Source organism: Nuphar pumila, chromosome 4 (genome assembly GCF_984573655.1).
Source record: "Nuphar pumila chromosome 4, dmNupPumi1.hap1.1, whole genome shotgun sequence".
Taxonomy (NCBI): domain Eukaryota; kingdom Viridiplantae; phylum Streptophyta; class Magnoliopsida; order Nymphaeales; family Nymphaeaceae; genus Nuphar; species Nuphar pumila.
This window is the reverse complement of record NC_143252.1, coordinates 109195639-109267727: the sequence shown is the minus strand read 5'-3', so window position 1 is coordinate 109267727 and position 72089 is coordinate 109195639. Positions and strand designations below refer to the sequence as shown.

At 37.9% G+C, this 72089-nt stretch overlaps 2 protein-coding genes across 4 annotated transcripts; one reads left to right on the top strand and one right to left on the bottom strand.

Moving 5' to 3' along the window:
* The first annotated feature begins 14585 nt into the window (after positions 1–14585).
* On the top strand, positions 14586–20375 carry LOC149840505 (squamosa promoter-binding-like protein 16). 3 transcript variants are annotated; one of them, XM_090004458.1, is made up of 5 exons: positions 14586–14695; positions 15053–15515; positions 18197–18324; positions 18613–19261; positions 20072–20375. In XM_090004458.1, the coding sequence occupies exons 2-5, from the start codon at positions 15067–15069 to the stop codon at positions 20082–20084; spliced, it is 1239 nt and encodes a 412-aa protein (XP_089860584.1). In that variant the 5' UTR covers positions 14586–14695; positions 15053–15066; the 3' UTR covers positions 20085–20375. The 3 variants fall into 3 exon arrangements, with proteins under 3 accessions (XP_089860584.1, XP_089860585.1, XP_089860583.1); XM_090004459.1 differs by lacking the exon at positions 14586–14695 and adding an exon at positions 14818–14955 and having other exon boundaries at positions 18613–19136; XM_090004457.1 differs by lacking the exon at positions 14586–14695 and adding an exon at positions 14819–14955.
* Positions 20376–37476: 17101 nt separating this feature from the next.
* LOC149840504 (gamma carbonic anhydrase-like 1, mitochondrial) lies at positions 37477–64343 on the bottom strand. Its single transcript, XM_090003187.1, has 2 exons — positions 63967–64343; positions 37477–38160 (listed from the first exon to the last, which is right to left on the bottom strand). Exons 1-2 carry the CDS (start codon positions 64313–64315, stop codon positions 37784–37786), a joined length of 726 nt encoding a protein of 241 aa, XP_089859313.1. The 5' UTR covers positions 64316–64343; the 3' UTR covers positions 37477–37783.
* Positions 64344–72089: the final 7746 nt, after the last annotated feature.

Here is a 72089-nt window from a genome sequence, read left to right as displayed (position 1 = left end):
TGTATTAAAATGGGTTCATACCTCCCCCTAAGAAAGCATTTTCTCTTCAAAGTGACCCTTTCCAAGGAAAGAAGGAAGCTCTGCTTGAGTGAGAGTGTATTCTATTGTTCAAGTTCTCAAATGGGGTGTGAGTCCTTACTTTCCCAAATGTCCCATGATCCAATTCCTCGTTCCTCTTTTCCTGTCCAACCATAGTCTTAGGGCAACTTAAAGTTACCTTCCAAGTTTAACTAATAACTTCAAATGAATTTAATACTTGTATTGAAAATTTCAAACCACTTCAAGTGACGAATGTACTCACCTAGACTTCAACTGTTAGGATCTTTTTTTTAGGAATTGTTTGATTGACCTTGTATCTTATATCACCATCTTAGCTAATCGGGATGTATGCTTTGGATTGTCTCGGATTTGATGTTTAATAGTGAATCCAATCTACTATACCAATTGAACAACATTGCTATGAATGATTGAATTAAGAAGTTCCAACCAAATATTCATGGTTTTTCTAGTGGGAAATACAAGGAAACCCTAGTTTTTCAACGGATCTAAACAAGCCCTAAAAATTAACAAACTTTAGACGAATATGACGCACCTTTGTCATTTTATTTTAGACCCTTGGTAAAGTATTGGCGATTAACTCATTCCACTGTCAAAAGAAGTGTTTTAGTCAAGCTTAGGGGTGTCAACGGGTCCGGTTTGGTTCCGACCCAGGTGAAACCAAACTTGGACCCAATTTTTTGGTATGGTATCGGGTTTAGACCCGGTCTAATCGGGTCTACTATAAGAGAAACCATACCCGGACCTGATAAGAACTACATGAACCAAACCCGGATCATACCCGATAAAATAATAATTTTATTATTTTTACATTGAAAATTTGTGGGTCTTAATCAAAACTCAGGTCGGGCCCGGGTCTGGTATAAAATTCCACAAACTATATCTGGACCTTTGGGTCCAGACTCAGGTCTTAATTGGGTCTTCTTATTTATCACCATACCCAGACCCTATAAGGTTTAGTTTCGGCCAGGTCCAGGTAAATCCGACTCGTTGGCACCCTTAGTCTGGATAACATAACGAACACTTTTAAATGATAAAGCTTGTTTTTGAAGATATGTAGGGAGTTAAACGGCCCCATCGGATCTAACTCTATAGGAGTTAGATGAAAAAAGGTAATACTGAATCCGAATTCCATTAGCTAATTAAGTATATTTTAGAGTTTTTTTTAATGCAGTGGTTACCATGCAGCTTCGCTACTGATGACCATTCATCTCAACATTTGCCAAGATGGACACATACCCCCATATCGAGAAATGGCAAAATGGTGGCTGTCAAGCAGGTTGTTGCACGCATCTCGAGAGGTGCTAAAATATTGGTTGCCAAAGAGTCGCTGCACGCCCACCATGCAGCGACGCTGCATATAATGTGAAGTGTATATTTTATATGTAATCGGGTTTGGTTAAGGGTTGACGTCGGATTCAGGTGCAAATCTACATACCGGAACCGAGTCCAATTACCGATTGGATTCAGTTTGCTTTACTGGATCCGATTTGGTTCCGTTGACATCTCTAGTAGCCTTATGCAGGCATCAATAGCTTTATGTTGTTTTCACACTTCACTACAGATGGCGAACACGATCATTTATTCACCTGTAACTTCGTCCAAATATTATATATGGCCTAAATTTAATGGGATCCAACCTGATTTCAAAAGTAGCGTATTCCATCGTCACCTACCATGTCTGTCCACGTATATAATAATAATTATTATTATTATATGTATTTCTATTATTATTTTGTATGTGTTGTTGGATATTTGGGTTTGGGTTCAACCCATAGTGTGACCCGGTTTGACACTAACAAAGGGTTAGTAGGCTAATGGGATTTAGTAGGGTAGGGTTACAAGAATGTAAAGGGGTTCACATTCTCTAAACCCTCCTTATCCTCTAATATAAATACGAGGCTTGCCTATGAGAGTAGCCTACAACTCAAAGCCTGCCTTTTGTCTTCGTAATTTTTGTTGGGTTCCAGGTTATGCTCACCATCGACTTGAAGGCTTGGGCTCATCGTGAGCATCAATAGGATGAGGAGAACGCCGAGCGCCCGCACGTCGCATTGACTATATGGCATCTACCGATATGTATTAAATTGGCATTTCGATTCTTATTTTGAAGCATACGCCAACATTGGGTTATGAGCCTACTTTTGTGCATTATGTTGCACGTGTGGGTGCATCAAGAGCATTCAGTCTACGCTCACCGATGTTTGCGTATTTTATTTATGCTGCTGACGCAAACTCAAGCCTGCTATCCCATTCCCTTGCTGCTGACCGTTGTAGAATGAAAATAAAAGGATCAGGGCCAACATGTAGGATTTCCTGTCTGCTATCGGTGACTGGCATTCGCTGGAGAAGTGAGGCTACAGGCGACTGCTGCCACCGGCAGCCTCGCCAATGCCATCAACAATAACGGGAGGGCAGTGATCGGTCCACACTTCCATCCCCGACTTCAAAGAGGGCTAAAGGGCTTTTGCCCTTTTTCGTTTCAGAGAAAACAGAGGCGCTGGCAGAGGTAGATGGTCTCAAAAGCACTGCCATCACCGATAGTGTTTCGGTCGGCCTCTAGAGCCAGTGGTTGAAGGGAGGCCGTCGCTGCATTAGCAGGGTTTCTTTCCCTTTTTGCTTTCACCGGAAGGTCGGTGGTGGCTAACAGCGATCATTGTCGCCATCAATTGACCATCGAGGCCGGCTGCCTTGGTCGGTGGCCAGCAACTTTGATCGACCGTCGAGGGAGTGAGCAACCCCGACGATAAAAAAAAAAGATGCAAAACCCTTACCTTTGCTGAGGGGGGGGGGGGGGGTTGTCGTGGATCTTTGTTGGGAGGGGGGATGACCTTCGCCGGTGGTTGTTGTTTCACCAGTGGACTCGCCAGTATTGTCCCCTGAACAGGGAGGGCGAGGGTTTTTTGCCCTTTTAGTGGTTTTCAATTTTTGAGAAATCGAACGATCGATTTCTCATCAACTGAAATTGGCAAACATGATCTTTATCGCTCTCTGGACCGGGCAGATCGAGCCCATATCCAGACCCGACATTTGGATCTGATCCTGGAGACTAATCCAACCCCGTTCTGAGGGTTCAGACCAAACTCAGATCCATTTGGGATCTCGAGTCTGGGTTAAACCAAAACCACTGGACTTGGGCCCATTTGGGTTTTGGTTCTGGTATGATCCAAATGAACTAGGTCACGATCCAGATCGAATTTGACCAGGTAAGGTTTAGGTCTGATCTGATCTAAATGGATTGGGTCATAATCCAGATTCAACTAGATTCGGTTATGGACCGGGTCTGATATGATCCAGTTAGATCGTGTCTAATCTGATCTGGGTCTTGATCGGGTATGGTTTCTGGACTCAACCTAGGTCCTGTTCAGGAGTGAATTTGGGTATGGATCGAGTTTTGGATCATTGGATCCAATTCGGGACTCAATCATTTTGGGTTTGGATCCAAGTTGGGTCTGAACCAGAGGTATCCGACCCAAGATCCATTTTAACTGGATCTAGATCCGGATTGGATCAGATCAAATCTAAAATAGGGCTCATTTACTATTTTTACTTGAATCGGTTCTATGACCGATATGATACTTTTTAAAATCAGTTTAGAGTCATTTTTGAGCGGTTTCTATCAATTTTTTACTAGTTCTGAGATGTAGAGACCTTGTTTTCATGAATTCATAAAAGGACAGGGATTTTCTCATTCAGTTATAGGGTTTTATGAGCTTTTGTTCATATTTTGCATTGGTTCATTAGTTCTAAAACTGGTTCAAACCCTTAGATGACTAGTTTGAGGCATTTTTAAACCTATTCCAGCAATGACGACCTTGGGTTTTTACCCACATGAGTATGTTTTTGTTATTTTCCATGCTTTATAAGTGTTTATTGTTAAGGAAGCATGACTTATGCATGTTTAATACATGTGTTTTATGTTGTTTAAGTAATGCATAATGTTCTTAAACATGAATTATAACTAATTAAATTCATGATATTTTTAATGTGTTTTTATCAAAATTAGTTTATTCATATAAGTTAAAGCATGAACCTGTATTTTGATGATATAATGCATATTTCGTCATGAATATACATGCATTAACATGTGTGCATGGGCATGCTCCATAATACAAATATGATTTCGGTAAAAGATCTTGATTAACTGATTCATGTAATCATCAAAGTGATCTGAGTTGCATTATTGAGGATTCTTTAAACTGTGTTAAGATTCGATATTATGATTATGTGTGACTTTATGAAACAATGATTCTACCTAAAGGTAAGTCATTGCATTTTAAATTCACACAGGGTGCAATAGTAGATGTGTATACCAGCCCATGAAGTTTGTTCGTACTCAAACGTACAATGTTGAATTGTCTCTAGTTACATGATCTGTTAGTTTCATCAATTGAAGTCAATTTCTTGTGAATTGAGAAGATGAAGCAACTATGAGTATTATCGTTTCCACCAAAGTGGAATGATAATGGCCCAATTATGTTTGTCTCAGAAATGGTGAATAATAAAGAATCTCACATTTACCTTTTCAATATAAATCTTATATAGAGTGATTAATTTATCTCATATAGAGAATAAAATAGCTGCTCTGAAAGCTGTCTATGAGAAGTTAGAGCTCTTAAAAGGATGTCTTTGAAAAGTAGAAGTGATCGAATATTCTTAGCATGTTGCTTTTGTAATTGTGAGTGACTCAAAATATTTGAGGTGTCATCTCTCACTGCAGGACAGTGAAGGAATTTTTGAAATCTATTGGGACAAAAATTATTGATTTTATATGAGATTTTATCTCAGGTCATATGAATTAGAAGTTTCATTATGGGTCTTGAGATTGTGGACTCTATTGAGAGACCACTAAAGATCTTTTATGATAATGAAGCAGTCGTGTTCTCAAATAATAATAAGAGTTCAACCTCGTATCGACACATGAAGTTAAAGTACTTTGTTGTTAAAGAAATGACTGAGAATCATCTGGTATGTATTGATACAATTGGTACGAAAGAAATGAGTGTGGATCTCCATACTAAAGAGCTAGCACCAGAATTGTATTCCCAACATGTAAAGATGATGAGTATGTTTGATTCCTTCTGATGTATAACAATACATTATGGTTATATATGATCATATTTGTGAAAATAAATTGATTCTCTATGACTTTATGTGTTGTAGATTTTGCATAAAGGATCTCTTATTTGGTTAGAGAATAGCAGAATAACAATATTAAAAAACCAATAAAATAGGTTAGAGACCAACCTATTCATAAAGGTAATCTTAACATGATAAAACACTAAAAATGAATTATATTATAGTATATAGAAATATGATATTTCATAAAGAGGTGATTGTTTTCATGACTCATATGATTTATTCTTGTGATACAGGATAGCATGTTGACGCACATGAAGAATTAAGTCTAGATAACAATATAAACCTTGATTTAGTACCCTTTTAGTGTCAATGGGCTAATGGGCTATTAGTGAGATTTAGTAGGGTAGGGGTTACAAGAATGTGAAGGGGTTCACATTATGTAACCCCCATTATCCTCCACTATAAATATGACGCTTGGCTACTTGATGAGAGTAACCTCAAGTTGAAAGTCTGCCTTTTGTCCTCATAATTTTTGTTGGGTTCAGGATCCTGCTGAGGAAAAAGCCGAGCACACGCACGTCACATCAACTATATGGCGTCGACTGGTATGTGTTAAATTAGTATTATGATTCTTATTTTGAAGCATAGGCCAACATGTGTAAGTTGAGAAAACATCATTGATTGTTTTTTTTCCTTAGCCTAATGGTGTTGGTGTGTTTACCCTTGCTTGTCTGCTCCATGTCCAGCAAAAACTTGCAATTTTTTTGTTGAACTAGTTAGAATATATATATATATATATATAGATAGATAGATAGATAGATAGATAGATATAGATATATAGATATATATATATAGAGAGAGAGAGAGTAATGGGTCTGTGCTAAACCTATTTGGTGTTAAACCGCATGCTAAATGGGTTTTGTAAGATTTTTTCATTTTATTTTTAAATTCTGATAGTAAAGACGTGATCTATGTACTTGATTTTAGAGGGATCAACTCTTTGAAGCATTTGATTCCAAAACATTGGTGGGTTTTTATAAAGTTCAAAAAATCAATGGTTCAAAATCATTTAAAATTTTTGAGACTCTAAACATTATTTTTTCATCAAAAACACACGATCCTAGTAAATCGACCATGCCCAACACATTTATAAGGTCAAAACCGCATAAAAAGCACTGGAGAAGCCCAAAAACCCCATTTAGCATGGGGTTTAGCATCAAATTGGTTTAGCACGGACCTATTTTCCTATATTATACACACACATGAAAATCGGTAGTTGTTCACTCGTTAGGTGCTTAAATGAAGCTTACTCACATTGAGTGCCCATCATGGGGTGTGATGGATGCTATCGTTATTTTGCATAAAAACACTTTTATTGGCATAAAATAATGTCGATCAAAGTCTAAGTGAACACTTGCGGACTTTTACTAGTGCTAAAATAGCGCCATTAAAAGTCTCAATAGGATGCTTTTAGACTTTTACTAGGGCTTTTAGTACACCAATAAAAGTATTTTTGCACAAAAGCAATGGAGGCTCAGCATGAGTGAGCTCCATTTGAGCAGCTACGCATCTCTCTCTCTCTCTTTTTCTCTCTCTCTCTATCTATATCTATCTATATATATATATACCACAAACATCGGCTATATCTCAACTCGATATAATATCAAGATATTATGGATTTTTTAATAAATTTCAAAAAAAAAACTTTAAAAAAATGTAAAGGCCCCTTTCCCTCTTCCTTCTTCTTTCGATCTTTTTTTCTTTCTTCCTTTCATCTTTCTTTTCTTCCTTTTTTTTTTTTTTCCCTTCCTTCGTTTGATCTTTCCTTCCTCTTTTATTCCTTCATTCTTTTCCTCTTTCTTGTCTTCATTCATTTCTTCCTTCCTCTTCTTTATTTTCTATATATGTTCAAGGTGGAATGTGGACTGCTGGAGAAGTGGAGGATACGCAGCCCCTGTTCACATTTATCTTCTTTCTTATATCTATTTCACTCACATTGACTGCAGCTCCTTACTTTTCTTTTGTTTTGGGTCTCATAAAAGTAACCAAACCTAATGAAAAATTATATTTTTATATCCAAAGTAAATAAAGAAAAACTAGAGACACGTGTATCTCTTTTTATTTTAAACCCTCAAATTCCCCTGACAGGTTTAAAAAAAGCTGTTGTCTGAGTGCAATATATAAGCTACCAATATTTTGAAAATATCTCAATATTTTTCCTTTAATATCGTTTGTTCATTTTTACAGTGATATCGTGATATATATAAGTTACCAATATTTTGAAAATATCTCAATATTTTGCCTTTAATATCGTTTGTTCATTTTACAGCGATAATATCATAATATTTTCAAAATATGGACGATATCTGTGATTGTGGTATACGAAGAGAGAAGTAGCTACCAATAGAACTACGTGCTTATGGTAACTGCTATAATCGTTGTTGGAAGGAGAAACCGCCAGATTGGTAGTAATGTTAGGGTTCTTGCTTATGCAAAAAATAAAAAAATATGAGGTGGTCGGCCAGTCGCTTTTAGCTTAAAGTGGTCAGATGGCTAGTTGATCGGGCCCTCTATTGGTTCGCATCCTAGCCAGAAACCCTAGGATCCACTTGTCCCACCTTCTTTCAAGGATTAGAGCGTAGTCACAAATATCACCAATATTTTGAAAATATTACAATATAATGCATAAAAAACAGTAAAATATTTTAAAAAATATTGTTCTTATCACAATATTAATGTAATAAAACAGTTTCTTGGCTTTCTTTATGTTGATCTATATTTTTATTTTTATTTTAATATGTATTTCATGTATTCTATGCTTTTCATATATACCAATATATTTCTTAAATTTTTTTAAACCAAAAATAATAATATTGTTTCAAGATTTTACTTGCAGAGATCTTCCTAAGAATGAGATCTATGGATATGGATTAGGGTTTACCTATTGGGGGAAGATAGAATTCCCATACCATCCTCTTTTGGAATGATCCCAACGGTGCCAGTCCCAATTTTGGCAGAAACCGTCCAGGTGGGTCCCACCTTGGTGGGGACACCACAGGATCATGTATGATCCAAAAGGAGATCATGAGGTGATTTGTTGCTGATGATAGAATAATTCAATAAATAATTTCACTTGATAGTATAATAAAAAGACCTCCATCAAAGATCAGGTAGATCGTCACCCAGATCTGATCTGGACCCACCTAATGGATCTAAGAAGCTTATCTCCTTTGCCTAATTTGCATTTTGGACCTATATGCTAGTCCAACCAAGTTTATAATGAGCAATGTAACCAAGGCCCTTCATTAATAAAGTTGCTCTTTAACCATGGTCACTGATTTCGTTTGTAGAATTTCTCATGAAGGAAAATTTTGAGATTAAAAAAATATATTTTTCTAAAAAATATCAGAAACTTATATATATATATATATATATATATATATATATATATATATATATATATATATATATATATATATATATATATATATATAATTTGGCCATGCTGCCGTGAGGTGCAAATTAATGCCTTTAGAAAATCATGGACTTAGATTGTTTTGACTCAATTGGACCTCATAGATGGGTTTAGGATGGTCCAAATGCTCATGACATATGTATGGGTGAAATTCATAAAAAAGAAAAAAAGTCATTTGTTTGAAAAAAGAGTCATGTGTATATATATATATATATAACATTTATTACTAATGAAGGTATGAAACTAATGAGCTAGAAATAATAGATGCAAGTTGTATCGACTCAATCTAACCACATAGATGTGTTCAGCGTCATTTGTTTGCTAAGGATCAAGCTTTGGATCGTGCTTTTTCTGAAGTAAAAATGTGATCTTTTGAGTTATAAAATTTTGGTACATTGTGGGCCATTGATTTTTGGATCTTTTTAAAAACCTAGTTAATTGTCATAATCACATTATTCAAAAGAATTTTTTTTTACTAAACACACCATATTAATCACATCCATGACATTTGATCTAAAATTATTGAAAATTTTGTAAAGTGATATTAGTTTCTTACCTTCATTAGTAGCTAATATATATATGTCCAAAATTGACATGCTTAACAAACCCAATGATATAACCGAGGCGCGGTCATGTGCTTTGAAGCGGAGACAGCCTCTGCCTCCCTCACCGGCCTCTTAATTTCAACGTCATTGAAATTTTCAACAAAGACAAGGATGGGGGATCGGAGGGAAAAGGCTGCTTTGAACGGATCTCTGCACTAGGACTGTCAACCGGTTGGGTTTACCTGGACCAGACCCTCACCAAACCCTATAGGGTCCGGGTATGGTGATAAATAAGAAGACCCGATTAAGTACCCCAAGGTCTGATTAATAGATGGATCCATGTATAGTTTGTGAAATTTTATACCAGACCTGGGCCGACTCCAGTTTCTATTAAAGACCCACAATTTTTCAATGTATAAATAATAAAAAAAACATTATTTCACCAGGTATGATTTAGGTTTGGTTCGTATAGTTCTTATCAGGTCTGGGTATGATTTTTCTTATAGTAGACCCGAGTTTGGACCCGATATCATACCCTAAAATCTAATCCAAGTCTGATTCCACTTAAGAGCCAAACGGATCATGTCATTGAATGCCTGTCGCCATCAGTTATTCTTTTGTTCGAATTCCTGAATTGCCCTTTAAACCCTTCAGTCCACACCCAACTTGAGAATATGGGAATTAATTAGCCAACGAAAAACGGGGTCACGTTGCTGTCATTAATCCCTGTAGTTGGTTAGCCAACAGGCTCCATTGTTGTCCCTCCCGTTTGAGTCCAATGAGTCCCGTAGGCCACACCTCAGTTTGTATTCGATGAGCTCAGCTACGCACATAATTATTAAACATACTCAAATATATATTCGGAAAATTGAAAAAGACTGTAAAGAACGTGACGTCCTCTAGACAAATGTGGAAAATGTAGTTCATATTTCACAATGATGCCATCACTTATTTTGGCCATCACCCAAATCCTTCTAGATTATTCTTCTCACCCCCCCCCCCCCCCCCCCACACACACACACACAAAAAAAAAAAAAATCCTTCTAGATTATTCTTTTTAACGGGTCTTTCGAGAGTACCCATTTATCTAAAAAAGTGGGACAAGTTGGGATACGAACACACCCAAACATCCCAGTTTATCCCATTTTCTTGGGATATGTGGGGTACCCCCAAATAGCTCATTAAGATTGGAAATCTAGAGTTTCACAGCTTTGATAGTTTCTTTTTCTACTGAGAAAGCATGACTGTGGCAACACTTGAATAGATACAATCCAAGATGACAAAAAAAATATGGTTTTCTGGAATTCCTTGTGATGGATTTCATGTATTGATAAATATCTCAGTTATTTTAATTATATATTACAATTTTTCAACGTGCAGGCCATTCTTTTGTTTTATGTCCTTGACTATTTTCAAGGCATCACATGGGGGGTATGTAACTTTCTTCGTGATAACAAGCAAATATCCCAAAATATGCTCCACATATATCCCACTAAATTTTTACTTTCTAATTTTGAAGTGTTCATTTTATTAAATTATCAAAAATTTCATTTGACTGTCCTAATGGTTCCACTCATCTGGTCAGAAGGGCTTGTGAACTGTGGCTGCCTCTCACAACTTTGATACCTAATGCGTTCCTTAGGCTCCCTTTTTCATTAGGTCTTGTTAGGCTTCTTCAAAAATCCTAGTTTTAAGTATTTTTTCTCATATCTAACACCCTAGATGAGATTAATAGGTTTTGTTTAGTGGGAACTGGCTTTTGGATAGCTGGAATCTGACCTATATATAGTTTTTTTCAGTGATTTAAAATCAATGCCTATGAAAGTACCAGTTTTTTCTTGCTCATAAAAACATATTTTTTAATAAAAAAAATGATTCAAGAGTCAATTCACACTAAATCTAGCATGCTAAACACATCTAACAGTTCAGATCAATTATAAAATACTTAAAACCTATGGGGGCAAAACGAGAAATGTGACATAATATGTTCAGTTCTCTCTCTCTCTCTCTCTCTCTATATATATATATATATATAATTTTATGGTCAATTATCAAAAAAAATAAATTTTAATTTTAATAGTTTCTTCATAGGGGCTTTAGATCATCACCAAAGCTCTGTTTGGGTGGCGGAGTTGGTGATGACATAAGAGGGGTGATGTAAATGAAGATAAGGTAGGAGTTGTCAACATCTCTGCAAAGATGTAGTTGAAAATGATTCATCTCCATTCCCAACACCACCAGTCTCATCTCTCAAAACAGGTTTCGAAACAACGGTGGAGGTAGGTGGTATTAATTACATCCTTATTAAATACTATCTCTACACCCATCTTCAGCTCCCAAACAAAGCCAAGTGTTGAGACATCAGGACTTAGTCTATACTAGGGCTGGTAAGCGAACCAAGCAGCTCGTAACTCTGCTCCATTCGGCTTGTCACAAACTCGTTCAAAAGATCAGTTTGTGTAGCTGGCGAGCTGAGCCACAAGCAGCTTGTTTAGCTTAAATGAGTCGAATCTGAATACAAAGTGTTGGGCTTGGCTCGAGAGACTTTTTATATATATATATATATATATATATATATATATATATATATATATATATATATATATATATATATATATATATATATATATATATGAACTATTGAGCATAATATATAAATAATATAGAATATTTGTACACGACCCAATTCGATTTGCCTCATTCTGGAACTAGCCAAGCTCATGACCGGCTTGACAAAAAATGAACATGAGCCGAGCCATGAGCTTACTGATAAATGAGTCGAGCCCGAACATGCCTGATCTATTCGTTCGGCTCATTTACCAGCCCTAGTCCATACCCACAAGTATATAACTTGATGTATAACACCAAAAGGTCTGCTTAACCCCAGCTTACATTTCCTTTTTTGATTGAGAAGGAGAACCCTAACCGAGTACCGGGTTTCACTTAAACGGGTCCGACTTCCTGTTGGGTAAAATTCCGGGTTGAGGACACGACCATGAAGCTCAAGCCATCTGCCTATTGAAAAAAAAAATATTATTTTTCACTGTTGCAAGAAATCCTGATATATTGAATTTTCAATGGCATTAAAGATTTGCCTTCGAGAAGAGTTACCCATTAGTGCACTTGGTGTGTGGTTGTCTATTTAATGGGCAGTGACCTTTAGTTGTAGATTTCTTCCAGTCTACATTAAATGGGCAACCATCCTCAGGGGTGGTAGGGAGAAATTATGCTTCACATCAACATCAACATCAACATCAAAGTCCTTACAGTCATTCCAATGGTGATTAGTCTAATAAGAAAGGATCTAAGTATGGTGGACACTTTTATTAACAGGTTGTAGAAAGAAATTATGCTTCATATCAACATCAAATCCCATATAATCAAAAGTTGATTAATCTAATCCAACAGGATTAGACAAGAGGCGACAGTAATTATTGTTGCTACATGTAGTGAATACAACTCATGATCTTAGCTACTCAATACTTAAATGTCACTGTTGTCAAAGTGGTCTCATATGGGCCATCAACATATTTAGGATCTAAATCTCAGAAGGCCTTCATAGAACCACCTAGGCCTTTAATATTTTCAATTTTCTCAATTACCCAACTAAAGCATAGTCATCAATATCATTATCGAGAGTTTCCTGACCAAGGAAAATCTCATAATAATTAAAAAAAGTGTTTTTTTTTAATCTTAAGAAAATATCAATGTATTTCAATTTTAATATATATAGCCCCAAAGAGGGTTGGCATAGTGGGGTGGAGCATTGGCCACTAGACAGGCTCTCAAGGTTTGATTTTCATGGGCATCTCTCCTCTGTGCAAGGCCATGCCCAGCGTAAGCCCTGGGGCAGGGGTCCTAACCTCAGAGTTTTACGCCATTGGTACAACATCTGTAGGTATGGTAGGCTGGGTCTTCATGTCAGGTGTGATTTTTTTGGTTTATAAATAAAAAACATATAAAAAATATAAAAAATATAAAAAATAAAAATATATAAAAATATAAGTATTTGAGTTAATAACATGAGATGAAAACAATATATTGTAAAATAAGTGATATTTTTTAAAATATTGAAAATTTTGAGAATTATATCAATTTCTGAAAATCTCATGATAAAATCACAACATTTTTAAAAACTGCAGACATTTGTAAGTATCAAGTACCAAAAAGCACTTGCGGTTGCGGCAAGCTATCATCCACACAAATCACCAGATCAACAGTGGCAGGAGAGGGGGATACTTGACCAATGTGAAGCAATTATTGGGGAAGCAAGTTGGGGGGTCATTTTTTTGAGCCACCCTTTGTAGGGGTGAAAAAGATCAGGTGCAATATGTGGAACAAATATTTGTGAATTAGAGCACCTGATCGATCACCCTCCATCTTGAGGATAGGCCTGTCAGTTGTGGGGCCCAAGGCCTAATGGAGGGCAATCAAGTTTTTAATGCACAAATTTTAAGGAATGTGAATTCACCCGATCCGGACTCTTTGTAGGGTGACTGGACGAGAAACAAGAAGTCTAGCAGCCTATGAATGCGACACCATAGATTTTGGTCAGGAGGGTCAAAAGGGCAAGATGAGCAACTTGTTGCGTAGGTTTTGGTAATCTGCCCTCCCATTTTGAAAAGGAATATAAATAGAGCAGAAAAAGAGGGAGCTAGATGGCTGGAATTTTGCTCTTATGGTCGGTGGTTTCCACAGTGTGGTGGGCCGCTGACAGAGGAAGCAAACACAAAAAGTCATCTGAAAACACATCATCTGTACTTTGCTTTCTCCCATTCCCATACGTGTGAATGTATGCGTTAGAGGGGGGAAAACCAATAATATCAATAAAATAATAAGACCAATTAAAAGTTTAAAACCCTAAGAGAGAGAGAACTATTTATTATCAATCTTCTTCCCCTCTTTAAAAAAAGTTGGAAAACTTACTGCCATTGATTTTGATGCACGCTTTGGGGTGAGAAAGCATAATGCCAATAAAATAATGAATAAATACTAGATCGCTAACCAATAAAAGGGTTTCTCCCAGAGAGAGAAGGCGCCATCTTTTATTTTTCTTTGAGAGAGAGAGAGAGAACTACCTATCAGTCCATCTTCACTCTGAAATTACTGCTATTTGAACCCTAAAAAGAGAAACCCACAGGTCCCCAATCTCTCTTTATCAATCCAGCATAATGGCGATGCATTTTTTACCAGTGGTTCCCCTACTTTTCAACAATATCCACCACCTTCACTGTCCACCCTCCCAATAATTTCCTCCACCAGTGTTTCACTGCTCAGGAAATAATCGAAGAAAGCAACACTTTTTACCTCTCTCTCTCTCTCTAGCTTCCATTCCATGTTTTCTCTTTCTATGTAGAATTATTTCTTTAAGGAGTGGAAACTGGAAAGAGATGTAAAAGGGAAAAAGAGAAAGAAGGGGAAAACACCAACAACAAACCCACTTATGATTTCTTGGTTTGTTTCGACTATTCTTGTCAGAGGAATGAATGGTTGTAAACCCGAACTCAGTCTGCTGCTGCTGTTTGCTACAGTTACTGTATGTTAAAAAACCACCCCCTTTTCTTCATTATTACCTCCCTTTTTTATATATGGGCTTCCTTCAGGAATGGTTGCACTTGCTGTATGAGTTCGAGTAAAAAGTAGAAAGAAATAGAACTCTCTTTTTTATCTTGTTGTTAGTTGCCTTCACACTTGAGGGGTGTCTACTTGTAGAACTGGTCTGTGAAAGGAGACTTCTTCATTGCTTCTAGTCTTGATTTTGGAGGAGGGTTTTCCTTTTTTCTGTGAAACAAACTAGTGGGTGTTTTTCTTTTTCTTCTTTTTTTTGTATCTTTTGTGATTTGATGAGTGTCCAATTCTTCTCTTTTTGATTCTGGGTTTGTTGGTGGAGCAGCATACGTAGGAGAAATGGAGAAGGAAGGGGTCATCATGAATTGGGAGGTCAAGCCCCCTTCCTGGGATTTGGAGAACTTGGTCTTCCTTCCAGGCAGGGGTGAGATTCATCTGGATGGTCAGGCCATGAAGGGTCAGGTCTCTATTGTGGGAGGGAAGCAGCAGGGCAAAAGGAATTGCATGGTTGATTTGAAGCTTGGGAGGTTTGGTGATTTTGGTGATGGGTTGAGTGATCTCAAGGTTCCTGCAGCTGCTCCTTCTGTAGCTGTCTCTCCTGGCTCTTCAAGGAGGAGCAGGTCATCCAGCAGCAACCATGTGGTCTCTTGTGTGGTTGATGATTGCAGTGCAGATCTCAGTGGTTGCAAGGACTACCACAAGAGGCATAGGGTCTGTGAGGCTCATTCCAAGGCTGTTAAGGTCACTGTGGAGGGCCTTGAGAAGAGATTCTGTCAGCAGTGTAGCAAGTTCGGTCACTTTCTTTCCTTTTTCCTTTCTCCTTCCTCTCTTTACCTTCTTCCCTCGTATCATATGTTGTTGATTGTATTGGTGTATGAATTTTGCTTTCCTTTTTCTCTTTTCTCAATTGGTTATCTTGGATGGATATAACTTTGAGACTATTTTTTCATGTTTCTCCTCTTTGGTTTGAAAAGTTCTAGTTAAGCTTTTGTTGCATTTCTTTTGAGTGAATATCTGTAGTACATGATTCTTGGCTTGCTACTTTCCATGGTGTTATGCTATGTATGTTGTAATTTCAGGTTAGTTGGGGTTTTCAAAAGGGGGATTGTGAGTATGACCACATTTGAGGGTTATAGTTTTTTTCTCTGGGTATTTCTCTAAGTCTATATATGCCTCTCCTGATTGTTTCTCGTAATAGGCCTTGTGGAGTTCGGCTTTTCCTTGATTCTATAATACTGTTAAAGTTCCTCTCTCAGGAAAAGTTAAAGTTGCTGTATTTTGATTGCTTTGTTTTATTTATATTCAGTGGAAATACTGATTTGTGCTTGAAGTCTCATTTTTCTTGTAGTTGTTATCATCATAGCAGCACTATCACCACCATTATGTCTACTGTAGATAATGTTTTTCTTCTGTTGACAGATCCCTTTATAGATTCATTGTCAAATCACAACCAGTCTCTTATGATAAAGTTGGTTGGTGTGGTGTGCCCTTGATAATTGATAACATTTGGATTGTTTAAACTGACAGACAAGTCTAGTGTTGTGATGAAAAGTTCTCATAATTGATCTAGACAGAAAATGAAAAGAGATTAAAAAAAAAATCAGTGGAGAAGGTACATCTTTGTCCCCCCGGTCACTCTCTCCCTTGCTTACTTTTTATATCTGAAAGTTTCTTCTTCCTGTAGACCGAATTCCTCCTCATCAGGTTCAGTCTTTTTCCCCTATAGACATTGTTTTCCTTCTCACAAGCGAAATTTTCATAAGGTTAACAAATCACTTTTGTCGCAACCCTCTCTCTCTCTGTGGACAAACTCAAGGGAAAGGTTTATTGATTATCTTTCACTATTACAACAATTTTTTTAAGTCACGAACTCAAATTGGAATGTGAGCTGCCTTTAGCCTAGGGATTCAGAATATTAGCCCTCATTTGTAGTTCTAACATATGCCAGATTGACATGACTGAAAGGTCACAGGACGTGTTATTTTCCTAAATATGCCATTAAGAATGGTATATAAGGAACAAGAGATGGGAGTGAACTATGAGTAACGGGTTAGCTCATTTTGAAATGGATTTTAACAAGAATGGGTGTCTTTATGTTGGAAAATTGAAATGTGAATATGCTATTTCGAGATTATTTTTGGTAGAAAACTATCTTTTTAGTTTCATTTGGGATGATCTGTTCCAATTCATCAATGAATCTCTTGGGATGAAATGGATATGGTGTAAATGCATCGCTGTCCAGGAGCCAAGTTGACCTGAACTATACCCAAGTTGCTGTTATGGTGTAAACACACAGATGTTCAGGAACCAAGTTGACTAGAGCTACACCCAAGTTGTTATGATTGTATCATATTGTCATGTTGACTGGTACCTTCTTAGCTAAGAAATCAAGGCCTACATAAATTTGAACTGGGTTTCAAAGCCTTGTGTTCCTTTTCTCTTTTCTTTTTCAAATTTAATGTTTCTTTCATTATTCTTTGCAACTGTAGTATTTGTATTTCATATGCTGATGCATGAGAGTAGCAAGCGAATATTATATAGTGTTAGACTTTGATTTCTCTTGGTATTTGAACTTTCTGAGTTGCATGGTCTTATAGCTGTAGCACGTGGTGGTAAAATGGCTGTATTTGTACTTTCATTGCTGCTATGTGTTTGTGGATGAGCATTTTGCAGTTCAGCCGGTAGAGCAGTGGGTGAGGAAAATTAAGAGCACCAGATACCACAAGTTAAACATAATTTAAGGAGAGGCAAACCTTCTCCTACTTCCATGATAGATTAACCATGTTCTCCATTGTCAAAGAAATAAATGTATATCTGATCTTTCATTCTATCGGATATGCTTCATTATCCCATTCGGTCATTATTAGATAGTTTCTTTATCTCAGGCTGGTATAATTTTGGCGTGTGAAGTCCATTGTATTGCTCACGGTTAATGTCTTAGTGATTTAGCGGCCTATCATGCTCTCCCTTTGAATGCCTGTCTCTTTATCCCCTGCTCTGTAGAAGCTAGGAGTTAATCTGGCATGTGGATCCCATGCACTTATGGTCTTGCTCCTTTTTGTTTAGTGATTTTTTGCTTGTATGTGCAAACATCTTGTTCAATCAGATAGTTATGTTTATTTTTCTTGGAAAAATAGCTCCCATTTTGGAGGAAAGTAATTCCACTTTTTGCTCTTGTACTAATGAAGCTCAATTTGGTAAACGTATGCTTTGATGCTAATTTTTTGAGTGCCTTTTTTTGTGGAATGCTAAAATTCCTAAATTCCATCAAACCATATGTTAGTTTTTCTTGTGCTTCAGTTTTGAATGCCTAAATGTCAGCATCGATCAATCAAATCTCTAGTTTTTCTTTTGGTATTCAAATTTTAAATTCCAAAATTGAAGAGTGGTCCATGGTGAAAATGATGATTATTTCAGATCCCTTGTAAGAGTGCCAATCTCCTCTTTGTGAATGTATGTTGTTTTGCAGATTTCATGAATTGTCAGAGTTTGATGAGGTAAAGCGAAGTTGTAGGAAGCGTCTAGATGGACATAATAAGCGTCGCAGAAAGTCTCAGCCAGATATTTCATCTGGAAGTTCAGTCCCAAGTATCCAAGGTTTGTATCCGTTGAAAAATATGCTGAATCTGGATTTGTCTTTTAATGGGAAGGATGCTCAGAAGATGAATCTGGGCTAGCGGTGATTTCATTAGATGGACTAATTGATTTAGTTAGCTAGTTGTATTAATCTATACCAATCATCACATCCTGGTCAATCTTGATCTGGAGTCTGGTTAAATTAGGTCCAGTTTTCTGGTTTGTAATTCACTTAGGTATTTGAAAACTGCTGCTAGGGATGATCTGTTTTTCTGATTTTCTGTCATCTTTGTTACTTCCTACTAATAGGTACAAGGTTCCAATCATATATGAATCAGCATAACTATCCGAATGCCATCCGGGAACATAGCTGGACCGCTGGATTTGTAAAAGCTGAGGAAAACTTCTACAGCCAACAGCCACAGATGCTGTCCATGGGCAGGCAACAATCTTTCCTTGGCCCGACATCTAGCTACTGCAAAGGAAATAAACAGTTCCCTTTCATGCAAAGTGGTGAAGTCAAACTTGGAATCAAACCAATTGAAACCTCTGTTTGTCAACCTCTTGTTACCACAACAGCCGTTCCAGGAAGCAGCAGCAGTATTTTTTCAGATAGTTTGATCAGAGTGATAGACTCCGATTGTGCTCTCTCTCTTCTGTCATCATCGACACAGTACATAGACCCGATCCCCATGGCTCTTCCTCTTGTACAGGGTCTGCAATTTAATGGTGTTGATCGGTTTCCCTCGGACAAGGTTTTACCAATCAGCTGCTGCTCTTCGAACGGAGTATCATCCGGTGGTTTCTCATGTGCTGGAATGGAGGACGATCAGGTAGCCCCCATTTTAGTTTCCAATGCTGGTCATACTGAGTACCATTCCCATGGAATGTTGCAACATGCTAGTGATGTAGCAAATTCTGGAAATGGGGTCGTCCAACACCTCCACTTCTCTTGGCAGTAAGCTCAATCTCAACCATAACAAGCAGCTGTCCACCTTCCCATTGAATTTCTCTTATTCTTACTGGGTTGTAGAACACTTCTGATTTGGTTATCATCAAATTCTTTATTTTCCTGATGCATTCTCCTTTTGCTTTCCAGCAAAGAATTTTTTTCCATGGATGATGATTCTCTCCTTGCTATCATTTTATGTACTATTATATCCATTGTTTGAAGCTGTTTTATTTTGTACCATGTTCTGCATGCTTTCATGTGGCATTTTTGTTTAAATGCCGATAACATAAATGACTTAGTCTTCTTTGTATATGTTTACCACTAGCGTTATAGAGCAGATTTGATGGTAAATTGCATTGTGAGCACCATGTGAGTGTTCTCGGATGAACCTGTAATTCTCAACAATTTCTAGCAGTGATGCTCCATATAGGATTGGTCTAAATTTGGAAAAGTGAGCTAGATAAACTGCTTTTGAACATGCATAGAACCCAAAGTGGTTCAAATTTACTGTTATTTTTTTCTTTTTCTCGTTTGGAATGTGATTATTCTTGGAATTGATGAAGATATTTTGGATATCTGTGTAAAGAGGGCTCACACATTTGGAATGAGAAACACTCACACGCATAAACACACATTTAATGTGGTTTGGTCGGTGTAACCTGCGTCCACCAATACACTCTCGATTCACACAAAGAGGATTGTATCACATTTTCATGTATGAGTTGCATTTCGATAAGATAAGATGACTATTATTTCTATTCTCAGAGCTTTTACACATATGAGAGTTATAATTGATGAGAGTTCTTTCTTTTGTAGGAGTCCTATTTAGCTCAGGCTTCTTCTCACAAACCTCTTCAACAAGAAGCTTCTTGGAATGACTTGTGTAGAGACATACAAGGACTCTTGGACTTGATATAGATCTTGGATCCATTGTCTTAACAGTCTAGACCATGCTGAACCTGTATATTCATATGGGGCCTTAGTCTACATTGAAACATGCCGTCCAACCAGCACTGCTAGTTTACCCTTAGGCAGTCCTGAATTCTGATCACCTCTGAATAGTGCTAGCAAGCACATAGAAAAAGGATCATTGGTTGAACTATTTCAAAAGGTTTCTTAATAGACGCATCAAAGTACAAACATCAAGCACCAAAAGGAAAATGTTGTGTATGTTTGTGATCGTGTTTGATACATGAACACAAGTTTCATTTTTAAAGACAATTCTTTAGCAAGCACGTATCTGTTTCTCGTGTAAAAGAGAGCCATGACCATTGAAACTTTCTGCAACTTGGGAGATGTCTATCTGTTGAGTGATACTGTTCCTAGTGATCACGGTAAATAATGGATTCACTAATCTCAGACAATTGAGTATCTACGATTCATTAAAAAGGGTTCACATAAAAAGAAAATTCCTCTCTTGACAACATTGCTGGAAAGCAATTCTCCTGTAAAGATTTGATATAATCTCTGTATCAGTCAGCAAGTCTTTGCAAATGTCTCATAGATGGAAATTTAATCATGTGTTGTGAGAAGGGTGACTGTGCATCAACGGTGCATTCTGCCATTCATTTCCTGATATAACCCTCTCTTTGCTTAAGATTTTTGGAAAATTGTTTTTTTGTTGAGTTCACTTTATAAAATCTTTTTAGTCCACATTGATCATTTTTTAGAAGCAAATTAACAAAGTTGATTTTGAAGGCAAGGCTATTTGGGGGTTTTCTATTGAACTTTGGATTTAGATTTGGCTTGATTCTGATGGATTGGGTCTTAGTCTTGGTTTGACTTTGACCGTTCTTTTTACTATTAGTTTTGGATCTTTTTGTACCTCATAAAACCTCTTTACAAGAGAATTAAAATACCAATTCAAAAGAAATTGAACACCAAAAACAACCATGACCGAGTGTACCACACACAAATCAATTTAAAAAAGATTTAACACAAAAAACAGTTTGAGAGGTTGACCAACCAGTCAATGGTCATTTTAGACCATAAATGAGCTTGCCAACTAACCCAAATTGTTAGCCCAACATTAGTGGATGCATGCAAGGCTTTAAGATCTAGTACGGGCATGCTAAATGTTGTCATCAATCAACGATTGAAGACCTGTTGACCAGTATCCAAATTGAGGTTTATATATACTCTGAAAGATTCTTTAGTCTTGGTGTGACTTGACATGACTTGATACTCTTTTGTTCTTTTCACTCTTTGTGTCAAAGTTGTTTTCTTTTCTTTATGTGAAAGCTGATTGTATCCTGTAAGCAAAGTTACCCTTTACCCTTCTGCACCCGATTTTTTGTATGCCCATCCAAACCTATTCAAATCTTGTTTGGATCATTCAGAAATTCCAACACGATGAATTTGTTTGATGGGGACCCAAAGTTTGATGATTAACAATTATTCTTGTGTGAACATGATGCTCTTGCATATTGAGGGCCCCATATGATTAGCAATTCATTTTGATCTATCATCGTTGTCCGATCTGTGTATTTCAGATGTTTGTGCATTTATTTTTGTCTCAACTATGGATAAATTCATCAACCATCATCATTGCCTTGCAATTGCAATCTGGCTGATCAATTTTTCCTTTTCAGCGACATTTCTGCATGGAATGTGGACCAGGTAATGAATGTGAATCATATTCTTTCTAGGTTGATGGTCCGTGTGGTGGGGACTTAATCTAATAACTCATTTGTAGTCAACAGCCTTTATCTTTAGCTTGGTGTTTCATGGAGAATGAAAAGGATCTGATTCGGTTGGGATATCCGACAGTCTGAATATTGTTCATTTGGATTCGGAAAAGCCATTAGGATCCAATTATCTAAATAGGTTGGATTTGGTTTTAGAGTTTACATATGAATCTTAATCTGAATCCGAATCCAAATAATATTTGAATCTCGTACATGTAAAAAGAACAGCTAATGAGGTTTTGGACTTGGTAATAGTTTTTTTCCATCACTATCTTAATCTGATTAGGGTAGAATCCACTATATTGTGTTCAAGAATGCCTATGTCCCAACTGAATCTGATTCATTTACATCCCTACTGGGTGAGTGTGCACGTGTAAGAGAGAGAGAGAGAGAGAGAGAGAGAGAGAGAGAGAGAGAGAGAGAGAGAGAGAGAGAGGTCTAAGAGAGCTTTCACAGCCTGAAGTAAAAAAATCATGGACAGTAGGATGAGAGGAGGTCTAACTTGGGACTTATGAATTCGGGGCTACTGAGAAATTTTCAAATCTGAGGAACTGAGATCGACGATTGATCTGTGGATTATTTAGCAGGAACTTGTTTCATAAAAAAAGAAAATAAAAAAATGAAACATAATGTTTATATTCTCTTTTCCACAAGTGCTTCGGACACCTGTCTAAGTGGATCGGCTGAAGGCTTTTAAGTTGAAGGAAGTCAGAGTTTGACACCTAGGGTGCACATCCTTTGCCATGAGACCTAAGCCAAATTAAGTTTTGTTGAAAATTTTACTTACAACTGAGATTGAACCATTGCGCTCGGAGGCACACATAAATGCGTAGTCTTTCAAATGTTAGTTGCCCTACTTAGTATCATGACCACGATGAAATGGGTATTCGAACAACTATGCTTCTAGTATTCGTACAACTACGCTCTCAGGATACCACTAAGCTTTCGCCTTCTTGCGAATGATTGGACCATGCCCTGCACTAGGTGAGCTCAACAACCTTGGCACAGACCACCTTGAACAACCTCTTAACTAGGGTTGAATCATATATGAATCTTGGGTTTGGATCTAGATTTTAACAGTAACTGGGTCAAGATCCAAACAATAACTAAATATGGGTTTGATTAGCAACTAGATCTATATTCTGGATAGGGATCTAAATGCAATCGAATTTGGATCCTAGATAGCGATCCAAACTATAATAGATCTGAATCTTATTATTCGATCTGATTTGAGAATTTGGATCCAAACCGTAATTAGATTTGGATTTGAACTACAATTGGATCTGGATTCGAATCGAGGCCGTATCTGGGCTAAACCACATCGGGATCTCTACCTGAATTTGAGTCTATCCAAGAGAGAGAAAAGCACCAAAATTAGAGAGAAAAAAAGAAAAATCTCAACTCGAGAGAGTAGTGAGGGATAAGAAATGAGGAGGAGAAGCTAGGTTTATATAGGCTCTCAACTCTCGGACTCCATTAAAAGGTCATAAAGCGGACCAAATGGTCCACCATAAAAGGAAAAATGATCCAGCAGGTAAGGTCAAAAAATTTGAACAAAAATGGTATAGGTTGGGTCCAAATTGACCATGTCAGACACGTAACCGTCTCTAGACTGGTCAAAGTTAATGGTCAATAGGTCCAGGGATAAGGGCAACGAATTTAGGAACATTTGGGTCTTAAAGGCCATGCAAATCAGTTTGGATAAATCCAAACAGATTCAAATGAGATAAATGCATTGTATTGTGGCTTCGTCAACAAACATATATGGACTTGGGATCAAAACCGTCTAAGTGCCAAAAGGTTAAAGCCTAGCCAAACCAGGGGTATAGGTTGGGTCCAAATTGATCATGTCAGAGTCTTAACTATTCCTAGACTAATCAAAGTCAACAGTCAACAAGTCTAGGGATAAGGGCGACGAATCTAGGAACGTTGGGTCTTAAAAGCCATGCAAATCGGTTTGGATAATATTCGAACAGCTCCAAATAAGATAAATGCATAGTATTATGACTTGAACATATATGGACTTGGGATCAAAACCGTCCAAGTGCCAAAAATGTCAAAGCTTAGTCAGACTAGACCAAGTTGAGTCGAGTCGAGTTCAGGTTCGAAACTCAAATTTAAATATTGATTGTGATCCAAAATCCAAGATCTAAAGTTTGTTCAAGCTCAAAATCTAATGCCCTTGAGGCCATGCCCTCCTATATAAAGGAAAAGAAAGTTCTTACAACTTTCAATATGAGACAAAACTTTTGTATGTACTTACGAAAAAATAAAAAGTAGATGATATACTTATTAAATTGTATCTCATATATATATATATATATATATATATATAGATAATACCCTCTAGGGGTAAAGTTATTTTTCACATATAACTCGCATATTCACTTGAATATGCATTTTGTCTTTTTCTTTTTTCTTCTTTTTTCTTTTTTTTTCTTTTTTTTCTTTTTTTGTTCTTTTTATATCTTGGAGGGGTCCACCATATAGACGTTAGACCCATTTATGACCGTTGGAAGGGTTCCAAGGTCTATATGGGAGCCCCTCCTTGGGTCCCTTGTAGCCTATAAATAAGGGGTTTCCCCAATGTATTATGTATGTTTTTTGGAGTACTCTTTCTCTTAATAAAATGTTATTTTTTATGCCTTTGTGCATTTGTGCTCCTTTGTGAGTGTTTCCTTATGCCTTTGTGCACTTATTTTCTTTATGAATCTTGTGGGTTAATTAAGTCATCTTTGAACTTGATATTCTTAAAGATATTTTCACACAGTATCAAAGCAAGGTTTTTGAGAAGCTAGCGCGTGAGCTGTGTTATCGCGGTGGTTGCCTAAAAAATCATGCCCACTCTTCATTCTTGTTTTTTGACGTCGAAAGCTCTCATAATCTTCTCTTTTGGTGTACTACAAGAATAGCTAAAGAAAAACTTGTTGTGTGTGAATATCCTTTTAAAGCTTCTCAATGGTGGAAAAAGATTCTCATTTTTCTCTCGAATTCAAACTCAATGGCTCAAACTATCATGTTAGTCTGAAAATATGAAAGTTCATATCAAGAGAAAAGGGCTTTGGGGTTACATTAAAGATATGATTCCATAACACAAGCCTAAAATTACTATAGTTGAAAAAGAAAAAATAAAAGTCTTTGTTGAAGAGGAAAGAGTGAAAGCTTTTGAAGAATATAATAAGAAACATGAAGAATGAGAAATGAAAATTTATAAATTTTTCTTGTAGATTTTTTCTACTGTTGAAACAAGGATTAATGCCAATATTTTGAAATTAAAAAAAAAACATCTCAAGTTTGAGACTATCTTGAGAATATGCATAGCTAAAGAGATTTGTCTCACAAATACTGTCTTTAAAAAAGGGCTTTAACCCTTCAATAAGGTGAAATGACTATTAGATAATATTTTGTTGAATTATCATCTATTTAGGATGAGCTTGCTATTCTTGAACCAAAGTTGAGTGGAGAAGCCATCGAGATACGACACAAACAATTAGAAGAAGATCAATTTTTTAATTTCTTGAATGAGCTTAGACCTGAATTTGAGCAAATAAGATCTTCTCTTTTATTTCTTTCACTTCTCCACCTCTTGAAGATGCTCTCACTAAGTTAAGTGGAGAAGAAACTCGAATAATAATGAGTAAAACAAATCAAAGTGTTTTAGCTATGCCTTCAACCAAAGATGAGAACGAAGGAGCTTATGCAATCTCTAGGCCAAAAAATAATTTGAAAAGCTATAAGCCTCCTCATTTCAACAAATTTTGAAATCAAAATCAAGGAGTAAGGGAAGGAGGATGCCAAAATAGAAGATGAAATCAAGGAAGGGTGTGTGAAAATTATTTGTCATTTTTGTAAAGAACCGAGACACATTAAGCCGGTTTGTCCAAAGTGGAAGAAGGTGGTTGTCTACCATGTTTCAACCATACAAGGAGAAAAATCCATCTACTTTCAATAATGGAGCATTATCATTAAGTCAAGTCATGGAGGCTCTTCAACCTCTCTTCAAATGATCAATTTTCGGTACCACCATATCAACTACCTCTCCTCCAGGTAAGATCCATTGGCTTTTAGATTTGAGTGTTTCCTTTCATATGACTCCAAATATTTTTGCACTTTTCAGATACATAAAAAATATTTTACTTTCTTTTGTTTCAACCGCAAATGGCGCCTTTCTTGAAATCAAAGGAATTGAAAACTTTGAAAAACAAATTTTTTTTTATTTCCAAAGTTAGATTTATACCAAAATGAAATTTAAATTTACTTTTGGTCTCTTAACTCTCAGACCATGGATGTGATGATAAGTTCTCATCAAATAAATGTTGGGTATAGGATCATCAGTCTAAGAAGTTGATTGGGGAAAACTCTATAAAAGAAGATATATACTACATGAATTTTCTATAAATTCCTAAACATTCTTTTTGTAATCTTGTCTAATATAAAGATATAAATGTTTGGCATAAAAGACTTGAGCATCCTAATGTTATCAAGCTTTCTTATTTACATTTTGTTAAAGATCTTTGTAAAAGTGACTTCACTTGTAATGATTGTATTCTTGGAAAAATGAGAAGTTTTTCTTTTGAATAAAGATCTATGTTTACAACCAAACCATTTGAACTTGTGCATTCGGATGTATGGGGACCAACACCCATCATATCTAAATAAGAATTTACATATTATGTTATTTTTGTTAATGATTATTCTAGATATTGTCAGATACCAAACATGAGGCTGAATCTTTTTTCAACCTGGAGAGAATGATGTAGCAGACAATTCGGGTCTAAATGATCCATTTGGATCTTATTTTATTCCAGGGGTTTTATTTGAGATTTGTTTAGAATTGAATCTTTTTATGTAATGAATTTATCTCATATCTAAAGTAGGATTAGGGTTTTATTTATTTTTTAAATACTTGTTATGTGAGGGAATACGGAGATGGATGATTGATATTTATTATTTTCTAAATTTTATATAATTTTCAGTATTCTTCTACTTTCTTTCGATTATCGTGCATAGGAGTGTAACATAGAGATTTTTTGCACTTTGTGCGTGAGTATAGTGTTGGTAAGATCTCTTATATTGAGAGAGAGATGTATTTGACTGTTTTCTCATCAAACTATTGATTTCTTTGTTTTTTTTTCAGTTTCTCATATATTGAGAGAGAGAGAGAAGAATGATGTATTTCCCTGTTTTCTCACCAAACTATTAATTTCTTTGTTTTCTTTCAGTTTCTCACATATTGAGAGAGAGAGAGAGAGAGAGAGAGAGAGAGAGAGAGAGAGAGAGAGAGGTTTTAAAGGGTTGTCTTGAGATTGTTTCAAGAAAAGGATGGTCTTCTTCTCTCCAAGGTTTTTGCTAGTGTATCAATAAGTTGACTCCGGCATAAATCTGCATGACTCGGGACCATAATATGTATAGTTCGATATATCTATAATGTGTCTAATCAGATCATGATTGAGATTAACAAGAAAAAGCTAGGCTTAATTGAATAAAAATCTTACTTTTTAGAATAATTTATATACAACCTACTGAATGTTTATCAGATTTTAGATATGTGTGTGGCTTAAGAACAACTGAATCATCTGGTTATCAAATTTTATGTCTAGGCTTGATAAGCATGGATCAATAATGATTTGAATATTGGCATCGTCAAGAATAAGCATGCAATCTTAAAAAGAACAATTAAATCACGACATATGTATAATATGTGTCATAAAATAAGACAGAAATTTTGTTACATAGACTTTGAGAGGGAAATGAAAACCTACCAAACTTACCACTAAGAAAAATTTTATCGGATTTTCGGTATTTTCTTTTTAAATTCTGACCTTACAATGTGTTCAATATGATTGATTTACTAGAAAATGACACTTGAATCATGCAATTTGGATGGAAAAATGGTATTTGGAGCTTAAAAAAATTATGAAAATCATAGGCCGTTCATTTTTTAAACCTTATAAAGAACTATCCATGTCTGGGAATCAAATTCTCCAAGAACTGATTCCTATAAAAACAAATCACATATGTGGGGTCAGAATTTCGAAAAAACACAAAAAATATGATAAAATGTTTCTTAGTGGGTAAGTTTGGTATGTTTTCTAGGTTTTCATTCCCCGACTTTGAGATGCTTTAAATCCTTGCTAGAACGAGGAAATTCAAGAACATCTAATTTGTATGTAAAAGTAGAATTGTATATCCTAAAGATTCTATGAATCCCAATCTTAATAAATTTTAGAGTTGCATGCCAGACATTTTATGTATAAAAGCCAATAAAAAATCTTGATTGCAAACGGTCCTAAAAGGTGGAACCGGGGGGATATTTACTGGGGATCGATGGTCTTTGTAACTATAACACACACATGTCCACAAGGGCTCCGCTCATCCGGTAGGGCGACTTGTGAATGTTACTAAGTTAAAGGGACATCACAAGTTCGAAACCCATGGGTGACTTCCCTTACTCCAATGCCGAAGTTGAGTGTACTCTCCGGTGAGCAGAGAGGACTTTAAGGGTTTTGCCAACCGGAGGGGTCTTGGACTATCCAAACAAATTTAAAAACTGCAACACACATACGTGCCTGCACACTCATGAATGCACGCATGCACACAACCTCAAAGTTAGGTCAGTTACCACCATTCAACAATTGATCACGCCTTCTATTGGCATTATCATTATCAAACTTTACCCTCAGCTGCATGGGTTCGACTTTATGAGCCACGTTTTTCTGTCCATATCTATACTACCAACATTGGTCGCCTTACCACATAACACATTAACACCTATCACTGCCTCCCCCCAAGTCTTCCCTTTCTCAATTAATCCTTCTATTTGCATTAGAAGCACTATATAATAAGCTTTCCTATGGTATGCCCAAACTATCTTAAATGGCATTCTAATTTTTTCATTTATTGCCTTGTGATATGGCTAGAGTTTCATGATTGTTTGCCACTGCCAGCAACCCTCCTCATCTATCCGGCTTGGGATTGGCACTATCAACATTAAAAGCTACCGTTAATGGTGGAGTTATCATGACTTACCAATTTGTCTGAAATAAGCTGAAAAATAGGACTAACAACCCCCCAAACCCGCCCCAAAAGGGTTTGACAAATTGGGACGGGGCCTAGGCTGCTAGGCTGGTGGTCTAGGTTCAAATTCTATGAGTATCACCTTTTGCACAAGCCGAAGCGTGGCAACTCCCTGGGAGCAAGGGGGTAAGATCCACGACGTGATCTTACATCCACGACGTGAGAGGGTTCCACTATATATATATATATATATATATATATATATATATATATATATATAAACTATTGAACGAATGTGAATTTACGAATGGTTCTTTGGATCTCCAACTGCCTTACCTTAATGTCATAAGAAGAAGATAAATCAAATTGATACATGACCAATCAGTCTCAATCCTTTTCAATTCCTATTAATTATAATAACAACTATGTGTCTATGTAAAGTAAACCCCAAACAGGAAGATAGCTTACACACCCTTATCATGAATCATGATATATGATATATATATATATATATATATATATATATATATATAGAGAGAGAGAGAGAGAGAGAGAGATTATTTACACGGGGCAATTAGCCTGGTTCCTAATTGGAAAGAACAACTGAAAACAAGTTTACAAGAGGAGTCGTGTTCAGGATGTATTTTGACTAGACTGGGAGACTTGAACATCTTAGCTTCTAGAAAAGACTCCTTGAACTTCTTGGACTCTAAAGGCTTGGAATCTTGGAAGGACTCTGTGAGCTTCCTTTCTTGAATCTTGACAGGGACTCATGCTGGAAGTATGTCTTTGCTTGGGCGATGGACCATGCTGGTTCATTGGATCTTGATGGATCTGGACTTGCATACCGGGATGCAGAACACGTGTATTGACATTCCCCCACAAGCTGAACGGGGGAGACATTGAGCTTGAATTTCAGATAGTTGAACTGCTGCACCCGGAGAGGTTTAGTCAGGACATCGACTAGTTGGTAATTGGACGAAACATGTTGGACAACCATATCTTTTGTAGAAACTTTGTCTTAAACAAAAATGAACATCAAATTCAATATGCTTGCTACAACTATGAAAAGTCTGATGAACGATGAGGTAAGTGGCAGACACATTGTCACAGTGCCCAAGCTCACAGAGAAGGAACGGTAGCCACATACATTCAGTGGCCGTGTTTGCTACAGCCTTGTATTTAACCTCTGTACTGGATCTAGAGACAACACTTTGCTTCTTAAAACTCCAGGAGAGAAGTTTTGGTCCAAGAAATTCAGCATAGGCAGAGGTAGATTTTTTATCATATGAGGATCTTGTTCAGTCAGTATCAACATACAAACAAAGCATGGTCGATCGGTTAAGATAAAATTGTATACCATGCTGAATGGTGAACTTGAGGTACCTAGGAATGTGTTTGACTACAGAGGTTGGAGCATGCATGAACTGACGCACTTTGTTCATGGAGAAGGACAGGTCTGGATGAGTCAGTGTGACGTACTGAAAGGCTTCAACAATACAACAATTATGAAGCAGGTTATATGTCCCCCCCCCCGAACAGGACCGGTAGTTCCATCTCATGTTCGGGGGTTCCCAAAGAGCACCACGTATTTAAGCCTGTGCATCTCGTATCCCCATGTTTGTCAGCATTAATTAGCATTGGAGTTTGATATGATTGCAAAGACTTAAGTACCCTCTCCTCCATTGATGAAAAAAAAATATCGATTCTAGAAAAGGAGTGATTGTAAAGACTTAAGTACTCCGAAGATTATTATTTAAGACCCAGTCTATGCACTGCAGGATTATCCGAGAAAGAAATCTCTCCTGGAGGAGGCCATGAACATCAACCCTCTCACTCTCTCTTTCCCTTCTCTTTCTACTTTTGTGCATATCCAGCAGAAGATCCTACATTGCTCTATCAAACACCAACTGACCTGCACATTGACTGTTGTGGAGCCTGATTCAAAGTTTTTACCCTTACAGGAGGAGGGTTTGGGGGCTCCTCCCAGCGTGGGTAGCATCATTCAACTAAATAAGTTATAGATCTTGATTCAGAGTTTTTATCCTTACAGGAGAGGGGTCTGGGGGCTCCTCCCAGCATGTGTAGCATCATTCAACTAAATGAGTTGTAGATCCTGATTCAGAGTTTTTACCCTTACAAAAGAGAGGTTTGGGGGCTCCTCCCAGCGTGGATAGCATTATTCAACTTGATGAGTTGTGGAGCTTGATTTAGAGTTTTTGCCCTTATAGGAGGAGGGTTTGGGGGTTCCTCCCAGCGTGGATAGCATCGTTCAACTTGATTCGTTGTGGATCCTGATTCGGAGTTTTTGCCCTTACAGGTGGGGGGTTTGGGGGCTCCTCCCAGCGTGGATAGCATCGTTCAACTTGATTCGTTATGGAGCCTGATTTAGAGTTTTTGCCCTTACAGGAGGGGGGTCCGGGGGCTCCTCCCGACACGGGTCCCAGGTGTCGTGGTCAAAAAATGCACAAGGTGTCGTGGTGAGAAAGACATATGTTTGTTCCAAGCAAGGTTGGAAGAAATCAATGGAAAATCCAACAAGGAGCATGTCAGAATCATGATGTGGATGTCAAGCGAGAATGGTGTTGTGCAACTCAAATAACACAGAATAATAGAAGTCTGGTTTTTAGTTAAAATGGAGAATTAAATTATAATAGAAATCATTGAAAATTTACAGGAATAAACTAGACTCAATAACAAAAATACCACTTTTTACGGATTTGAAATATGACCTCCGGTTAGGGAGATATGGCCCTGACAAGTTGGTCCTAATTCGGGTAGCGATTTACAGCGATTTGCTTACTAAATAACACTACAAATTGCTATAGTGATTTACGGAAGACACTACAAATCACTATAGTGAGATCCAACAACACTATAAATCGCTGTGAAGCTCGTTGGAGACCCAAAAACACTATAAATCGCTATAGTGATTTGCGAAAGACACTACAAATCGCTGTTGAAAAGCCAGATAACACTATAAATCATTGTGGGGCTCGTTAGAAACCCGAAAATACTACAAATCATTGTAGGAAAGCCCGATAATACTGCAAATCGTTGTGAGATCCGCGTCGGGGGAGCGACCCTGGACCCCCCTCCTGTAAAGGCAAAAACTCTAAATCAGGCTCCACAACTCATCAAGTTGAATGATGTTACCCACGCTGGGAGGAGCTCCTCAAACCCCCTCCTGTAAGGGCAAAAACTAGGAATCAGGCTCCACAACTTATGAAGTTGAACGATGCTACAGTCAGTGTGCAGGTCAGTCGTTGTTTGATGGAGCAATGTAGGATCGTCTGTTGGATGTGCACAGAAGTAGAGAGAGAAGGGAGAGGGTTGATGTTCATGACCTTCTCCAGGGGGAACTCTTTGCCTCCCTTGATTTCTTCTCTAGAGAGAGAGGGTTTTACAGTGTTTTACGGAGAATGAAGAAGAAGAAGATGACAATGAAAAGTTCAAATAGACATTTTTGATGGCTCAGGTTTGTTTCGTCGGATGACCATCAGATCGCTGGCTCACCATCGTTTCTTCGGATCACCATCGGCGAAACGATTAAGGTTCGTTTCGCTGTGTAGACTTTGAAGAGTCAACATCATCCTCGACTTTCTGGATGGAGGACATGTTTGTCCTTATTTTGAACTGTTTGTTTTTTCTTTTTTGAATGAAAGGCATTTTTGTTATTTTCTTAAACCATCGCTTTATGAGAAGAATAGCAAGAAAGGGTACTTAAGTCTTTGCAACTACACCAGACTCCAATGCTAAGTGATGTCAACATATACGGGAATACGAGTCTCATGTGCTTGTATGCGTGGTGCTCATTCAGACCCCCGAACACAGACGTGGGATTCGGAGAACATACACCACCCTCCCCAACAATGATGGTAAGAATTGTCTAGCAAAGTTCTTTCATACGCAAAAAGGATAGTAGAAGTAATGTGGACATAAGCTTGGCATCAAGCATGTTGGTGTGGACTAGCAGGTCAAAGATGTACTTATGTTGAGAGATAGGTGGAGTCCACTAGTAGAACAAACTGCCTGAATGCCGAGAAAGTAGTGCATATCATCGAGATCTTTGAGTGCAAAGTAATTTTCTAGATATATAATAAAGGATTCGATGTCAGTTGCAGAGTTTCCTGTAACAATGATATCATCCACATAGACTAGAGCATAAAAGTCAAAGTCTTTCATGATTCAAAATAAACAAGGATCCGTGGGAGAGCTAAGAATACCATGAGAAACAAGTGCCTGATTCAATTTATGAAACTAGGCTCTTGCTGCCTGCGTCTCATCCTATAGAGAGCTTTAGTGAGGCAACAAACAAAATCTGGACTGACAACATTAACAAACTCGGGCGGCTGGGTCATGTAAACGGCTTTGTTACATTAAGTCGTTTGATTGGCCAATGATTGCCAGTGACAACAAAAAGAACAATTGAGAGTTTGACAACCAGACTAAAAGGTTTCAAAAAAAATTTAATACTTTCTTATTAATGAAAGCCTTTAGCAACCGGACACACCTTATAGACTCATCACATTTTGGCTGAGAAACTAAGGTCTAAGTGTTGTTACGCAAAAGAGCCTCAGTATGATATGAATGGCATGTTGCCAGTGTGGATTTGTAGAGGTCTGTTTAAACGTGGAAAGTTTTGGATCAGCCCAGAGCTGAGGAATGGAGAAACCACATATGGAGTAAAAAGCATGGTTGTGATAGACTATGCCACTTCTCCTGTGTCATAAAACTATAGTATGTATAATTAACCCTCGCCCCCAAGGAATCACCTTGCTTCTGCTTATAATGCAAGGTGCTACCCCCCACAAGATTTTAACCTAAATTGTCCATCTAGCAGTCCAAACCAATGTTGTCAGTATCGGCCAATATGTATCATATCGGCAGAAAATTGATAAGATTCACCCCTAATCGATTGTTTTTTAGTAATGTAAAAATACTTAAATTAATTTTTAATATTATTTTAACATGGGTCATGTTCTGATTAACATGTAATATTTTTAATTACTTTTTGACCAATTCAGAAAGATTCACTTCAGTATCGGTATTGGCCGATTCAACTGAATCATTGGCGGAACCGATATAGGGCCGATACCGATACTGACAACATTGGTCCAAACCTCTTTGGGGCTTGTTGCAAGGGAATTTCATCACATCATTAAAAATGTAAAGGTAGTTTTGAGGGGCAGAGTCAAGGTGTGGGTTGGATCCAAGTCAGATGAAGAATTGGGTAGATCACTCTTAATTAGTCGGGTCTGCCAACAGTTCAGATCCTGATTAAACCGATATGTTTGGTCCGATCACGTACCAAAGAAAATTTTGTTTCACTTTTCTTGGGGCCAGATCCAGGTCCACCTCTGTCTTCAACCCAGCTCGGGCTTGTTTTACAGGTGGGATAACATTGGGCCGTAGGCTTGACCATCCAGCCCAAGTGGAAATCATGGGTGCGAGCCGCATGCATTCAGTTTGGTCCTTTTGTTAAAGAACCGTTTATTTTTCAGGCCATTCAAAAACCTGCTAAATCATTATAATCACCCGAGATATCCAAAACCCCTTTCCTACTAAATAAACCTTGTAGTTCATTTTATGATAAACTGGATAGCTAATAGGATCTGGATTCAATAGTAGTTGTTCCTACCCATATCTGACACCAAACACGAACCTGATTAGTCTAGATCTGAGTACGTCAGATCGAGCAGCGCCTACATCGAGACCGAACCCGACCCATTTGCATCCCTAGAATACCGATTAGTCTAGTTCCAATTTCTTGGTATTCCATTCAATAATGCTTATACTAAAACCGAACCCAAACCGTTCATTCCCTAGGACTAGAGGAAGGTGTTAATTTTCTGTAAGGCTGGCAAAATAAATATCCAGTCAATTAGTATCATAATGTTCTTTCTTCTGTAACTGAGCCTGATCCCATCGTTGCTAACAGAGCCCGTTACATCAAATTCAGCAATGAAATAACATCCAATTAGTAATTGGATTTGTATTTGGTTTACAGTTTACATCTGAATATGAACCTGAATATGAATATGCTTTATTGAAAAAGGCACATGCATTATATCTAACTAGATCCGGATTCAATATTAAACTTTTCCCATCTGAATAACAATCAAACTCCAAATTAGGGCTGAAAAGGGATCGGATATGGTCAGATATCTGATTGAGTCTGACATGTCATTTCCAGATATGGATCCTTTAAGTAAAATCCCAATGCATTCGGGTCTGTTTAATCAGATTACTTTCGGATTCGGATCAGTGTTTTAAGTCGGATCTGGAGTTGATCTTAATCAAAACTCGACCAGATATCATTTTTTAACATGCAAACAACTTGTTTTTGTTATTATTTTTCCTTTTATTGCAACATGTGGAGTTGCTCCAACCCAAAGGCAGGTATGGAGATCCTTCTAGAGTAGGCCTTGCTTGCCCTTTTAATATTTATAAAAGATGCCCACTTAGGTATGGCTCATTTAGATAATCTACCTATTGAGTCTGCTAAGAGGAATATATGCCATCCTTCAAAATCAATGTCATTTCTTCTTCTTTTTTATGTAAATCACAGTCATCTTAGATGTGATATGGCACAACAAAAGGCTAGAGTAGCTTTGGTAAATGGAATTTAGGTCTACATTTTAGACCTTCCAAGAAAAAACAAATGCCATCACCATCAACTTAGAACAATACAAATCAAAACAAAAGAAAAAAAAAGAAAATCACTGTGATTACTATTTCTAGTCCACTATTGCATAACCCACATTATATGTGGGACTCAAAGAGGTCCTTTTGCATGCATACCTACAACCATGCTAATCCACTACTTTTTTATTTTGAATTTATAACCCAAAGAAACTGCACCTGGCACGAAGATCTGGTTGCACTGGCTCAGCCTGCCATACCTATGGTCGTCGTGCCAACAGTGTAAAACTCCGAGACTAAGACCCCTATCTCCGGGGCTTATGGTATGCATTTGCTTGCGCAGAGAAGCAACACCCATGAGAGTTGAACCTTAACTGCCTGTCTAGCAGCTAAGGCCCCACCCCACTACGCCAACCTCCCTTGGGGCTGCTGGTCGACTACCTAAAATTGTATTTTTGAAAAAATGACAAAGTACCAAATTGGTTGTTTGGATCTATTAACAAATATAAAACATTTTATAAAACTTATTTATGCTCGGTATTTTATCAGGATCTTTTAAATCACAAACTTTTTAAATTGATGGTGAGATGTGCTAACATTGAGTTTTTCTTAATACTGAGATTTGTGCCATTGGTTTAAACCATAGTTACCACAAGCGCTTTGCTTCCTCCTCCGGAAAAAGCTCGTAGAAACTTGCTTCTCATTTGTGAGAAACATGTTTTCTAGATTATAAGAAACAAGCTTCTCATTCACTTATCTAATTGTTTCCCTCTTGCTTCTCGCACCCTCTCCCTTTCTTCTCCTTTGTTTTTTGTGTTTTTCATGTAATATTTACTATTTTTCACTTTCCACTCGCTTCGCCATCGCTTCCCCTTCATTTCCTACATATTTTCTTCTTCCGCTTTTCACACACTTCCACAATCGCTTCCAAAACTAATTCTGCTTCACACTTCATAGTACTTCCCTGTTTGTGCTTTGCGCAATGCCTATGCCAGTAAATATAGTTTTGACCATATCTTAGGGACCAAGTTGCATTCCAACTTTGAAGGGCCTTACCTGGCTCAAAGTCTGAACTTAACCTATCCTATGCACCTAATAAGATAATTTCTCTCATAAAAGTTCCACTTCTGATCAAACGCCGAAGCATAAATTCCTAGTTTTTGAGGATTTTGACCCCATGTCATTCAGGGTGTGTTTGATTACCTCGGATCTATGAGAAGAACCAAGGTTAGTGGACCGAGGCATGGGGCCCACACCTTAATCCAACCTCCTTACAAAGGATTTCAAAACTGCATTTTTTAAGACAAAAAATATGATTTTTTTTTAACATAAAATATTGTGTTTTATCAATCGCTCATTTTTAAATCACCCAAAAATCCTGCATGCAAGTTGAATTTCAACCACCAAATGAATGATGTAGATCACATATATCAAGGCCAAATCCATCGAAACAATTTGCATCAATGAAATCCTAAAGAGGGGTATGAAGATAGGGATGACTTTGGGGATGAGTGGAACTGAATTGCTCACACCTCTTCCCTCCCATTACCTTACAAAACACTCAGTCCAATCACTGAATCCTCCCCACATGCGGTTTAGCTCACCCTCGGAAGTTATCCACAATCGTTGTAGAGAACGGGAGATGCATATAAATTTTCTATACAGCCAACCATATCTGGCCATGTTGGAATCACCTGGTTGGACAGGCTTGAGTAGGGAAAATCGACAGGGGCATGGGGCATCAGCTATACCATGTTATGAAAACAGACCGCTTGTCAGAGTTGCTAGTAATATCATGAGAAAAACACGGTATTTTAGTCACCGCTTTAAACAGACAAAATACAGGAAGATGGGTCTAGATTCAATTCTCCAGGTCCAAACACAAAGCTAGATCTTAGTTACCAAAGAACACCAAGTAAATAAAATAGCCTGTCAAGCTTCATCTTTTAGCAAAATGGGAAAGTAAAATCCTTCCCTTCAGAGGAACAAATCTATGGAAAAGTTAAGAAGGGGCCTAAATTCCAACCTCTTATTTTCACAACACTTGTTATTTGAAGGCGCAGAAGGCCAAATCTTCACAAGGATTATCATCTAAATTTCCAAAACAGATGAGAAAGGAATTGCTCAGCAAAGAGACCAATAAAAGAAAAACCATGTCTTGACACTGCCTTTTTGGCAATCACAACGTAATTTTGAGTGATTTTTTCATCTTCTCCACCTCCAAGTAGACAGTAGAGTATGGCAGGAACTCTGAGAAATGGCTCCGGCTCAAGTCGTTGATTGCCACCGCGAGCTTGGGGATCTCCAGGATCTCATCATGAGACAAAGGCCGGACAAACCTAGCCGGGTTTCCAGCCCAAAGTTCACCAGTTGGAATCCTCCTACCAGGGGGAACCACCGACCCAGCCTCGAGTATCGAATGAGTCTCCACTAGTGAACCTTCCATAAGGACAGAGTGCTGGCCGATGATACACTCGAGCTCAATTGTGCAGGACCTTAAAAGGGTATAAGCACCGATTGTCACGAATCTCTCAATGTTTGTGTCAGCAGGAAGCCCTGCAGAGCAGTTACAAATACACATTAGTTTCAATGCGTGTGCATTGGGTATATATTGCAAAAATGATGTATTTCTGTAATTTTCCCTTCTCCATTTACTTGACAAGTTATTTATGATTTCCTTTATCTTCTAATTTTCTCGAAGTTTCGTTGGATAACACATCATCTATGTACCAAATATCCAGGACCAAGTTTTGAGACAATAATCATGGATGCTCACAATTACATTAAAATATGGAGCGGCCATGCAAAGCCAGATTTCCATGAAGGATGGGGAAACAACCCTCAGGATCAAAGACCTAGTCGCGCTGGCAAAGCCTGCCGTACTTACAGTCCCAGTCATGATGGTGTAAACCAATTGCATGAAAGAGCTAACACAGAGAAAACAACCACTATTAAATAAGAGACTGAAAGAAGAACATTAGCATCAGGAAAAGCTCAGGCTCTAAGTCCTATCTAAGTTGAACAGGTGCACTAGATAAATAAAGCCCCAGCTTCTGAATAAAAAAGGTTATGGTTCACCAATCCCCAATTCCTGGTCTAAATAAGCCCACTTAGTAAGAAAAATGTAGATTTTAACATGTCTATGAGCGTAAGAACTTAAAGAGAACCATAACTTTGGTTAACTCACAGAATATGACAGCACCGCTGGGAGGGGGAGCCAGAAGAACACAAAACAAGGGGAAGAATGCCTTGATTCCTTTTATGAGTTTCTCATGCACATGATGTTGATTACCTTTAGCATAAGAGAGCAGGTGGTGTGCCTCATCTTCGAAAATGAAACCCATGATATTGATGCGACAAACTGCTTGGTGACATCACATGATAACAAGAAAAAGAATATGTTCGAAAGAAACGTTTCTAATAAAGGTGACAAGCAACTCAACATTCAACCTCACCCTACAGGAATAACATCATAAATCACTACACAAATAATGCTGGTCGATGGACACAAAAGATAATGTTGCTCAGGTTCCATAAATACAACTAGTACATGCTATAATTAACTAGAATTTGCAAAACGAAACATAAACACAAGGGCTTAATGTGGGGACTGCAGACCATTTTGGAACTGGAAAATTTTCCTTTTGGGAGGCAAAGCATTACCCCATTGACAAAAAAAAAAAAAAGACAGAAAAAGAAAAAGAAAAAGAAAAAAAGAAGCATGGTCCTAATGAAGGATAAAAACAAGTATCACTGGACACCAGTGTTGTGAAAAGCGTTGAGGCGTAGCGAGGCGCTCCACCAAAATCTGAGGCGAGGTGTAAGCTTCGAGGCGTAAAGCGTAAGCCTCAAAAAAAAAAATTTAACTTAAAAAACTATAAAAAATATCTAAAATTATAAATAAATAAAAAATTCTTTATTGATGAAGCAACAACCAACAAGAAATAAAAAATCCCAAATAAATACTGAAAAAATATGAGATTAACATGTAAAAATAACATTAATGCAACAACTTGATCTATGTAAGTATCTAAGAAATAAAACATGAGCATTCATTAAATAAAAAATTAACATTAACAACGAAATGCATATTAGCATTAACAATATCATGTCATAATTAGAAAATGCATTTTAGCATTAACAACCAAATGTTAATATATATATATTAGAAAATGCATGTTTTCATTTTATCGGATCTGGGTATAGTTTTCTTATAAAAATCCAGTTAAAACTGAATCTTGATCTGATACCTACATTACTTAGTCGGATTCAGGTTTGGACCTACTCATTTTAACATAGGTCCAACAGATGAGTTGTGGAGCCTGATTCAAAGTTTTTTCCCTTGCATTAAGGGTCCGGGGGCTCCCCCACGACGCAGGTCCCACTGCATAAAAATTTTTTTGGGGGCTTATGTTTGAGACCCGGTGTCTTATGGATCAGACCCAATTTTTTACTAGCAACTTAGTTAAAACTGTGTAAAAAAAACCCTATTTTTTTGTCAAATGAGGGCTTTGACCTTCATTTGACTAAAAAATTCAAGGTGTGTACGCCTCGGCTTGAGGCGCGCCTCAAGGCGTATGAGGCGCACACCTCGGGGCTGTTGCGCTTTGTACATGCGCCTCAAGGCATAAAGCCCCTCGCCTTGAAGCGAGGCGTGCTTTTTGCGCCTTAAGGCGCATTTTTAATAACATTGCTGGACACCATGATATTTAGAAAGCAAGAACAATTTTGTCCCAAGTAGCAATATATTATTCAGCATGAACTAGAGCACAATACCAAAAGGAAAGAATATATAATGTTGTTAAGATTGTGCTTCTAATATATATATATATATATATATATATATATATATATATATATATATATATATATATATATATATATATATATATATATTGTTGAGAATAGGTGGTTTTAGGTTAAGTTCTCTTATATTAGAGGTTTTCTGAAATTTTATTCTAATAAGGACTTAGATGTAATTTTTCCTTTTTGCCTCTCTCTATTTAATATAGAGGGAATCCCTAATCAAAGTTAACGATATTGAGTTTTTCTGTGCAACCGTCTCTCTCTCTCTCTACACAGGTGGTTGCTCCTTTCTACATGGTATCAAAGCCCTCGATCTCGGGAGCATGATCACGAAGAGGACTGATCTTCACCAATGAAAAAAAAAATTCAGACTGCGTAAAAATCAGGTTTGTTGTTGCACTAGTGTGGGAGATCTGATAACAGATCTGGGATGTTACCCAGATCTGTCGTCAGATCTAAGGATGGATGTTACCTAGATCTGTCGTGATCTCCTGGAGCTGTAAACAGTTTTTTTAATCTGTTTTTTTTTCTCGTGGGAGTTTTTTTTTCCTGTCGTGATTTTCTGGAGATTGACGAGTTCCTGCTGGTGCATGCCTGCTGTGATTGACGTGCCGTGATTGACTAGTTCATGCTATTTGGGTCACGCAGCAGGCTTCCGTGCTGCTGCGTCGCAGCCGTGAGCTGTTGGTTGTTCCTGCTGTTTGGGTCACGCAGCAAGTTTTTGTGATACTGCGTGCCAGCCGAGATTGTCATGTTTTCTGTGCTGATTGCGGGACTACCGTGATTCTGGATTTTTTTGTTGTTGTTTGCTGCGTGTGATCGAGATATGATTGATCTATTTAATTGTCTTTTGAAGACTGATTGGCAGTTATGCTTTATATGTTTGGGGAACAGCAGTTGTCGTGTTCATCTGTGTTGCAACTGAATATTATTGTTCGTCGTGGTGTGTTTGGGTGCAGCAATGGTCGTGACTCCCTGCTGGGGTGAGTTGTGTTTCGTGTTGTGTTAGTTTCAGCTATCCATTTGTCGTGAAAGCAGCAGGAGTGATTACCTGCTGGTTGTGGACTGTTTTTTTTAGAAACAGCAGGGCTGATTCCTTACAGTGGTGGAAAATTCTACTTGAATACTTGCTGTTCTAGTGAGCAGTATGGCTGAAAATTCGAAATGTGATTCGAAAATGGAACAGATTGAGGAGTATAAGGCTTTTGCCAACCCCTTCTCGTATGGCTCTTCCGTTAGGTTGAATGAAACCAACTATGCCAGATGGTCCAAAACTTTTATGATGTCGGTATCTGGACATCGTCGAAAATACATTTTGTTGGAAGGCGAACCCACTGCGAAGTTGAGAAAATATGTTACTTGGGATGAAGATAATGACATAGTTATGTCATGGATCATGAATAGTGTCGAACCACATATTACAGATGGATTGATCTACTATAATACAGCCAAACTGATGTGGGACAATCTTCGTGATACATACTCACAAGAAACGAATGTAAGTCGTATCCTTCAAGTCGAACAGGAAATATATAATTTGCAACAGGGAGATCAGACATTGGCCCAGTACTATGCGTCTGTCAAAGCTGCGTTTGAAAGACTTAATGCTCACAGGCCTCTTTGTTGCTCGAAGCAAAAGGATCATCAAGAACAAACCATGGTTGCTCGTTTTCTTACAGGTCTTTCTTCAGATTTTTCTGTTGCAAAAGTTCAAATGTTGACTGGATCAGATGTTCCCACTCTTGCTGATGCTTACAATCGTCTGAGTAGACTTGCGATCTCTCTGCCACAGTCTCAGCCGGTAACTCAGTCATCTGCTCTTGTTGTCCCATCTAGTTATGGGCGTGGAAATATTCAGAATATCAGAGGACGAGGACGTGGACGTGGACGTGGACGTGGTATGGGAGGCAGAGGAAAGCTTCAATGTACATTCTGTGGAAAATCTGGACATTTAGAAGATCGTTGCTGGGATAAGCATGGTCGGCCAACATCTTCTTCATCAAAGTCATATACTCCTGAAGCAAATGTGACTACTCTCGAGGCAATAAATGTACAAAAGAATATCACTGAAAATGAAAGTAGTATCACCCTTAGTCGTGCAGAATATGATGAGCTGATAGCTCTTCGACCTTTGAGTTCCACTCCTCCTGTAGCTGGTGTTGCATATTCAACCGGCAATCATCTTCATCTGACTGATAGTAAGTGGGTTATTGACTCTGGTGCTTCCAGACATTTGTGTGAAAATTCACGTGTTTTTTCAGATCTAAAGGATATTAAGGCTCAGCTTGGAGTCTCCTTAGCCGATGGGAGCTCCTCCCCGGTTGTTGGTCAGGGAAATATTTCTATATCCTCCTCATTACAGTTGAAAAATGTTCTTCATGCTCCAAACTTTCCTCAAAGTTTACTCTCTGTTAGTTGCCTTATAAAAGAACAAAACTGTAGAGTAATATTTGATCCAATGGGTTGTCATTTTCAGGATTTGCTGACGGGGAAGAAGATTGGTGGAGGCTATGAAAAAAATGGAATTTTCTACCTACATCATCCAATGGGTACTGTTCACGCTGCAGTGGAACATTTATACAGTCCTGTTCAGTGGCATCGTCGTCTTGGTCATCCTTCATTGTCAAAACTTCGGTCGGTCTTTCCTCATATTCCTTCCAACACATCATTTCAGTGTGAAGCATGTCAGTTGGGCAAGCATCATCGAAGTTCGTTCCCTTCGAGTCAGAGTCAGTCTAGTAATAAAGTTTTTGAACTTCTTCATGCAGATGTATGGGGTCCTAGTAAGATTCCAACTAGGACTCAGTGTCGGTATTATCTTGTTATTGTTGATGATTTCTCTAAGTTGTCATGGGTATTTTTAATAAAAGAACGATCTGAAGTTCCAAACATTATCAAATCTCTAATTCTTGAAATAAAAACTCAGTTTGAATCTATTGTCAAGATTGTTCGCACTGATAATGCTCTCGAGTTTAAATCAAAATGTCTGTTTCAATTTTACCAAGATCATGGCATCCAACCCCAAACTTCCTGCGCCTATTCATCTCAACAAAATGGGGTAGCTGAGCGAAAACATCGACACCTCCTTGATGTTGCCAGGACCATTATGATTCAATCTGGGGTGATGCAATTACCACTGCTTGCTATTTGATCAATCGCATGCCTTCGTCTTCTGTGGGTGATCAAATTTCATTACATATCCTAAAACCTAATGCTCCACTTTTTCCTTTATCACCAAAAATATTTGGATGTGTTTGTTTTGTACACAAACTTGGCCCTGACCGTGATAAATTAGCCGCTCAAGCTACAAAATGCATATTTATCGGTTATCCAAAAAATCAAAAGGGCTATCGATGTTATGATCCTATTTCTCGCCGAGAGTATGTCAGTGCGGATGTATCTTTCCTGGAATCCTCTCCATATTACTCTATTTCCGGTTCCCCACTGCAGGTGGATCCAGCTGAGTCTTTTCCATTACCTATACCTCCTTTTCCTTTGGAATTTGTGCCCTCATTGCCGAACCAAACTTCATCCTCTTCCAGATTTAATAATCCACCATTGGTATATGTGCGTAGAACTCCACTTCTGTAAGAGCCTTCATCTTCTTCTTCTCCTGAGGTAAGTTCTACTGACAATTGTGATCTTCAGGATGATGATAACAGGCCTATTGCTCTACGAAAGGGGACAAGACAATGTACCTTATATCCCATATCTCATTTTGTCTCCCATGCCAGAATTGGACATCAGATGAAGTCTTTTATCTCAGCCTTATCTGCTGAAACTATTCCTCTGAACTATCAACAGGCAGAACTTGATACTCGCTGGAAGCTGGCTATGCAAGAAGAAATGACAGCTTTAGTATCTCAGCATACCTGGGATCTAGTTGATTCTCCAGCAGATGCTGACATTGTTGGATGTAAATGGGTATATACAATAAAATATAAATCTGATGGTTCTATTGAAAGGTACAAGGCCAGATTAGTCGCGAAAGGGAATACTCAGACATATGAAATTGACTTCTTTGAAACTTTTTCTCCTGTTGCACGGATGGGTACCATCTGTCTTGTTCTCTCAGTAGTTGTTCAGCATGGTTGGAGCTTGTGTCAATTAGATGTGAAAAATGCATTTCTATATGGGGATCTATCTGAGACCGTTTACATGCAACAACCTCCAGGATTCGAGGTTGAGGGGGAGTGTCAGAAGGTGTGCAGATTGAGAAAGGCGATTTATGGCTTGAAACAAAGTCCTCGTGCATGGTTTCAAAAGTTGTTTGAAGTGATGTCAAGCTTTGGCTTTAATAGATCAGCAACAGATCATACACTTTTTATAAAGAAAACTAGCTCTGGCATAGTTGTTATGGTGGTATATGTGGATGACTGTTAAAATGTATCATTCAACATTTGTAATATATATATATATTTTATATATATAAAGCATAATACATATTCATATATGGTATATATGCATATGTATTATCTTAATTATATATAAAATATATATTTTTCTATTTATATGCATAGGGGTAGTTTAGACATTTCACTATTTTACGCATATTCTATTGGGAATATGTTTGTAATTTTCCTTTTAAATTTATTTTTTATTTTTTATTTTTTCGTGGTTTGCGCAACCTTGGGTGGCTCCCCAAAGAGTCGTTGGGGAGCCCCCAACGGTCACAAATGTGACCGTTGGGGGCTCCCAACGACTCCTTTGGGAGCCCCCTAGGTGGCTCCTTTCTTGTATTATAAATAGGGGTCTCCCCCTTTGTATTTCTTACTTCTTGAGGGAGCTTATGCTCCATTGTAATGGGGTTTTTACCCCTTCTCCATTATTCTTCAATGATATGCAACTTATGACTTTATGTCATATTTTTCCCTTTTTATGGGTTGTATGTGTTAGCACATTATGTGCTTATGTTGTTTCCCTTTAATGGGTATATTTGCACTTCACGTGCATAGATATGGGTTCATTATTGAACCCAATGTATTTCAAGTCACTTTCTAACAATGACATCATTCTTACAGGAGATGATGTGAAAGCTATTGAAGCCACAAAGTCTCATCTTCAAAAACACTTTGTTACAAAAGACCTTGGTTCACTCAGGTATTTTCTGGGTATAGAAGTTGCTAGAAGCCGTGAAGGGATGGTTTTGTCTCAACGGAAGTATGTTCTTGACTTATTAAAGGAAACGGGCATGTTGGGAGCTAAACCAGCAAATATTCCCATGGACCATAAAGTTCAGTTGTTTGAAGAAGGGTCAAAACCAGTTGATAGCAAAAGCTATCGCTCCCTAGTAAGGAAGTTATTATACGTAACTGTGACCAAACCGGATATTGCTTTAGCAGTAAGCAAAGTTAGCCAGTTTATGGACAAACCAACTGATGTACACTGGAATGCAGCCATAATGATTCTCAGATATCTAAAATCCTCTCCTGGAAAGGGGTTATTGTTCAGGAAAGGTGGAACTCTGGAGATAGTAGCATATTCTGATGCTGACTATGCTGGATCTGTAGTAGATAGAAAGTCTACCACAGGATTCTGTGTGTTTTTGGGAGACAACTTGATTTCATGGAGAAGTAAGAAACAAAATGTGGTTTCCAGGTCGAGTGCAGAATCAGAATATCGGGCTATGGCCCAAACAGCTGCTGAATTGATATGGGTTCGCACTGTTCTTCATGATCTCCAGGTGAAGGTTTCCTCTCCAATGACCATGATGTGCGATAACAAAGCGGCAACATATATAGCAAACAATCATGTCTTTCATGAGAGAACAAAGCACATTGAGGTTGATTGCCACTATGTAAGAGATATGATTCAAGCTGGTCATATCACTACAAAATACCTAAAGTCAGAAGACCAAGTTGCAGATATGTTTACAAAGCCTCTTGCTAGGCCAAATTTCTCCAAATGTTGTGACAAGCTGAGCATGATTGATATTTATGCTCCAGCTTGAGGGGGAGTGTTGAGAATAGGTGGTTTTAGGTTAAGTTCTCTTATATTAGAGGTTTTCTGAAATTTTATTCTAATAAGGACTTAGATGTATTTTTTTCTTTTTGCCTCTCTCTATTTAATATAGAGAGAAGCCCTAATCAAAGTTAACGATATTGAGTTTTTCTGTGCAGCCGTCTCTCTCTCTCTCTCTACACAGGTGGCTGCTCCTTTCTACATATATATATATATATATATATATATATATTAATATATATGTATGTCGAGAAATACCCATCAGGGGTATTTCAGTCATTTTACCTTGTAATAGAAGTCAACCCATTAGGGGCTGACTGTACATTTTATTTCTTTTGTTTTTTTACATTTTGGTTTATGATGTCATTGATTGGGACAGCTCCAGCTCCAACTAGTTGTTGGAGAGTATCTCTTCCTCTTGTTATAAATGGGGGTTCACCCTTTGTATGTTCATTATGCTTTCTCAAGCATTGTTTAATACAAAAGCTAATATTTTTTACTTTCTTGGCCCTTGTGTGGGTGTGTGAAATGATTCACAAGTGGTTTTTTTGTGGATTGGTTGTGTTCTTGTAAGCCCATAAGAGGCGCGTGTTTGCTTTTGTTCGTATTTCATTACATGGTATCAGAGCATATGCTCTTGGGTTGTGATTCATTCAGAAAAGCCAAGAAGAGGATCGTGAAATTGATGGAGCATCAGTTCACGGGATCGTTAGGTCGGGAAACGCACCATCAAAGTTCTCTTCAACAAATTCTTGAATGGAGAATGAAAGAGAAATGGTCGTCTCCATTCCCATAAGACTCAATGATACTATGTGATGTGGGCATCCATGGTAAAATATAAAATATAAAAAAATGGTCTATGGGCTATGTCACATGGGTGCGGGTGCGGGTGCGACACGGGTGTTGCACAAGTTCAAAAATTTTAGACACGAGGACTCGGCTATAATATATATATATATATATATATATATATATATATATATATATATATATATCAATAAATTAATAATAAACATTACCAATGCCGACGCAGGGGGAGCCCCCTGCTGGAAAATATATTTGAGGCAGAGGAGCTCCCTGCCGGAAAATAAAATATGGCAGGGGCCTCCGCCCCCAGCCGGAAAGCAAGAACGAGGCGGGGGCGGAAAATAAACCGAGGGAGAGGGTGGAGTCCCCTACCATAACACATATCCGACGCAGGGAGAGCCCCTTGCCGAAAAATATATTTGAGGCAGGGGAACCCCCTGCCGCAAAATAAAATATGGCAGGGGCCTCCGCCCTCTGCCGCAAAACAAGAATGAGGCAGGGGGCGGTAAACTGAGGTAGGGGGCGGAGCCCCCTACCGGAACACAAATCCGACGCAGGAGGCAGCCCCCTGTCGAAAAACACGAACGAGGCAGAGGGAGCCCCCTGCCAGACGAAGAGGAAGAAGAACGGAAGAGGGAGGGCACACCTGAGATTGAGAGGACCGGTGGCTGGGGGAGAGGGTGGTTGGCGTCGCCTGTGGCTACGATCGCCTTTTGGGTCGCCGTCGAGACTAAAGAGGATGAGGATTGCCGGACGACTGGGGGAGAGGGAAGGATCGGCAGGGAGGGGTTTTTCGTAAGCCCCTCCCCCTGTCGTAAGCCCCTTTTAGGGTTTGATGCAGAACAGGATGGACCCAGGTCCATATAGCGTGAACATGGCAGGGAACCCGACCTGCACGATGGGATCGGGGATCGGACCCGAGTGGTGGATCCGAGCCAGATCCCGGTACCAAGACACAAGAATGAGGTACCCCTGCGTACCTACTCCATGCGAGCACAGACCCCGTATGTCGAAGCGCATCGATGGGATTGAAGATCGACTTGTGATCATCGAGTCGTCAGGAGATGCGCGCGCGGCTTCAATGATGAAAACAGGAGCAAACTTGGGTGACGACGCGGACAGTCGCTTATTTGCTACCACAGTTGAACCAGGTCAGCTGATCCATCTTGGTCGCGCCTACACTCCAAATTTGGTACCGTCTCCCACTGTGGAACCTGTCACGGTTACTAATCAGGTTGTCGGTGCAAGTCAGCCAAGTCACGGGGCTCTAGCCGTGTATCCCAGCGTGAGTTCTGGTGCACAGGCCTGACCTCGTGCCCCGGTGCCTGTGCTGCAGCTTGGGCCCGGGTCGCAAGGCCCCATCGTGACGCTAGGCCAGGTTGCTGGCACAGCAACGTCAGACAGGCCCATGACCCACTTCCCTGAGCCTACGCGTGGGGGCGTTACTGCAGCCCACCTGCGCGCAAAGGGTCACGGATCTATGTGGATGGCTCCGAACCTGAGAGGGTCCGGACCAAACTTTGTTACTACAGGACCCAGACCCGGGTCTCGGGGTCCACCCTTTGGGTCCTCGGGAGCGAGTCCGAGTTACGAACCCCCTTGCCCGACCTACCCAGTTGGGTTTGGTTCGCGGTTCGCCCCGAACCAGACCCAATCCATTATGTTTGAACCCCAAAATGGATCCAATGCTGACCCAAATTTGTATCGGACCTGAACGGAGCTCCAGTTTGAATTTGAGTCTGGTCAAAACCAGACCCATTTTGTTACGGATCAAGGATTGAGTTCAAACTAAGCCTTTTCACACCACAACTCGATCCATGGTCCTACTCATCCCATCCTGGGTCCGACGAGTAGCTTAGGACTAGACCTGATCCAGATCCAATCGGGTGAATCATCCCAATATTATACCAATCAAACCCAATACCCACACCAGACCCAATCCATTAACCCATCCCCGATCCAAAACCCACTATCATACCCGACCCAACACCACTATCCTAGCCCAACCCATAACCCAAACCCTTATTATCCCATTCCTACCCACCTAGAGCCTGAATCTCGACCAGCCCTTCCACCTATAGTAGGACCACCTGTCATACCGGTGCCCCAACGTCGACCGTAGATGGTTCTCTCACGGGCAAGCAAGACAGAGACAAATTCCTATGCAGATTCAGTAGGGACCGACGCGACCAGAGCGTCGACCACATGTCGTCGGAGTTCGTCAGCATCAGTTACCAGGAGAGCATTATCGTGGCGAAGGAGATAAGGTCGTGATGGATGATGACGCCTTCTGGAACGAGTACCCCGTAGGCATGGTGGAGGCCCGTCAGCAGAGAGCAACAGAGCACCCCTCCACATACGAGGTGAAGCTGGATCTTCCAGAGTTCACAGGTCGTTTCGATGCAGAACAGTTTTTCGACTGGTCTTATGTCGTCCAGTTCTTCTTCGACTACTACACTGTCGCTGAACATTGTCGTGTCTCACTAGCATCTACTCGGTTGAGAGGCCTATTGCAGACATGGTGGGTTGTGCTGCAGAGTTCGAGGGAGCGGCAGGGGATAGAGCGCGTACAGACATGGGAGGAGATGCAGTCCAAGTTCATGCCGTCAGACCACGCCGAGAGAGCCTACAAGGAGTACCTTACCTTGCGTCAAGGCACCCGAACTGTGGCGAAGTACACTGCGAAGTTCCATCATCTTTCCCAACGAGTGCATATCGAGGAGACCGTTCGCCAACAGGTCACGAGGTATATTTCTGGTCTATGTCATGTTATTTCTGATAACTTCAGTTGTGTCACAGTCGAGTCTTTAGATCAGGCAAGCAGTTATGCCATGAACATCGAGGCGAAGTTGAAAAAGAGGCAGGATTATCGAGTCTCCCGTAGTGACCAGTCCAGTCGACCCAAGTCGAGTTTCCCTACCAGGAGAGCGAGTTCCCCTAGGAAGGAAGACTCAAAGTCCACCCCTAGAGTCGACCCTAGCAAACCCGACCAGTCCAGACCCGCTTACCACACCAGATCCAAAGCCAAGCCCAGTGAGTCTACCATTCGTTGTTTCAGGTGTCAGGAGTTAGGTTATGTTGCGTCCAAGTGCCCCACCGTGAGCAAGAGCACCCATTTCGTCGAGGGTATTGTTGAGTCAGTGTTCGATAGCGAGAGCGAGGGTGAGTCGTTTGTTGAGGGAAACGACGAGAGGAAAGTCGTAGAGTTCGACGGCAATGTTGAAAATTTGTTGTTCATCTGTCATGTTTTGACCGCACCCCGAGAGTTGGCCTCGACAAAATGGTTGCGGAATAACATTTTTAGAACTCGGTGCAACTGTGAAGGGCACGCGTGTGATTTATCATTGATACTAGGGCGTGCAAGAATATGGTGTCCGAGAGCGTCGTGTCGACCTTGAACCTAAAAACGGAGAAACTGTCCCAACCTTATAAGATGGCATGGTTCAAAAAGGGGAACGAGGTCCCTATCACCCATCGTTGTCTAGTCCGGTTTTCCATGGGGAGCATTACCACGATGAGGTGTGGTGTGATGTAGCCTCCATGAATGCGTGTCACATCCTTTTGAGACGTCCCTGACAGTTTGACCGCAAGACCATTCATGATGGCCGTAGGAACACATACTCGTTCATATTTAAGCGTCATAAGATAGTCCTTCTCCCCATCAAGGAGACTGGGTTTCCCACGGTGGATAAGCCTGAGCGAGTTCCCCGGCTTGCAAGCCTATCCTACCAGTCTTTCTTGAGCCATTGTCGAGAGAATGGTTATTGTTATGCCCTGGTGGCTAAGTCGTCGACGAGTACGTCCTTGCCCCTTATTGAGGAGTTTCGCGACATTATGCCAGATGACCTCCCAGATGGCTTACCTTCCACGCAGGTGGTGCAGCTCGCTATTGATTTTGTTCTAGGGTCGAGTCTCCCTAACCTCCCCGCGTATCACATGAACTCATTCGAGCATGCCGAGTTGTTGAGGCAGGTTCAGGAGTTACTGCAAAAGAGCATTATTCGTGAGTGTGAGCCCTTGAGCAGTACCCGCCCTGCTCACCCCTAAGAAAGATGGGTCTGTGTGCATGTGTGTAGATAGTCGAGCGATCAATCGCATCACTATCAAATATTGTTTTCCCATCCCTTGGATGATATGTTTGACATGTTGGCTGGTGCTTCCATTTTCTCCAAAATCGATTTAAAAAGCGGGTATCACTAGATTCGTATCCGAGAGAGGGATGAGTGAAAGACGGCATTCAAGACACGTGATGGGTTGTATGAGTGGTTAGTCGTGCCATTTAGGTTATCTAATGCCCCAAGTACTTTCATGAATATGATGACCCAAGTGTTGCGTCCTTGTATAGGAAAGTTTGTCGTTGTATATTTTGATGATATTTTGATTTATAGCTTGTCTTTGTCTGATCATTTGAGTCACTTGCGTCATGTCTTAGAGATTTTAAGGAAAGAAAAATTATATGTCAATGCCAAAAAGTGTGAGTTTACGATATCTAGTGTCGTATTCTTAGGTTTTATTGTGTCATCTGATGGAGTTAAGGCAGATTCCACAAAAAAACTGCACGATCGTAGATTGGCCTACCCTAAAGACTATAGGAGAGATCTGTAGTTTCCACGGGTTAGCCACTTTTTACCGACGTTTTGTGAGAAACTTCAGCACCCTCATGGCCCCTATCACGGAGTGCCTAAAAGGTACTAGTTTTCATTGGCCGCCTGCTGCGAGAAAGGCCTTTACGATTATCAAAGAGAAAATGACTAGTGCCCCTGTCTTGGCCCTTCTTGATTTTAATGCAGTCTTTGAGGTTTAGTGTGATGCCTCTAAAGTGGGGATTGACACAGTCTTGAGTCAGAACCGCAAACTCGCTGCTTTCTTTAGCGATAAGCTGACTCAGTCCAGGTGCCAATATTTCACTTATGACGTTGAGTTTTATGTCGTGGTACAAGCCCTTCATTATTGGAGGCATTATCTTATTTATAAGGAGTTTGTCTTGTACACGGATCATGAGGCATTGAAGTATCTGAATAGTCAAAAGAAGTTGAGTACTTGTCATGCTAAGTGGGTCAGTTTCTTGCAAGAGTACACCTTCACGATTCGCCATCAATCTGGTACTCTAAACAAGGTGGTTGATGCTCTTAGCAGGAAGAACAGTCTTCTAATGACTATGTCAGTGCAGGTCATTGGGTTCGAACAGTGCAAGGAGTTGTACCCGACGGACCCTGATTTCCAGCAAGTCTGGGAAGGGTACCTCACATCTGATCGCACAATCAACCAGCGATTTAGTATACATAATGATTACCTCTTTCGCGGTAATAAGTTAAGTGTGCCTGCTTTCTCTTTTAGATTTCAGTTGATTTTCGAGTTACATGAAAGGGGACTAGCTGGGCATTTTGAACATGATAAGATGTTCCCTCTGTTAGATGAACACTACTTTTGGCCCAAAATGTGCAAAGATGTTGTCAAGTTTGTTCAGAGTTGTCGTGTGTGTCAAGTGTCCAAGGGTCGATGTCAGAATAGTGGATTGTATACTCTGTTACCCATCCCCGAGCGTCCCTGGAAGCATGTCCATGGATTTTATTGTGGGTCTCCCCAAAACCCCGCGTCGTTTTGATTCAATTTTAGTCGTTGTTGACCAGTTTTCAAAAATGGCTATTTTTGTCCTGTGTAAGCAAACCACTGACGCCTCGCTAGTAGCTTCCTATTACTTCAAGAACGTGGCCCGCTTTCGTGGTTTACCTCACACGATCACTTCAGATCGTGACATGCATGTTATGAGCCATTTTTTAAAATCGTTATGGGCCTTATTGAAGACCAAGCTTCAGTTCAGTAGTGCTTACCACCCTCAAACCGATGGCCAAACCAAAGTTGTCAACCGCACCTTAGGAAACCTGTTATAGAGTCTAGTAGGGGAGAATGTCAAAACTTCGAACCTAGTATTGCCTCAAGCCGAGTTCGCATATAACAGCTCCATCAACCGGTCCACAGGCAAGTCTCTTTTCCAAGTGGTTTATGGTCGGTCACCCACCCATGTAGTGGACTTAGCACCTATGTCCAGTCTTCTAAATCCAGCCCCAGACGCATTTGATGTCATTGAGTATATGCGTGATATCCACCGACAGGTTTGAGCCAAACTTGTTGAAAGTTACGAAGCCTACAAAGCTTTCGTAGACCAAGGTCATCAGAAAGTCCAGCTTCAAGTCGGTCAACTAGTATGGGTTTATTTGCGTCCTGAGCGATTTCCAGTGGGTACTTATGGCAAGTTGAGTCCTAAGAAGTATGGCCCTTTTAAGATTCTTTGGCAATTGGGTTTGAATGCCTACCTCTTTGAACTCCTCGAAGATTGGCACATTTCGCCTATCTTCAATGTGTCTGATCTATATGCTTATTGTGGAGACAACAAGTCGTCACAAACGACTTCTTCCAAACCAGGGAAGAATGATGCAGAACAGGATGGACCCAAGTCCATACAGCAACCATGGCAGGGAACCTGACCTGCACGATGGGATCGGACCCGAGTGGTGGATCTGAGCCAGATCCTGGTACTGACACACAAGAATGAGGTACCCCTGCATACCTACTCCAGGCGAGCACAGGCCCCGACATCCCAGATCCAGATCCAACAACAAACAGGCGTACAACAAACAGTAGTCCCGGGTCCAGGACAGAACCCGAGACCCGGACCCAATTGCACCCTTTAAATAATCCATCCTAGGATTGCGTGCAGGGAAGATTGGCATATTTATTTCACAGTTCCTCTTTGTTATTTTGGCTTCCAGCCACACGCCCTTGCTTTTGTTCGTTAATTCTTCTTCCTAGCCTATTACGTTTGTTAATCTTCTAGTTTGTTCTTTATTTGTTCCTCTGTTTGTAAGTACTGCCTATTGGTAGTCCTTTCTTTACCAGGCTTATAATAAAACTATTGCTCGGATCAATTGATCCGAGCCATTTCCTTGTTCCCACGATTGTTGGGTTAACGTGTGTTGCACAGATGTGCATTAGAGGAGTGCAGCCAGCGGCAAACCATTATCAAAACAGTCGATCTCCACCCTGCACCAACAGATCTTTGTTAGCATCATTAAGAGAAGGTTAGCCTTGGTTTTCTCCATTGCATCAGGGTTCGGCCCTGACGTCAATTTGAAATTCATTTTGGATCCAAGTCGGGTCTGGATCCGACCCGATTCCAAAATGAATTTTAAATATGGACATTTATAGACTCGATCAAAGTTGACCGAGTCTATAAAGTGGACGAACTCGACACAGGTGCGTTGACCGAGTCCGACACCTATTGACCGAGTCCGCCCCGTGTCCGCACCCATGTCGGGGTGTGTTGACGCTGGTGCGTCTGTTAAAATGTACCCATCTATTGTTGTAATTAGATATATTTTATATATATAAAAGATGATACATATACATATATGGTATATATGTATATGTATCCTCCTATTTATATATATTTTTTCATTTTGTTTAGCCGTAGGGGTATTTTAGTCTTTTCCTCTATTTTACGCACATTCACTTTATGAATGTGATTGTAATTTATTTTATTTTTCTTTTTCTTTTATTTTTTATTTCTTTTTTCTCAAGTACCAAAAGGTACCTTGGGGGGCCCACTCAAATAGACGTTGGGCCCCTTCCAACGGTCACATTTGTGACCGTTGGAGGGGCTCCAACGTCTATGTGTGGAGCCCCTCCAAGGCTCCTTTTTGTTGTTATAAATAGGGGCTCTCCCCTTTGTATTTCTTACTCCTTGTAGGAGCTTATGCTCCATTGTATAGGGTTTTTACCCTCTTCTTCCTTTTTCCTCAATAATATTCAACTTATGACTTTTCCTCAATAATATTCAACTTATGACTTTAAGTCATATTTACCCCTTTTATGGGTTTATGTATTAACACATGATGTGCTTGTGTTGTTCCATTGAGTGGGTATATTCGCACTTCGTGTGCATGTGTATGGGTTCATTATTGAACCTAATGTATTCAAAGTCACTTTCTAACAGCGTCGACCCCCTAGCCGAGTCTGTGTGACATAGTCTATGGGTTTGGTTGATGGCACCGAAAGAGAGCTTAAACTTATACTTACCAAGATAAAAAAATGAAAAGGAAATGACTCTTTAAAAAAAAGAAATGTCTAAGGCCGTTACCAAATATGAAAAAAATAGAAAGAATGGAGGATGGGTCATTCCAAGATAATTGGATGGCTCATTAATAATGTTGACATCAAAAAAGATATAGATTAGCAAAAATTGGTTTTGCTAATGATGCATGAAAGTATCTTAAAGATATATATAGTTTTAAGGATATAGCTCACATATGCAATGTGCAAAATAAGGTAAGAACTATGACCCAAAGAGAGATAAGCATTAGAGAATATTACAATGTCCTCTCTCTTTTTTAGGATAAATTGGCTCTTCTAGAGCCAAAGTGGCATTACCCCCAAGATGTAGAACTTCATGAAAAACAAATTAGAACAAAGCATTTCTACCAATTTATTAATGAGCTTAGACCCGAATTTAAAGGAACCAAATCGGTCCTTCTTCGTAGAGGAGGTGTACCTACCATAGTTGAAACCCTTGAAAAACTAACTATGAAGGAAAAATAGGTTGAAAAAACTATTTTGGAAGAAGTAATAAGAATGAAAGAAATTCCAATGATTATGGAAAAAGCCAAAACAACAAGAGGCGATTATGAATACAAGAAAAGTGACAAACTTATATGTTACCATTGCTACAAGTCGGGCCATATGAAGCCTTTTTGCCCTAAAAGAAGGAAAGTAAATCAAAGAAATGATAAGAAGGTGGTGTCGGTGGGACCATCTCTTGAAAGAAATGGTATAGATGACTCCAAATGCATCGGCTCATTATCCTTGGTACAACTCATGTCGGCACGAAAACCAATGTTCAAGAATCAAGTTTCTTCCTTCTCGAGCGTAACCATATCCACATGCATTGATCTCAGTAAGACTTCTTGGATTCTTGATTCTGGTGCTTCTTTTCATATGACTCCAAATGAGTCCACACTATCTGAATGTCATACTAACTTAAATGATTCTTATGTTTCAAATGCTGATTGAGCTTATTTAAAATCAAAGGTTTTGGGTTTTTTCAAAAACATCAATTTTTTTTTACCAAATATTATAGTATTAAAATTAAATTTAAATCCCTTATCTGTTTCCCAAATTGTGGATCATGGATGTAAAATCTTGTTTTCATCTAATGATTGTTTGATACAGGATCTTCAGTCCGGGAAAACGATTGGGCGAGGTCGCAAAAGAGGAGATTTATGTTATAGACAATCTTGAATTATCAAAAAATATTTTTTGCAATTTTGTGGAAAAGAAAGATATAGAAAATTGGCACAAGAGACTATGACAGCATAGTGCGTCAAAATTACATTTTTTTTCATTTCTTACAAGTTATAAAGAAAGAGATTTTGTTTGTAAATATTGCATCCTTGGTAAAATAAAATCTTTACCTTTTGGTCCTAGTCATTTTATATCAAAAAAATTTATTTGAGTTGGTACATTCAAATGTATGGGGACCGGCTCCGCTTATATCCAAAGGAAGAGTATCTTATTATGTTGTTTTTGTCGATGATTATAGTAGACACTCTTGGATATATTTTCTTAAACACAAATCCGAAGTATTTGATTGTTTCCAAAAAATTGATTGTTATACAAAGACTCAATTTAAAACTAATATTAAAATCTTTAGAACCGATTCCAAAGGAGAATTTATTTCAAAGGATTTCAAAAACTATCTTAACTTACATGAGATTATTTATAAAAAATCATGTCCCGATTACAAGAGACATATTGTTAAGACTACTAGAACACTTCTTATATCAAGAAATGTTCCAAAAAAATATTTTGGCCCGAAGTCACTCTTACGATGGTTTATTTGATAAATAGGATGCCTTAAAAAACTATTGAAAATATTTCTCCCATTGAAAAATTATTTAAAACATCTCCCGATTACAAGAGATTGAGAGTCTTTGGTTATAAATGCTTTGTCTATACTAAAAAAAATGACAAACCTTCCTAAAAAGTTATTCCTTATGTTTTTCTAGGCTATGCCGAAAATAAAAAAGGGCATAGATGTTATGAAATTAAAAGGAACAAGCTATATGTCTCAAGAAATGTCACTTTTCTTGAAAACGAAAATGAATTTGGTAAAGATAAAATCCAAGAGCATTGTAATTATTCATTTTTCTTTTTTACCTTGCCAATGAGCATGAGAGTTGTGATGACATTCATGATCTGCATGAGAGTGACAATGAGGACACTCATTATGCACATGGGAATGCGAACGAGGATCTTGATAATATAGACCAATCTCATAGTGAAATTCAAATCTATATTTGACATACTGAAGACCATCATCTATGTGCTTTATAAAGATATTCTTAAAATCAAGATATAGATTCCTCTAGTGTTAGAAGATCCATGAGAATTTCAAAAGCTCCTAGTAGATTTGTATCTTATGATTTCTTTGAACCCAAATATAAAGTATGTCTAATGTCTATACACTCATACGTAGAACCATTATCTTATCATAATGCTAAAAATCACCAAGAATAGATTAAGGCAATGAATGATGAATTAAAAGCTTTAGAAAAGGTAAAAACTTCATAAATTCAAACATTACCTAAAGGAAAGAAAACTATAGGATGTAGATGGGTCTAGAAGATTAAAACTAAAAGTAACGACACATTAGAAAGATATAAAGTCATACTAGTAGCCAAAGGATATAGTCAAAAATATAGAATAGACTATGATATCCAATTGCCCAGTCAAGAATATGGAATAGATTATGATGAGATGTTAGATCCAGTTGCTTGAATGATCACTATTAGAACTCTTATTTCTATAGCATCAATTAAAAAATAACCTATTTTTCAAATGGATGTGAAAAATGTTTTTTTGAATAAAAATCTCAATAAGTAAGTTTACATGGATTCCTCACCAAGATTAAGTTTATGTCACACAGACTCTTCTAACAGGGCACCGCACCCAAGTCGCACCCGCACCCAAGCGGGTGCGACACTTGGACACAACTTCCTTTGTGTTAGGTGAAGTCAACCACACTGAGGTCCATTTCTATCCAAAAGTAGATTCAGTTAACCCTAATCAAGACCATTTTTATCTATATTATATTTATAAATACATAAATGCACACAAATACACATAGTGTTAACTTAAAACTAATAAAAATTATATATATATATATATACATCCTCCCCGCACCCTTGCACCCAAGTTTTTTTTAAGTGCTGCATCGCCGCATCCGCACCCGTACCCGCATCTGCACCCGCACCTATGTGACATAGGATTAAGTTTAGCACATGAAAAATTATACAATTATGAAAAATGTTGTATGGCCTAAAGCAAGACCCTAAGGCTTGGTATGATCGATTCAGTAATGTGATGACACAACTTGGTTTTAAATCTTGTTATACTGACATTACATTGTTTGTTAAGTCTTCTAATGCAAGAATGATGATATTACTTCTATACGTTGATGATATAATTATCATAAGAGGTGATAAGTAAAGAGTAAGTCATATCAAAGATATGCTCAAAGCCAACTTTGATATGACAGATTTTGGTTTTCTACGATACTTTCTTGAAATAGAAGTGGCTTACTGACTTCGTGGTTACTTGTTATCACAGACTAAATATGCAATAGAGATCATCGAACAATTGGGACTCTTAGATGAAAAACGAGTTGATACTCCAAAGGTCATCAATGCAAAAATGAAGAAAGATGATAGAAAACCTCTGAAGGATCCAACTCCATATAGACAAATGATTGGAGCTTTATCTTATCTCTCTATTACTCGTCGTGATATTTCTCGTACTATTCATTATGTTAGTTAATTTCAGCATGCTCCCACTACAGTACATATGAGTACTGCAATGAGAATTATTAGATATATTAAAAATTCTATTAATTATAGGTTATTTCTTTCATCTTCCTGTTCGTTAGAAGTTATTGCATATTTTGATTCAAATTAGAGAGGGGATGTAAATGAATAGACGTTCAACCACTGGTTCTTGTGTTTTTGTAGGTGATTCTCTAATTTCATGGAGATGCAAGAAGCAGCAGAAGGTGTCTCTCTTTTCCATTGAAGCAAGGTATCGTGTCATGACGACAACTACTTCTGAATTAGTATGGTTGAGATAATTGTTAGAGAACTTGGGAGTTCACGTTGCAGAACCCTCAAAATTATGTTGTGACAACAAGAGCGCAGTATACATTGTAAGCAATCATACATTTCCATGAAAAGACCAAACACATTGAAATAGAGTGCCACTACGTTCGTGAGGAATTTCATAAGAAGAGCATCATGTTGCTATTGTTAAAATATTATGTCTCTTTTAACTGTAAACTGAAATACCCATCAGGGGTATTTCAGTCTTTTTACTCAATAGGTGTCAGCCACCCTAATGGGCACATTTTTACTTTTTCTTTTTTTATTTACTTTTGCCTTTTACACCTTTTTCTTTTTACACTTTTTCTTTTTGACTGTTGTGAAAGGGACAGCTCCATATACCTGTTGGAGCTGCCCCAACCGTCACAAATGTGACCGTTGGGTGCAGCTCCAACAGTGATATTGAGTTGCACCCTGTGGCTTCTTTTTGCATTATAAATAGGCCTTAGTGGCCCTTGTAAACATATCTTTTTTTGTGAGAGCATATGCAATATCAATGCTTTTGTAAAGCCCCTCTTGGGAACTTATGAATTGAAGTTCATTTTGTTTCATGCTTTTGTGCATGTGTATCCGTGCAATTGTGAGTGTTCTCCTTTGTGCCTTTGTGCACTCTTTGTATTTCTTGTATTGTGGTGTTACACACAATCTCTTTTTGTAGAGATTTTCACAGCTATATGTACCATCAGAATATCAACCGACAGACTTCTTTACTAAAGTGCTCCCATCACCCATATTTCACTTCCTACTTGACAAACTCTCCGTTATGACACTGTGAGTTTGAGGGAGGGTATTAAGAATATATATATATATATATATATATATATATATGTGTGTGTGTGTGTGTGTGTATATGTGTGTATTAATATATATGTATGTCCATATGTATGTAAACCGAAATACCCATCAAGAGTATTTCGGTCATTTTACCTTGTAATAGAAGTCAACCCATTAGGGGCTGACTGTACATTTTATTTCTTTTGTTTTTTTACTCTTTGGTTTATGATGTCATTGATTGGGACAGCTCCAAGTAGCTGTTGGAACTGCTCCCAACGGTCACAAGCAGCGCAACAACTAGTTGGGCTGCTCCCTATCTCTTTCTCTTGTTATAAATGGGGGTTCACCCCTTGTATGTTCATTATGCTTTCTCAAGCATTGTTTAATACAAAAGCTATTGTTTTTTACTTTCTTGGCCCTTGTGTGGGTGTGTGGATTGATTCACAAGTGGTTCTTTTGTAGATTGGTTGTTTTCTTGTAAGCTCATAAGAGGCGCGTGTTTGCTTTTGTTCGTATTTCATTACAAATGCATCTTATCTACTTTGAGACATAAAGAATAAAAATAAATCGATCAAAATCAATTTATACTAAATAAAGAACCCAAGAAACTTGTATTGCATGGGGCATGAAAACATTAAGGAGACATGCTTGAACATGTAAAATATTAAAACAGACTATCTCACACAACAAGATCAGAGTAAAAGGAATGGCATGCTGTAAAAGGAGAAACTACACAATAAGTGTGGCCTTGTCTCGTCAAATAGTGCCTTGAAATTAACACTGTAAGTAAGATTATCAATAAACTTAATGTGAATCAACCTAATAAATAGAAATCAGATACATAAATCATTTTGTAATGAAATAAAAACTAAAATAATTAAATAATAAAATTGTACTGTAGCAGGAACCAACATTTCCTAATATTTTAATGTCATTCAATGAAAAATGATGTAAGCTACTTGTGAACTCCCCATAGTAGCATCCGTACATGGAAAATGTGTGATTTCCACCAGTTTGGTGTTGTTCCCTTTTGTTGCTTTGAAGGTTTCATGCACTATGATGGTGTAATTCTTTTCAACTAATAAGACATAACAGATACTAAATAATTTATTATTATGTTGTTTACTTGTTATCATACATAATGTTGTTATCGTGTTAAAGAGCTCTCGTTTCCATCTTCTCCATCGGGTGCCACTTTTCCCAAAAGAAGACAAACTCCTGGATCCAAAATGCAATGTAATGCCAAGGCCATTTCCTCCTGCACCACTTCTTGCTTTTCCTTATTGCTATGACAATTGTGGCACAGAAAGTAGGAAGAGAACAAAATAAAATTGTATTTTATGATTAGTCCTATAATGGAGAGATCCCATCATTAGGGTATCCTCATTCAACCATGATACCAAGGTGCAATTCCTAGCATCCTGTTGGTTGCATGCATAGAGAAATCCTTCCGATGTGAGTGTGGATACATGGGTAGTTTTTGAAATACAATCTTAATTTTGAGTGATTTTAGAAAATACATTTAAATTTTCAAATGTTCCAAAATCACCCAAAATTCCCAGAAAATTGTAAAAAAGATGACTCACCTTAGAAATTCCATTGCCAAATTTTGGCTTCTTATCAGAATTGCTCCAGGATCTGACCATCAGTTAATAACAAATTCCATTATAACAACTCTAGTTGCTGCCGACTCAACCCAATTAACATAAAAAAGTTAAAAGTGCACTCAGTATGTTGAAAAATACCTTATCATTCAAATAAACCTTGCTATGATCTCAACAGTAAACCTAAAGAAAGCAAGCGTGGTTGTTTTGATTACCATCATGACACTTGGTGTTTTAGAATCACTAAAAGTTTGGTGGCACGTCGAATCTCCAAACAGAAGATTCTCTTAAGGCGTGTCGAACTGCCCTGGAGATCCTTGGATCTCTTGGCTGAAGGAGGGATCTGGAGTGGGGCCCACACCATCTGACCCTCAAGCAAACTAGAGATCTCATATCTGATGATTTGAGATACCTAAAACAACACAAATCTGAGGTTTTCCGATTTGAAGTGTTCAGACCAGAAAACTAATAATATGAGTTCCTAGGATTTCATATCCATTATCTTGTATGTGATCCGAGATTTAATGCAATTCAAACACACCCTTACTGAAAGTTCATGGTCCCCCAAAGCCATTTTGAAGATACTCATGCCACGAGCTATGTTACACGAACACTCCATTTTGGCTGTCGTTCCATATCCCCTTATATACTAGTCATATTGAAAACTTCATAAAAATGACTGTATCCCCGTATCTGCAGCCGTATCCATGTGACATAGGCCACAAGACAACCAGAGAATAAGAAAAAGATAGAGCAACATTTTAACACCATAAAGCAATTTTTATTTTAACTAGGCATAGAGCTACAAGATTAAAAACTCTGTTATATTGATACTGATGCTTTACCAATGTGATGTTCAACATACTGCTAGAAATGTGTAAACAACAATAAATGTTATTACTGTTTTTTTTTTAGATCTACATGCATTAATAATATATCAATAACACAAAAAATTCCCGCTTTCAGTTTACATAATTTTTAACAATTCTATGCTGCTTCTTTTGAGACTTGGTCACTTTTAGGCCTTGCCATTATTTTTTCCTTTTTTTAACATATGAGAAAAGAAACCAAAATTTGAATTTTAAGCCAGTCTGCCAGCTTATTTTCATCATAGAGTTGATAAAATAAGGATCAAACAATCATGTTAGAATGGGAAAGCAAGCAAGACTTCATTATTGAGTGGAACTACAACATAGAAAATGCAAACCCAAAAGTGCAATTTTCAGTACACATTGTAATAAACAAGGGATCAGCAGAAAAATTCCAGATGGATAGGACAGGAAATTCAAAAGGAAGCTTACAAAATTGAAATATACTAAAGGAACTAGCAATTTCGAACAGTTAAGTGAAACACCATACAGCTCCAGAAAAGAAACCCTTCACTTGTAGTCATCTAATTTGGACATATCGTGAAACTTGAAACATGTATATCATTGCGAAACTCAAGAGAGGTTTGATCGACTCATTCTTCTAAGATTAGCTGAGCCTTATGGACCTCATCATATTCTATACGCATAACGGCATAAGAGTGACACTTGAAACAATGTGATAAGAGGTGAATCAAGGAAGCATCGGTTAAATTTTAAGTATGCCCTTCTCAATGAAGAAGCCCTAGAAGAGCACAAAGACCGATAAACCCTAGAAACTTTCACTAAACCCTAGCTTTTGTTCCCAAAAAAGAAAATATCCCAAATTTAGCATGCTCAATCAGAGAATCACAAGAACGGAAATAGCCAAACCCAATAACAACAACGCATCACATTTCCACTAAACCCTAGATTTGGTCTAAATCCCCAAAATAAACACGAAATTCCTCCATTAAAAACAAAAAAAAAAGAAACCTAGAGTTAACACGATCAGAGTAACAAACAGAACAGAAACAAAGCAAAACCAACCTCAATCTCTATTGTATTTCCACTAATTTCCAGCTCCCGTCCAAACACAACTCATCAAATCAAAACGAGAAAAACCGAAAAAGGAAAAACTAATTCGGCATGTTCAAAGCAAAAACCAAGAACACGGGAAACAAACCAGCCTCGTTTGAACAAACGAAGCACCTAAAATTCCTGGATCTCTCCGTAATTCGATCGAAGAACACTTTCAACTAAATCAAAACAATCCAACGCGATCGAGAAAAACCTAAATTCGATTCCACCACGAAAAAAGCCGAAGCCCTAAAACGAAGGGAACGGGAGAGAACAGACCCGTAGGCGAGGACCAAGCGGCATGGAGGACGCAGCGCTCCTGGACGTTGGAGCAGAAGCCGACGGTGATCTTGTTGAGGTCGCCGCGGAGGACGGAGCCGGACCAGACGGAGGCGCCGTCCTGGACGGCGACCTGCCCGGCCAGAAGCACGTTGGGGGCGACGTACGCGTCCACGGCCACCTTCGGAACCCACTGCCCCAGCGGGATCACCTGCCTCTGCCCTCTGTAATCCCATTTTACGTGGCCGCCCGCTTGCCCTCCGGAGACGGTCGAGAAGTGGTGGAGGACTGGCGGGCTCTCCGCCGCCGCCCTCAGGGCGTTTCTCGACAGCCGGAGCAGCTTCGCCATTTCTTCTCGCAGACAACAGAAACAAGCAGAGAGGGCCGGCTCATGCTCCCTTTTACGGTTTTACCCCTTCCTGCGTGAGAGTTCGAGTAGGCCGAAAATATTATCGCGATTACCGTTTGAGTTTATAAATCAAGTCCTAACCATTTATCTCACACGCAGAAGAGCGTTGCCAATAGCTTAGGGGTGTCAACGGTCGGGTTTGGTTCGGACACAGGTAAACCAGACTTGGACCAGATTTCGGGTATGGTTTCGGGTCAGGATCCGGGTTTAATCAGGTCTAAAAATCATATCTGGACCCGATAAGAACTACATGAACCAAACCGGGTAAAACCATATTTTTTATCATTTTTATATTAAAAAATTGTGGGTCTTAATCGAAACTCAGGTCGAGTCCGAGTCTAATATAAAATTTCACAAACTATACCTGGATCCATGTATTAATCTGACTTTCAGTACAGACCTGGGTGTTAATCGGGTTTCTTATTTATTACCATACGCAGACCCTATAAAGTTTGGTTCTGATCCGGTCCAGGTAAACCAGGCCCCCGTGCGTGAAACATTAATGCCTAAGCGAGTGTTAAAAAGTACTTGTAAAGCAAAGCACAAGAAAAATGAAAAGGAAGCATATAAAAAATAATTTAAACTGCAACAAATAAAAAATAACATGAACATAAGTATAAAACAACATAAAATTAACATGCAAGTTTGCTTTAAAAAAAAAAAATTACGTAAAAAATATAAGAGGTGAGGAGGAAGCTATTGAGAAACGACAAGAAGCAAAAAAAAAAAATCATTTAAGAAATAAGGAGAAAGCACGTTTTCCATTAAAAGGAAGTGGGTTTTTCAAAACTTATTTTTCCTTCACAAGAAGTGAACAATTTTCCACTTCCAAAAAGAGCTTCTAAAGAGGTGAGCTTTTCACATGTAGCAAGAAGCTTCAGGTACCAACTGGTGCTCTGTGTAATCCGTAGGCCCTGTTAGGGCACGTTTGGAAGAAAGAAAGATGTAGGAAAAGTGATGGAAAATAGAAAATTTGTATGGATTTTTTTACCCTTCCAAACGAGTCTTTTTTGCTATCTCACAAAAGGAAAAATGTTAGTGTCTTGATTACGGTGAGGGCTGCCCTCAAAACTGAAATTTTTATAGTAAAAAATTTCTCTCTCACAAAAGGAGAAAATTTTTCTGTCAAAAGTAGGTGAAACAGAAGTTTTATTTTGATTTTTATTGTTTGAAATGAATAGAAAAATTTGTCACTTTCTGATGCAGGGCAGATCCAGATAAAGTGGTCCAAAGTCAAAATCTAGACCCAAATTGCCAGAATGATTTAGGATCCTAACTAGAATCATGCATGTGCTTAAAGCCCAGCCGAGAGGGTGCTATTGCATTCCTTTAATTCTTATTGTTTATAGCAATAAAATTTTTATTGAGGGCTGAATGTTTTTATAGCAAAAAAAAATCTCTCACATAAGGAGAAAATTTTCCTGTCAAAACCAAGGTATAATAGAGTTTTTTTTTGTTTGTTTGAAATGAATAGAAAAAATGCCACTTTATGATACAGGGTGAATCCATAGTACCCTATCCTGAGAAAGTGGTTCAAAATCAAAATCTACATCCAAATTGCCAGAATGATTGAGGATCCAAACTAGAATTGTAACACTTGAGATTTTTTTTTATAATTATTTGATAAATAAAGATAAATTTTATGTCTCAAATTTAATTAGAATCTCAAGTTAATTTGATTTGAATTTTATTTAGAGATTTAATTTCAATTTGGTGTTAAATTTTAATTTCAGATTTAATTCCAATTTGAATTTGAGTTTCAATTTGAATTTGAATATGAATTTAATTTGGACTTAATTTGGGAGTGAATTTGAATTAATTTAGAAGTAAATTGGTTTTGAAATTTCAATTGTTACAATTAGAATATTAGAACCATAGGGTGGGACGCTCCCCTCTTATGTGTACCCCTCTTGGATCTAGAGTCCATATATGTAGGATTCAATGTAAGTTAATTAAATTCTTAATTAGTCTAAAGTAAAACTAGCTAACTAGTTTTATATTTCATTAAAGTCTAGTTAGCTAATGAGTTTAATAGTTTCTTATTCTATGTAGAAATTCAATTTAGCTAGAATACATGAAATTGAAATAAAATTTGAATGAAATTCGAATTAACTAAAAAGGTTAGAGGTTTCCTTATAAAGTATGGAAACCCCATGTGGAAATTATAAAAAGGGGAGTTTCCTCCTTCCTCCCTTATGCCTCCCTAGGTTTCTCTAGCTCTCTTACCTAAACCCTATTCACTATTCTCTATCTCTCTTTCATTCTATCATCCTTCTTCCTCCCACACACTCCTTTTAGGTGAGAACTTTCATTGAAGTTGGTGTAGCTTCATCTTTGTGGTGCATTCGTAGAAAGATTCAGGTAGTGAACACGAATTCGAATAGCTTTTCTGATAGATTTTTTTATTTTGAGGTAAGTACATCATAGCTTTTTACGTGTGTACGTAGTTAGATACATGAGCATGCTGTGAGGATGATCTCTTGATTCATATCAACCTAGATTCACCTAGGTACTGATATAAGTTTGATCATGAAGGTTTTTATAAACCACAAATCTTTTTTTAAAAAAAATCGATTTTGAAAAAAATATGTTTTGTAAAGTAAAAACGGTGAATCTTGTGTTTGATTCAAGATATGTATGATATCTCTATATTTAGAACATGCTTAGATATGCATATGCATGAATATAATGTGTTTTTGATGAATCCAAAACTACAAGATAAATGTTCTTGGTGTTGTTGATGAATCCAAAATTGAGTGATTACTGTTTTGTATATTTATTTTGAGCAACCTTAAAAATAAATATGGTTCTCCAAAACGGTGAACCTATAAATCTTGAAAAAAACATGAGAATGTTTCAAACATATGGATCCAGAAAAAAAATTTGACTCAAATTATTATGGGTTGGGAGATACAATTTCTGCAAGTCGACACAGAATTTCTGTCTCAACAAGAAATCTGTGAAAGTTGCATGTTTTCGTAAAAATCACACCTCTCAAATTATTCTAGATTTATGACTGAGATTTTTATGTGCATTAGTTTGTATATTAAAGAGCACACAATAAAAAATCATGTAGGTTGATTCTTCATATTTTGAGAATTAAAAATCATGAAAGTTCAGTCAAGAACCTGTAATTTCTAAAAAACAGCATGCATAAAAAAAAGTTTAATTATTTATGAAAAAGGAATTTAAGTTTGAATTTTTGGAAACTTGTGTCAAACATATCAAGCCACCCATGGTAAAAAACTCAAAATTTATTTCATTATGTGGGATGCATGGCTAATTTTTTATTGAAAAGACCTGACTCGGTAATACTGTTTTGTGAATAAAAAATAGTCGGTTTTCCTGATCTAGAATGAATTTAGACTTGGGTTTTTTTCATAAACATTTAGCATACATATGAATCTACATTAAAAATCTTAGAACTAAAATCATTTTGTATGATTTATGAAAAAATTTTCAATGACTGTGAATTTTTTGTCTAAAGAGTCCTGAATTGAGAACTTGTGCTTGAATGCATGTCATGGTTCTAAATATAAACTCGATAAACATGGCTTGGTTTCAAATGGACACACAATTTGTTGACATACCCTGTGTGGGTATATTGAGGTTGTGTGGTTGTGTCATCACTTGTGAACATATTATGATTGTTATGCTATAGATTTATGTTATAATGTTATAATAGGTTGCATGATATGTTTATGTGCAAGATTAGATAATACGCAACATAATTCTATGATATGCAGCATGATGTTATATGTTGTTTTGATGCACTATAAGACATGAAATGCATACACATATGAATGCTCATGAATGAGCTTGTGGTTTAATGAACCAATGTGGTATTATAAGTGCATGAATTTGATATGTTGTATGTGATTATGTTATAATTTGCCGTAAGGCATGAAAAATATGCATGCATATGTGAGTAAGTGGTTTAAAAGAACTAACATGGTGCCATGAGTGTGTGTGTGTATGTATGTATGTATATATATATTTTTATATATATATATATATATATATATATATATTATATTATATGGCATGTGATGATATTGTGTTGTAAAGCATGAAAACCATGCTTGCACATGGGATCGCTCATGAATGAGCGAGGGGTTGATGAGAACCCATGAAGTGTTAAAAGTGCACCAAGTTATGAAAAATATATATACACATAATATTATGGTTATAGCCTTCATAGGCAAGATGCTCGACTGACTTAAAGGCACCAGGGCATAGTGAATAGATTATTAACTTGATTGAGCTAATAAAATTGTGTAACTATCGAGAATGAGTAAGATGATGCTCATGTCAAGAAAGACAATGTGAAAAGTTGCCTTGAAGGGATACTTGGGCTATTGAACTATTGAGTGTTGAATGATATATAATACATATAATGAATACAAACACCCTTAATAAAGAGTACCCAATAACTCATTCAGACTGACTTACTTTGTTGAGAGTAGGTGGTACAAAACTTTATTGGACCATCATATATTTTTTAGAGTAAGGGCGTCTAACTTGGTCTCCAATCCTCGGAGTTAGAAAACCAAACTACCAATATGTCTTAAGTGGTAGGTCTATATATTTTGCATAAGTGTTAGGATGCATCTGATTTACTGTTGTCACTGGAGGGTTTTTATATCGGTCACATACCCTCTTAGTGGAGTTGATTTAGTAAGTCACTCAAAGAATTAAAATATATAGCATAATAAACACCCGAGTGGTCTTCTCTCTTTTAAAGACATGTGCCCGTGTAAACACCCCAAATTTTCACCCTTATCCAGTGCTTACATTTCATGTGTCATTGCATATCATTGAATACATTCTGCATACCATTTCATTGCACTGCATAACACTGCATGTCATTACATCTCATTTTCGAGATCCAGCACTCATGTTTTCAAAATATTTAATCCAGATTCGAATTTTAAAACTTTTCTTTTAAAATCAATTTTAAAACCTGGGTTTTTAATCAACATTCTGTCATTTGCCAACCCCCAAGACCTTATATTTTGAGATGTTTTTCTCAGAAAATAATCTGGATTCATTTTAAACTCAATTTTCAATTGATTTCAATTCTCAGATGAGAACCATTTAGGTGGTGTCGCTTCTGGATTCCTTCATTTATCAAAAATCTCAAAAATTTTAGAGTCTTAGTTGGATCAGGACTCTGTATTTTCATCTGTTTGAATCTTTTTGAACCTTTTTAAAACACCATTCTGATTTTAAACCAGTCATGATCATATCCCTTATCTGTTTTCTCCATTTTGGCCAAAATCTTAGAGTCCTAGTTGGATCAGGACTCTTTTTCCAGAGTCCCAATCGGATCAGAACTCTATCTTTTACTACCTATTTCTACTTATTTTGGAGAAAACCTTTCAAAATCTTTCGTTCTGGCCAAAATCCTAGAGTCTTAGTTGGATTAGGACTCTTCTTCAAGAATCCTAGTCGGATTAGGACTCTTCTTCAGAGTTTCAGTCGGACTAGGACTCTATCTTTTGTCACTATTTTTACCTATTTTCAACCAAATCTTTCAAAATGAGTCAAAAACTTAGAGTTTTAGTCAAAACAGAACTTTATTCAGAGAGTTCTAGTTGGACCAGAACTCTGATCCTGATTTCAATTTTGAGAGAAATCTTTCAAAATCTTTCCATCTATCAAAACTGTTACACTTGTATCAAAGAATTTCAAAATTCTGGGATTTTATCCTAGAGTCCTGATAGAATCAGGACTCTGCCCCAGAGTCCTGATTGAATTAGGACTCTATCCAAAGTTGGTTTTCGCACTTTATTTTCATTGGTTTTCAAAAGATTTGCTTAACTTTTATCATTTACTTATCAGAAAATAAAATTTTTTTAGAGTTCTGATCGAATCAGGACTCTTTCTCAGAGTCCTAATCAGATCAGAACTCTAAACCAAAACTTCAATTTTATCCTGTTTTTAACTGTTTTTCAAAATTCTCTCATTTGTTTTCGCACAAAATCCAAAAATTTGAGAGTCCTAGTTCAATTAGGACTCTGTCCTCAGAGTCTCAGTTGAATCAGAACTCTGTTTTCATTTCAAAATTTGTTATTATTTTTACTGTTCTCATAAATTCTTTCATCTGTTTTTCTGAAAATACCAAAAAAATCTAGAGTTTCAGTCTGATCAAGACTCTGTCCCAGAGTCCTAATCTAGTCAGAAGTCTGTTCTAGAGTCTATTTCTACTTTCTTTTTTATTCTTTTCTATTTATTTTCAAAAATTAGGTCATTTTGCAGAGTCTAGTTAATTTAGGACTCTATTTCAGAGTTCTGATTGAGTTAGGAGTCTAACTCTGACTGTATTTTCTGACTTGTTTCATCATTTTTGATAAAATCTTTCAAAAAACCCTTTATTTGGCTTTTAAAATCCAAAATCTCAGAGTCCTAAAATTTCAGGACTCTAGCCCGGAGTTCCAGTTCGCTTGAGACTTTATTTTTAAAGATTCTGAATTTCAATTATTGATTTTAACCCCTTTTCAAAGTTATTTTCAATGTTTATTTCAAATTTTCCAAAACCTGATATGGGCTCACTCAGTTGGCGCCACATCCAGAGGAGTTCTGACCCAGTTGGAACTCTATGTCATTTCAAAACTTTTAATTTCAAGCTTACTTTTGAAAATCTTTTGAAAATTCTCTCAATTTCAAGCTTTAAAAATATTTTTTGAAAAGTCAATTGGGGCCCACTCAGGGTGGCGCCACATTTGAGAAAGTCAGGGTTAGTTAGTGTCTTTGTTAGTGTTAGAAGTTTAGAAGAGTCAAAATCCATTTTGAAAACCCATTTTAAAATTTGGTTTTTAAACTAGTGTTTTTAAAGGTTTTAATTAAAACTTGAAAAACAAATGTGGGCCCACATTAGGTGGCACCCCATTTGGAGCTTTTAGGTTTTAGCTAGGAGTCTTAGGTTAGGTAAGAGCCTAATTAGGAAAGTCAAAAGGTCAAACCCAAATAGGAAAATCCCCCCCCCCCCTTAGAGTCCAAAATTTTCAAATTTTCAAATTTTCTAATTTTTAAAACCTAATTTTTTATTATAAAAGGAAGCCCATAGGGGTCAACCTCCCTAATCTCTCTCCTCTTGGATTCTTGGAGCTTATCTCTCCTCTCCAGCCCTTCCTCCATTGCTGCAACCTCAAGGTAATAATTTCTTAATTTTTTTAGTTTTATTTAATGCTTTTTCATATTTTAATATGGATTTAGCCATTGGTGCCTTCTATTGCATTGATTAAACCATGAATTCAACCCCAAGAACCTCAAGAACGGTCCAAGAAGGTGATCTAACCCTGTTTTACTGTTTTTTCAGGAATTCTAATCTGTTAGAATCGATTATTGTATTGATTTTCATGTTCTTAACCATGAAAACATGTGATTTACCCGTTAAATGGGTTAAATCCATTATTTCAAAAGTAAATATTAATTCCAGCCATGGATTCCCTGTGTTTTTTTTTTTTTTACTTATTCATGTTTATTACATGTGTTCCAGCATAGAAATTAATTTTGTTTTACTGTTTGGATATTATTTTATTTGTTCTCATTGATTAATGCATGTTTTATTAAGTTTTATTAAATTTCTATGTGTTTTAAGCTTAAATTAATAAAGAGCATGTTATTTCGTATTGAAGTACTCACTGTAAAATTTTTATTTTTTTATATATGATACACGGATATGTCAGTGAACTACTATAAAAAATTCAGA

What these genes read in the sequence shown, in the direction of transcription:
- LOC149840504 (XM_090003187.1), bottom strand. Translation starts at nt 64,315, where the DNA reads ATGGCGAAGCTGCTCCGGCTGTCGAGAAACGCCCTGAGGGCGGCGGCG. An exon ending in CGCTTGGTCCTCGCCTACGG is followed by an intron (nt 38,161 to 63,966) that starts GTCTGTTCTCTC and finishes ACTGCTCTGCAG; the next exon opens with GGCTTCCTGCTGACACAAAC.
- LOC149840505 (XM_090004458.1), top strand. Translation starts at nt 15,067, where the DNA reads ATGGAGAAGGAAGGGGTCATCATGAATTGGGAGGTCAAGCCCCCTTCC. An exon ending in TTCTGTCAGCAGTGTAGCAA is followed by an intron (nt 15,516 to 18,196) that starts GTTCGGTCACTT and finishes GTTGTTTTGCAG; the next exon opens with ATTTCATGAATTGTCAGAGT. An exon ending in TTCAGTCCCAAGTATCCAAG is followed by an intron (nt 18,325 to 18,612) that starts GTTTGTATCCGT and finishes TCCTACTAATAG; the next exon opens with GTACAAGGTTCCAATCATAT.